The sequence below is a fragment of the Microcaecilia unicolor genome, chromosome 6, assembly GCF_901765095.1.
Source record: "Microcaecilia unicolor chromosome 6, aMicUni1.1, whole genome shotgun sequence".
In the NCBI taxonomy this organism is placed as follows: domain Eukaryota; kingdom Metazoa; phylum Chordata; class Amphibia; order Gymnophiona; family Siphonopidae; genus Microcaecilia; species Microcaecilia unicolor.
This window is the reverse complement of record NC_044036.1, coordinates 131,468,895-131,529,842: the sequence shown is the minus strand read 5'-3', so window position 1 is coordinate 131,529,842 and position 60,948 is coordinate 131,468,895. Positions and strand designations below refer to the sequence as shown.

The window sequence follows — 60,948 nt, the reverse complement described above, 5'->3', positions numbered from 1 at the left end:
TCCTGACTTACCTCGCGCGGTAAAAAGCGTGCAGGCTCAGCACTTACTTCAGTTTTCCCTTCTCTGTCTCTCAGCTCCGGTCCCACCCTCATTTCCTGTTTCCGCAAGGGTGGGACCAGAGCTGAGACAGAGAAGGGAAAACTGAAGTAAGTGCTGAGCCTGCACGCTTTTTACCGCGCGAGGTAAGTCAGGATGACTTAAAATTCAGATGGAGGGGGCCTGGAATTAGAAGGGAGGGAGGGACGACCCTGGAACTCGGGAGGGAGGGAACGAATGAACTTCCGGTGGGTGATTATATGCAGCCTTCCTGTCCCTTCAAGGGCAGGGCACTGATAGCGAGTGCGAGGCCTGTGGTTGCTCCCTTCTCCTTCTGACATCACGTTTCTTTCCCTGGGTGATTACGAACCCTACGAACACTACACGGCTTCACTGCCACGGAGTCAGCTTCAGAACGTTGGAGGTGCGAATTATTAGAGTCTGGCTCCTCCCTATTCATTTCCAGAGAGACAGTGACCCCTCTCCCCCCTCCCCCACTATCACCACTACCTGAAAGTGGGGTAATACTTCTAAATCTGATCTTGTGAGCAATAAATCCAAATTCAAATCATGTGTGCCTATTTTTCTCATTGCTTCTCAGGTCGTTGGGCCGTGGAAATGATTTGGAACATATTTTAATACAAGACTGTGGTAAATGAAGGGTGGTCAGGCATTTTTAGGTTCTCACGTTTACCTTAAGATATCACCATGGTTAGACCCTTTCTTCCATCCACTTTCAGGGATTGGTGACAGGAGGTAGCAGGGGGGCCACTTCAGTCTGGAAAGGAAGGAGTTGACCTTGCACATTGGAGTAAAGCTGAAAATGGATTCTGCAGCTCTGATGAAGGGAAAAAGCTAAGACTGAGATGGAAATGTGTGTGTGAGACAGCACCAATGTCTAGAAGAGATTTTCTTTTTAGGACAGGTCAAAAGTCTATTTTAAAAGATAATGCCAACACCAACCGTTGGGAAAAGCAGTTTGTCCTGGGGAAGCTTAGGCACAGGGAAGGGTCTCATTCTCTTAGCTTTTATGGGACAGGCTAAAAGAATCTTTCACAGAAATGAACAGGAGGCTCCAGACCAGGGCTGTGTGTCATGCTCGAGTAGCATTTTGGGTCAAACAGTTGCTGGGCTGAGTTAAAGGCAGGCGAGTGCCTGGGTGATTGGCTGTTTTAGGGTGAGAATAGGTCCCTGCCTCCACCCCATAAACGTTTCATGTTGTGCTAAAATGTCTCCTTTTACAAGAGCTGCAATTCAGCAAAATCTGAATCGTTCAACATTTTGGCTCTGCCAAAGAGACATTTAACATCTCATACAGTACACGCCATACAGCTAATGTCACTGCCGAACCCAACACCCGTGCACTTGCCCTCTGCGCCAACAGCTTGTTCTGCTTCCATAGCAGTTGGCAGCACACGTCAGCGCCAGCTTTGAAGGAGAAATCAGAAACGATGGGGGGGGGGGGGGGGGGGGGGGTGCGGTTGAAGAACTACAGGTTAAGAAACATTACCAGGTCAAGAAAGGGAGGTCAGCAACGATTCTCTGGGGAACTTATTAAAGCACAGATGAGCTCAGTTCACTACCTCCCTTAACCTGTCCCTGATCTTTCTATGCATCTTGTTGTATATATCTCAGTTAGGAACATACATGTCCCTGGCCAAAGCCTCACATGTTCCACAGGGCTCCTCGTCTGCTGCATTCTCTCTCCCCAAGCCTTGGAGGGGGAGGGGGATGTGGTGTTGCTGGTACCACACAGGCTGAAATTATTGGTAAGGCATCTAAAATGTACAGAGATTAGGTGATAAAGATGTTTGGGTGGGGTCATCAGGGGCTCACTAATACTCTAAGCAAGGCTAAAGCTTCTTGCAGGCTGCACACCAGAGCTTGCTGTGGTCCTTGCCATGGTCCTTGCCAAACGGCATCTGAGCCAGGGCCTGGTCACACTGCAGGCAGGTAAAATGTTTCTTATGCCAGGACAGGTCTTCGGCTTGAAGCAAGTCCTCACCAAATATTATCTGCAACACAAAAAGAGACGCCGGTAAAGAACAAGCCACAGTCACTAATGTACCTCAGACCTGAGGGCAGTGATAAAAGCACCAGAGGAGGGGCATCTGAGCAAGTCTCACCTACGCCGTTCACTAATGTTAAACAACCTGCAAATGATCAAAAACCTAATTAGTTAAGAAATTGATTAGTATATAGGTAAACTGCTAAACTCATCAAACACAACCCTTAAACCTTACCCTGCAAAAGTTACCCTGTGAGGACTGCAAAGAAGAGTGATTTGGACCAGAGGCCCTGAAGCCCAATGCACCGGGATACATTTCCATTATAAGGGAGCCATCCTCTTCCCTTTCTACATTTAGGAAGGTGCTGAAGCCACAGTTTCCACGAGGATACTTGAATTAGGGGTTAGATTTTATTATTTTATCTTTTACTTTATGTCCTTATCTTTTTTTTTTTTTTTTTTAATTTATTTTGAGAACCAGCTTGAATGATATTATGCACAAGGGGTGGGGGAGGGGGTGGGTATAGGTTTGTATAAATAAATAAAATACAGGTTAATTTATAAAAGATTAAAAAGACTAGATATGGCATGGAAAAAAAAAGCGTAGCGGTTAGAGCAGGGGGTTTCCACCCAGTCCTCGAGGCACACCTAGCCGACTGGGTTGAAAACCTCTGGATAAGACTACTGGCTGAGTCAGGGAATCCAGGTTACAAAGTCAACTTCCCACTGATGCTTCCGGTTACCTAGGGCATCCTGACTATCTCAGGTACACCTTCAATTGTAAGCTCTCTTGGGCAGCAAAATCACATACATGCCCAATTTGAATGCACCTGGAATTTAGGATTTGAAAAGTGAGAAAATTAATCCGCTTAGATTCTTAAATGGGAAAAAACTTTCATACATGAATGGTTTCCTTCCATCCATCCTGCATCCCTCCTGTCTACAGTAGTCTTACCTCATCGCAAGCCACACACCGAGGTCTCTCGCTCTCACAGTAATGGCGTCCACACCAGATGGCATTGTTTTTCCAAAAATAGATCAGGTCAACTAGAGGTTCACCGCACTTAGAGCAGATAAAACATGCCGGATGCCACAATCTGTTATAACCTGCTCTGTCTGCATACACCACTGGGTTATCCAAGGGAGCTGGCTTCTTGCAGGTCTCACAGAGCTGCAAAGAAACAGAAAAAACAGAAACAGCATTGACTAGGGCAGGAGGACGAGCAGAAGCAAACGTAATTGCTGTCTCTGCACTGTGCATGTTACATGTAAGAGCTGCATCAGAGCAGCAATACAGGCCAAAACCTGCTGCTTCATGTGACCATCACATAAGGGGAGTTTGGACATGAGAGCAATCCAGGAAATGCACTGGCTGTACAACACTGGATCAGGTCTAAATAGTGGTGCTACACTGCTCTTCCCATTTCCCTTTCAGTTTCAAATGGAGAATACTGGGGTTCTGCATGCCTACTATTTATTAATCAGTCTGTTACCTCTGCAACTCCTGCAGAAAAGCCAACAGCGCAGAACTCAATAGCGCCGGAATAATGCGGAAAACTAGCTCACCAATGCTCAAAGGAAATAGTATTCAAATTATCTGCACACTGTAAAAAGTGACAGCAAGGGTGGGGGGGGGGGGGGGGGGGGGATGAATGTGTTTGGCACATGTGCAGAAGAGTTTCGTGGTAAGCTCAGCACTTGAGTGAATGTAGCAGGCGAACCAGAAAGTAAAGCAAACATTAGTGCTCGTTTTCTGCGTCTTTAAATATAAGCTTTCCAATTTTTTTTTTTTTTTTTTTACTTGGAAGGCTTATATTTAAAGCGTGGGAAACAGGTGCCAACGTTGTGCTTTCACTTTCGGGTTTGCTCAGACTCATGCGCATTTATTTCTTAATATTGGCGTTTACAGGCTTGCATGGGCTTTCTTCCACTTCCAAAAGAAATTAAAATCAGATCTTAAAGAAACATGAGAAACCCTCTCTTCAAACACCCTAACACCTGCTCCAAGCTGGAGTTGGTCAGCAGGAAGGGTGCCTTTGTATTGTGCTCTGTTCTCTGAGCATGGGGAGGAGTAGGGAAATCAGGTCATTAACATCCATTTGACTACATCTGCATGCTATTTCTGCTAATCTTTGGCATGCCAGAGCCCTCCAAGCATTCTGCGCTCACCAACACCGGCACTAGTCGCTTGGTAGCGCTGGCATTAAGGTTTGAGCATTGGACTACAAGATTCCTTGCTCAGCGAGAGACTGGGTTAAACCCTATTGCTGCTCTCTGCTGCCTCCCCTCTCACTGGAGCTTTTGTTTCATACTGGAATCTTTGCCTTTGAGGCATGCACAGTTCAGTAAGTACTACTACTACTTAGCATTTCTATAGCGCTGCCAGGGTTACGCAGCGCTGTACAAGTTTAAACATGGGGAAGGACAGTCCCTGCAAGTGGCATCTTAAGTCAGTAATCATAACAATTCACTTAATTTATTTACAAGCAAGGATTAGCACAAAGCCTAAATAAAGCGATGCTGTCCAACAGGACTATCAGGACCCTCAAGAGATGCCTTTCCTTCTTTTGATCTTTGCCTCTGGATTCCAGATGTTCAGAATTCATTGCTGCATACTTGGGAAGCCTCCAGGTAACAACATGACTGGCGTTGAGTTAGCATCATTTTTAAGAAGCAAATGCAGGCTTGTGCATTAGTGTAAATCTTCAGAATTGTAACTTAAACATTCCAGCTGAAGTTAAGCAACAGCCTACGTAGCAGAACAGCAGCGGACGCAACGTGATCACAGAGTGAAATGATCTGGACTCTTTTTCAAAGTTAAAGGATGGGCCTGCCTGCTAGTTTTGAATAGGGGACCTTTAGGTGTGGTGTTTTGGAGAGATGAATAAATAGGCCTATAAGCTGACAGGGGGCATTTTTCCTCCAAAGAAACCCAGGGAAGTAGGAGAAGCTGTGGTTGCCTGCAAACAGCTCGGACACAGCCTGGGGCACTGCCTCCTTCATGACTGGTGAAATCAGCAGTTTAGGAGGGTTGCTGCTACCCCATAAACCAGTTAAGCTTTACTCCTCTGCTAGACTTTTGTGTTCAGCACAGGAAATTCGATTAAAGAATTAAATCTATAACAAGAAAAAAAGATGGATTATAGGCAGAGGACTTGACCTTTGAAACAAGTTACCATGTAGTTTTAAGAGCAGTTAATCACGTTTAGATATCTCTTGAAATCTTATCTGTTTGATTATTAAGATCTTAACCTTTTTTGGTGTTTGGTTAAGTCATTTTTTTTTAATTTGGTTAATGTAATCATGGGATTGTACCCATTTTTCTACTCTTTTGTGATTTACCTTAAGCTGCAATTTGGTTGAATGGGATATAAGTGACCATATTAGACATGGTGACTGTAGCCATAAAGAGCACAAGTTATTTAAGTCCTCCAGCAACAGAAAAATAGATACTGTACCTAAATGTAAGCCACCCGCATTTTTCGTCTTATCCCCATTCCTCTGAAATTTGCTCTCTCACATTCATTCAGAACTTTTGTTTCCGAAATTTAAAGTTCTTAAAATCTCACTTTTCCCACTCTGCTTTGGAGCTCTTGAACAGTAGGGTTTTGTTGGCCAGTAGACCGATGCATAAGTACATAATCACCACCATGCTGGGACAGACCAAGGGTCCATCGAGCCCAGCACCCTGTCTCAGACAGCGGCCAAAAGAACAAACAATTTGTCCCGTCTATCCCAGAAACAGTGGATTATTCCCATGTCCATTCAATAACATTCTATGGCCTTTTCCTCCAGGAAGCCGTCCAAACCTTTTTTAAAGTTCGCCAAGTCAACTGCCTTAACCACTTTTTCCGGCAACGAATTCCAGAGTCTAACTACGCGTTGAGTGAAGAAAACTTTCCTCCAATTCGTTTTAAATTTACTACACTGCAGCTTCACAGCATGCCCCCTTGTCCTAGTATTTTTGGAAAGCGTAAACAGACGCTCCACATCGACCCTTTCCATTCCATTGATTATGTTATAGACCCCTATCATATCTCCCCTCAGCCGCCTTTTCTCCAAGCTGAAGAGCCCCAGCCTCTTCAGTCTATCCTGATAAGGAAGTCGTCCCATCCCCTGTATCATCTTTGTCACCCTTCTCTGCACCTTTTCCAATTCCACTATGTCCTTTTTGAGGTGCGGCGACCAGAATTGAATACAATACTCGAGGTGCAGTTGCACCCTGGAGCGATACAACTGCAGAATAATATCCTCATTTTTGTTTTCCATCTTTGGATGGGGGCTGGTATTATAAATGGATTTTTCAGTTACCTTTTTCTTTCATTCTATTGTAATCTGCTGTGATAAATTGTCCTAAAACATATGGAAATGGTATATAATCAGGTGCAGTAGGTATTTTTCTGTTCCTGGAAGGCTCACAATTACAAACTAAACAAGTTAAAGTGGGATTTGAACCTGGGTCCCCTGCACTAACCACTAGGCTGCCTCTCTGCTCTACAGGGATGGTTGTTGGGTCATTCCTCTAAAAATGTGTCCCTGCTTTCTTGCTGGTCATAGGTTGGATGTTCCCATTTGTAAAATGGCTGTTCATGCTGGATGTCCATCTCATGTATTTCCTGTTGGAAAATACATGCGAGATGGACATTAAGAGTTGCACTTCTTTATTTGAACTTGGACGTCCTTTTGAAGATGCCCCACCACGCGCTATCACCACACATCCTCTCACAACTTTCTAGAGCTTAACTATACACAGAAAATATTTTTTACTCAATTTGCTGTAAACGTATTACTATGTAACTTCATGGCATGTCCTCTGCTGTTTTGTTTAATCTTTCAAAAACAGAATTGCTTCACCTTTACCTGTTCCACTTCAGTCAGTATTTTACAGATCTCTACCATATCCCTCCTCAGCCATTTGCTCCAAGATGAACAGCCCCAACCTCTTTCCATCCCCTTCTAAATCTGAGATATATATATCAAACATATAAACGGCGAGTGACCGTACTCACTGCAAATGCGCAGTAGAGACTTCCCTCTCTGTCCCGCCCCCGCGTCAATACGTGATGACGGGGGGGTGGCGGGACAGAGAGGGAAACTGCGCTGCCGACGTTGCTACCGCTCCCCCCCCCACTCGGAGTCGCTGCCGCCACCCCTCCACTCCTCCACCCGGCCCGGGCCCTCTCTTCCCTTCTGAACTTACAGATCCGTTCGCCGAACGCAGCAACGCACATCAGCTGAGCTGCAGTGAGCCCTTCCTTCTTTGCCTGTGGCCCCGCCCTCCTGTGACATAACATCAGCGAGGGCGGGACACACACAGGCAGAGAAGGAAGGGGCAGCTCAGCTGATGTGCGTTGCTGCGTTCGGCGAATGGATCTGTAAGTTCAGAAGTGAAGAGAGGGCCCGGACCAGGTGGAGGGGTGGCGGCGGCGATGGCTTCAAGGGGGGGGGGGGAGCGGTGGCGACTTCGCGGGGGGGAGGAAAACCTCTATACCAGCCCGTTTTTACGGGCTCAACGGCTAGTATATATATATATATATATATATATATATATATATATATATATATATATATATATATATATATATATATATATAAAACCAGTTGTGGTCTCATCAAAGAGTAAACCTTATATTTTATTTCCTTATCAATTCCACACCAGAAGTTAAGTTTAACACTTTCTAACATTGTAGGAACCCGCCCCTGGCATGGTTGAACTTGGAACCTGGGATCAACAACAACAAAACTTAAGTTCTATCTTTTGTTTAATAAATAAATAGATTGTAATTTGATGTACTTTAAATGATTTGATGTATAGTTGAAAATGGCTTATCAATAGGTGGTATACTAACTTCATGTGAACCTTGAACCGCAATCTACAAAATTTGATCACCGTGCTCATTATTCCCATTTGTAGATCATTTATAATCTATATTAGACCTCATTGCTTCTTAACAGGGTCACACTCCCCAATACAAATCAAGTTAAAAAAAAAAAACAAGCCTAAGAGAATACAAGATATTTATTTCTTGGTCAGTTTTCCCACTCATAGGAAATCTAACAGTTTGTGTCTAAGGCCCTCATGTCATTTTTTTAGGGTAAAGCTCCCACTGCTACTTCATGACTCACATGAGAGTAGATGGGAAACCCCCATTGCAAAGTTAACAGGAGCTCAGAGATCCTTTGGATCAGAAGAGGGCCATGAAGTACCCTTATGATGTCGTCATGGTATGTGCTGCAGAACGGGCCCAGTAAAGCTCACTTACGAGCAGCAGCTGACATTCCCAACCAAAGATACCCTCAGATGCTCATCATGCCAGGGCTGGGGTTTCACCAAATCGCTTGAAGGTCCTGACCACAAATCACTACTTGGAAAAAAAATAGGCAATGACATGATTTACTATTGGGCTGGTGTTTGCTTTCCTTTGTCTTCTGATACCTCTGTGGTCAACAATAGAAGTACTTACATATTCTGCTTTCTGTGTGGTGCCCACAGTCCCATTGGTTGCAGCTTGGGTTGGGCCAACAGTTGCATTCTGGCCTTCTGGCTGCTTTCCTTCCTCTTTGTCAGTGCTGGCTTGACCAGGAAGTGCCACTTCTCCAACACCGAGAGCATCACTTTTATACTTCTTAACAAACTCTTCCATTACTTTGTATTCACCTTCTGAAAGGCCTTTGCATTGGGAAGGGTCTTGATCATAGATAGGAAGCTGCCTCATCAACTGCCGGCGGCGGTAGTAAGCCCCTTCCATCCCTGCCACAGGCTGCATCTCTTTGGGTATCAGCTCCATGTAGCGGATGGCCTGATAGATGGAGAGAAAAGTGTAATAGTGACTTGTATCTTCCCTGTAACCTTCTGCCTCGACAACAGCATTCGTTGTTCAAACCTCAGCACACACAGTTTTTTTTTCTATAGGTTTAGAGAACATATAGTTCCAAGAGATTTACGGTCTACAAATGTGACACATCAGATTCTTAATATACTGCAGTTTTCCAGTACAAGATGTAGGAGAGAAACCTTCAGTATAAGCCAAATACAGTGTCAGGTGTAAGCACATGTTGTGCGAGGTTGCTAAGCCATAAAGAACCAGTCATCCAATACAAATGGGAATCTAAGAGAATCTAAACTATTTTCACTGCCTGGAGATGAACAATACTGTTGTAACTTATAACTGGGGCACAGTAAAGGGGTTGGCTTGATGAGTTCATTTAAAAAAAGTGTCGAATACTATAGACAGAGCCCCGTAATTCAGGGAGAAGAGAGGAAACAAGAACTGAGAAAATACGTTGCAGACAGAAGTCATGGCAATTCAAGCAGGCTGTCTGAATGTAAAAGACAGAAAGCAAAAGGAGGAATTATAAGTGAGAAATAGGAAGAGCTAAGTGACAGATCTCATGCTCAATAATAAAAAACAAGCAAAGCAAATCATAAGCTGATGGCTTCATTTCAGTATTGCACCTTCCTCAGGGGTGTGACGTCACCTTGAGTACTGTGTACAATTCTGGTTACCACATCTCCAAAAAATTACATATATAGTGGAATTTGAAAAGGTACAAAGAAGGGCAACCAAAAAGATTAAGGGGACTAGAAGGACTCAGACAAGGAAAGACTTCAGAGGTTCATTTACTGAATACTTATAGCCCACACTCTTTTCATTCTAGGCAGGGTAGAAAATTCACACACACATATCAAACTCACTCAATTAATAATGTACAATAAAAAGAAATACTAGGGAACATACTATAAAAGTTGCATGGTAATACTTTTAATGGGAGAAAATATGTTTTTTTTGCTCATTAAATAGTTAAAGCTCTAGACCTCCTTGCCAGAGGATATTGTAAAAGTAGTTAGCATACATCTGTTTAAAAAGATTTGGAAAAGTTCCTGGAGGTAAAGTCCCTACACTTTTTATTAAGATAGATCTGGAGATCTGTCATTAGGATTGGGAACACGGGATCTTGCTACTTCTTGATACTCTACCGGACATGGGGCTAGATGAACTTTCAGTCTGACCCAGTATGATCACTCTTACGTCACACATGAAGGACAAATTATTTTCATCAACTTTGCATACCTTTGCTGAGGCTGCGAGGTTTCATACTGGAAAAACTGTCCTGTTTGCTCACAAGTAATGAAAATCTCTCTTTGTACATCTTGCTACAGGAGTGAAGTATCAGCTCTGACTGTTTTCCTATGCAAGTTGCTGAAAGTAGTCTGTGTAATCTCTCGTATAAGGAACACCAAGAGAACATTATGGACAAAGCGCCTTGAACATGGCCAAGAAAATTTACATACTTTTGCTATAATTGCCTTTCACTTTGTGTCCTATAGAGGGGGTCACTTCTCTCCATTTCTCATGTTGTCCGAATGTACCGATGAGTTCTCATTCCATTAATATGGCCTTCAGTGCCTTCTAATAGGAAGAAGCAAACCAAGGATCATTCCCGCCCCTAGAGCAGTAGCTCGGAATGTGCAACTGCACAGGACACATGCTGTTGGGGGTAAGGGGGCAAAATTGGAATAATGGGCTGGTGTTTGCTTTCCTTTGTCTTCCGATACCTCCAATCTTCTTCACTTTTTTCTATTTTGGATATTGATCGTTTTCTTTCAGCTTTCTTCCATTTAATTTTCTATCCACTCAAATTTCATTCCTTACTATCCAATATTTAATTTCCCTCTTACTCCATCTACATACAGCTTTTCAATTCTCACCCAAGCCCTCCCACTTCACACCTCTCTTTCTCTCCTGCCCCAGCCCATTATTCCCAGTTTTTCACTAACTCTTTCCTTTCCCCCTCATGTCCAATATCTCTCTCTTCTTGTTCCAGTGTCCAGCATCTCACTCCTCTCCCCATCCCATACCTCCAGTCTCTCTTCCTTGCCCTGCCACAGGGTACATGCATTGCCTCTTCATCTTCCTGTCCCCTATTCCTGCATTTTCTCTGTCCTTCTCCAGTCGGCTGCTGGTGCAACCATTGCCACCATTTCAGCACAAGGCTGTGGCTATGGTGGCCTCTGACACAGGAACTTCTCAAAGCCCATCTGATGGGAAAAATATGCATCAGGAGGATGAGACCAGCAGGTCCTTCAACTCCGAGAAGTGCCTAATTTGCAGAGGCCGCCCATTTGTAAAGCTGGCCTGTAGAGAGGCTCTGGCAGTGGGGCTGGGGGGAGTGGGAAGGAAGAGAAGATTGCTTTTTCAAAGTTTTAGTGGCACACACACAGAAAAGCAGACTGTATCTTGCTAGGCCTGGGAGTTCACTGAATCCCTTGAAGGCCCTGACGACATGTCACTGCTTAGAAAAAGAGGCAGCAAAGTACCCCTTGACCCTTCTTCCTGGTCAAAGGCAATGCCTTCCAGTTTTCTGCCTTTCTTAGGGGGGGGGAGGGGTTACAGGAATATTCCAAAGGCAGCTGACCCCTCACTGGCTACCAGCCACTAACTCTGGGAAGCAAAATGCAAGGTCTGTTTGCTCTATGCTACCCACCCAGACTGAATGCCTCCAAAACCTGCTGTAGCCATTTTTGTCTGAAATGCTGAACCCACTGGTTCTGACCAGGGCATAGCCGCAGGTGACTTCAATAGGTCATGACCCCCCACACAGAAGCGGGGCCATCCAATCAGCAACAGCCAATGACATGAGAACTAAAAGGCAGTGTCAAACATTTTACTACCTAGTACTCAAAAAAGACACACCGGTGCTGCATATGCCACCATTTCAGATGTCTGCAGTCCAGTAATAGCTGGTCGAGTCTGAGACGGAACAATTTTCAGTCTGGCTTTTTATATAGATTAAAAAAAAAAAAAAAAAAACTCACCCTGTATTAATTTGGCAAAACATGTACAACTTGAAATACAATGCGATATCCGGGGCAGGGAACTGTGCCCAGCTCTCTGGCTCCCAAATATGATTCACCAGACTATCTCCCCCCACCCCCCTGCCCCGCCATTTCCTGCTTAAATTATAAACACAGAAATCCTAAAAGCTGGAGTGTCATCATGTCATGACTTGTGGTCACTGCTGAGGGATCTTCATTCGACAGTGCAAGGATACTAGCCTCGGCCCCCTCTTGCATTTCAGAGCAGCAAGTGAGAGACTTCTGTGTGGCAAGCGACAGTCCTTTCAACAGTCTTCAAGCTTTCTGTTCTGAGCCGTTCTTTTGCATCTGTCCACATACAGCACTCAGAACAAGGACCCTGAAGTGCTTTTAATGCAATAATCTGATCCTGTATACTGTGTCTCATGGTACTTACGTAACCAGGAGAAAGCAGCTGCTCTTCAGGGCTCAGGACCAAGAAATTTTAGTGTAAAATACTTTTAAAATGACCCTTGTTAAGATTTCCAAATATTTCAAGCTCCACATCAAAAGACCAAAAAGAATACAACATTTTTTTTTGTCATCATGAAAGAAAGATAGTTTAGAAGACAGGGCTGTATTCTAGGCCATTTGATTAGTGCAGAGCATCACTTGTATCTCTGTAATGAAGCAGGAAGACTGGCACATACGATCCCAGCTTTGCACAGGAAGGATGTGCTAAACAAGTCAGACATGTTACCTGCACCTGGATCTATTATTTTTGTGACATTAATGGAGGAGAACAGCAAATTGCTCAGGTGGTTCTTCATTTGTGAACTTGCAGATTTGTACTGTCACTGTGCAGTTTTCAGCCACTTGCACCTCCTTTTCTGTAGATATTATTTCAGCTTGCCTTCCTCATTGGGATGGAGGGTGTGATGTGAGGCAGAGGAGTAGCCTCACAATCAGGGGAACTGGGTTCAGTTCCACTGCAGATCCTCATGACCCTCTAAGGAAAGTCACTTAACTCTCCATTGTCCCAGGCAGAATCTGAGCTCCCTAGGGACAGAGAAAGCACCTTCAGGTAATAAGTGTAAGTAGTGTACCTCACCGGCTTTCATCAATGATAATCCACATATTTGTTTGACAGGTGGCCATGCCCACTTCTGGTCGTGTCAGTCAGTCAGTCAGAAGTGAGGACATGGCCAAGCCCTGCCCATTCCCCACACCCTTTGATGTCATCACTGGAAATGCTGCCCTAGCCCTGCCCCTTTTATATAGCCCTTCCCCAAACCCCATCTCACAGTGACATTACGAAGATGTAATACACACCCTCTTTTCCAAGATGGCAGCAAGCACTGGACACACTGTCACTGTTTCACACTACTCACTGCCACCTTGAATGGGGGTCATCTGACAGGAAGTGACATCAAACACTGACATCTACAGCCCTGGAGGGATGTGTGCAGCTTAACAGGTTTCTTTTCTCACAGGAAAGAATAGGCTTTTTTTTTTTTGCCTTCGACTACCTGTTTCTTTTATTTCAAAAGAAGACTACTGTGCTATTTAAGCTACAGCTCTAATGATTTTAAACCCTCAAGCCTACTTTCTTCCCTGTGAGAAAAAAAATTAAGCTGCACACATTCCTCCAAGGCTATAGAGGGCGGTGTTGGAGGTGCTGGACATTTTACATCATATGATCCCCATCCAAGATGGCAGCAGGTGAAGCAGGAAGTGATGCGGTATGTCCAGTACTCACCATCGTCTTGGAAAGGGGGCATGGGTATGTCTTCACTCACTGAAAGGGGCAGGGTTATAAAAAGGGGTGGAGTTTGAGGCAAGGCTATATCATCTTATCTGGTAGTGTCAAAGGAGGTGGATGGGGAGTGGGCAGGGCTTGGGCATGTACTCACGTCTGATTGGCTGACATGATTGGAAGTGGGTGTGGCCACCTGTCAAAAATATGCACATTAGCTTTGACAAAAGCCGCTGAGGTATACTACTAATGTAAAACTGCTTTGGTTGTACTACAGAAAAGTTACTGGATCAAATCCATGACCATAACCCTTTACTGCTGAGCAATTGAGGACACATGGACTGTTCTGTCATCTTAGAGGTGACTAGGAAGTTCATAATTCCATCAGTTTTTGTTATGAGCTATGCCCCCTCACCCCCGTATTGCTGTTCCTCTGGCTTAATCTGGTTCCCACAGCCAGTTCTAGTCAGAAGACAGTCTGTGCTTTGATAGGTCTTTGGAATAACACCTGTGTGCCATCTCTGAACTGAAAATCGGTAAACTGAGGAATTCAGATGTGTACTCTCACATCCCTGATTACAGAATACACATTCCCAAAAATCTTAGGATCCCCACAAGTAAAAATGTTTATGTGGATTCTCAAGTGAGCAGCTGCCTAGACATGTATGTTTTTTCTTTTAGTCATAAGAAGAAAAATTAGTCTATCAGAGAAACATAGGTGGTGTATGTACAGTCAACTGTCTGCAGGGTGCTAACCAGGCAGCCAAGAGAGAGCTTGAAGTGTTGGTGTTTTCTGCCTAACGTGAATAGGTTAGTCATAAAAATGCTTTGGAAAAAAATCTTGTGTATACATTTAAAATACAAGTTCATTTTCAAGCCACAAACTTGATACTCCCAATGGGACCAAGTCCACACTGGTTTTTAGCCACATCACTACTTGATTTTCAAACAGCCACCGAGGATAGTTTGGGTAGAAAAAAAAAAGTGGATTCTGTAAGTTAGGTGTCTTATTGAAAATTTACTCCTCAAGTTCAGGAAGTGATCTATATTATACAGTCATCATCAGTGCAGAAAGGGCTGCTAAGTGATTGAGAGCTCTCCTGTTATGGAATAATGAAGCTGTAAATCGGTTGCTAAAATTGTTGTAGTTGATGTGGTATGCACGTCACTTTCCAATCTGATTACACAGTTATTATTGTACCACCTTGGCCTGTTTTGTTTAGTAAAGGGGGCATATAAAGAGTTAATAAACATAACCAGACCCATTAGATGTTAACCTTTATCAAATCTTAGCAGGAAAACTCTTACCAGTTTCTGGGTCAGGCCTGGCGGGGCCCATTCATAGGTGATAGTGTTGAAGGTTGGGTCTTTCCGTGACACAATTGGGTTGGTGATGATCATCCGATTCCTTTTGTATATTCGCACCCCATCACTGCCCTTTAGCCGGGCTGTCAGGTTGCAATATTTGGAATCTGTTAGCAGACGGCCAATTTTCCGGTCGTCCTCCACGTCCGAGCTGAGGCTGTGATCCTCTGCACCGCATCGGCACGCTCGGCATATCTTCCTGTGAAGAAGAAATTAGATCATTCTTGAGCCCTCCATGACCTGATGCAGGCATTTGTTCTGCACAGGCTAATACTTTAAGTTTAGTAACAGGAAATGTCACTGGGGATCTGGTGGCAGCTGTGAGATAAAAGGGCTTTGTTATGTTGCCGTATTTGGGAAGAGTCCCCTTTCTGTTCCCTGGAACAGCTTCTGATGTAGGGAATACAAGACTCTCAGTGGCCCTGAGCAGCTGATGCCACTGAGTCACAGGAAAGGAATCTCCCACGGTAGTAACATTTATTGCACATGTTTTATTCAGAGATCTGTACAGACACTACACAACACAGCCTCAAAGTGCCACAGGTCCACTGCTGCTGTCTCTGCTTCAGTTGTTGAGAAAAGGTCAGCTCCCAGCAGGAAGTCCCCAGTACTGAGTCACAACCCCCAGACTTTTCTTCTATCTCAGGGAATAAAAACCAACCCCAGGTACTTCCATGACTTCTCTAATTGCATCATACTTAAATCAGGAATGTTGATATTTGAGCATTTACATCACAACCCTTTCTAAGCTCTATACTATGCTGTCCTAATAGACTTAACTTCTTTGGGTGAATCACTAGCTATAAAGTTTTGTAAAGGGGAAATCTTTCACTTGCTTTCTCTTCATTGAAGAATTGGTTTGAAAGTAGACCTAGTGGGACTGTTCTGCAACTTCCAGCTCTGAACAGGGAAACAGTACAGCTTCCTCAGTCCCTTACAGGAGAACACTGCAAACTCCCACTCCTCCCCCCACATGCAGCTCTACTAAGAAACAAATGTAGCCTAGACAGCAGCAGCAGTACAAGGTTCTCACACTCTGTACCCTTATCCTGTACTGCTGTCTTTCATGATGGCCTGCTTCTGAACTGCAGTGTGTTAAAATGCAGCACTAGAGGTCAATCTAGCGAATAAAGCAATAAGCACTGCATTATTTGGTAGGCTGCCCTGATAATGTGTTGAAACACATTGCTAGGGGTCAAGGTGCCACCATTTTGAATGACGGTGGTGCCGAAGGCAGAAGCAAGTGGGTGTTGCTCTTGCTTTTCAATTCCCTCCCCCCCCCCACCCCGAGGCAAATGATGAAGGTCTGGGGGCTTTACTAGGTCTCCCAGGTCTGGTGGCTCTCAGTTTACCTGTTGTTGCCTCAGACCTGGCAGTAAGTTACTCACCATTGCTCTCTCAAACCTCTCTGAATTGTGGTGGTTTCACTTATAGCCTCCTTAGCATACGTTTTGTTATACCCTGCACTGATGTCTACCATGCAAATTATCTACTTGCATATAACCAGTTGCAAAATGCAAAGTTAACTTGTTAACTGTGTGTTTTTATCTGCATTGGCCTCTGTATCCCAACAGTCTTCATCCCTCCCCATTTAACCTTTGGTCTGTACTTAGCTTGACAGATTCAGGGATAAGAGCAGCTCACTTCATGTGGCAGAAGGAGATCCATATCCCCACCCCAGGCTCCGCTGCTGTCCACTGGCACTGCAACACATTCTCCATAGGTGTCTTCTGGAAATCCTTAGTTCTTAGGAATTCAAAAAGGTCTGGACTGGACTTTCTTGCACTGAAAGGACTGGTACAGGTTGCCGGAGGATCAGGAATGCGGAAATCTTACCTCCATGCATGTGGCTCAAAGCCTTTGCAAGCTGCCCTGCACCTCACACAGGATGCACCTCGTCCCAGCTGCTGGTGGCTGACAGACATCTGGAAAAGACATTTCTGTTAGGCCAAGCTGTTTTGAACTTTTTTTTTTTTTTTGCAATTCTGCTTTCTTTCAGAGAATCATGGCAGTGCTGAAAAAAAAACCCCCAAAACATCCCAGCACATGTTCTTCCCAATGCCCAGCAGCCCAGGGCCTGCCAGAGCCAAGTCTAGGTAAAAGTGATGTCTTGAAAAGAAGACTTAATAGCCCTCCCCTGGGCACTCACCCCCTTCTCTCTCCAGGTTTTCCCAGGTGTCTGCTCATCTCTTCCCTTCATCCAGAAATCAGCAGTACAGGAATCTAACTGAAAAATGGCCTTTATTGCATTTTCTCCCCCCCCCCCCCCCCCCCGAGTCTCTCTTCCATTATCTGCTTTTTCCTCTGTTAACTTCACTTACTCCTACATCTTTGTCTAATAAACTTCTCCTTTTATTTTATTTGTATCTGTTCACTCATGGCTATATTTCAACTATCTCCACCACCCCCCCAAAGCACCAGCTATCTGGCTTCCTTATTCTTCCCCCCCCCCCCCCAAAAAAAAAAAAAAAAAAAAAAAAGACTCCTCCTTTCTAGCTCTCACTTACCATCCACATCTCTTTACCTCTGAATTTTTTTTTCTTTTACCCTTCCTTATCCCTCCCAGTTAGCAGGGCCGCTGAGAGACTGGGCCGGGCCCGGGACAAGGCCACCCCCCCCCCCCCGAGGGGGGCCCGGCGCCACAGTACCACCCGCCTCCCGCCACTGGGCTGGGCCCCTTCCACCCGAACCCCCGCCAGCAGAAGTGCTGTCTTCTGACTCTGGCGTGCGCGGCCCACACAGACGCGCTCCTCTCAGCTGATCTTCGCTGTACTCTGCAGGGCTTCTGTGCGTCTTGATGTGCAGGACGTCAGACGCACAGAAGCCCTGCAGAGTACAGTGAAGATCAGCTGAGAGGAGCACGTCTGTGTGGGCCGCGCACGCCAGAGTCAGAACAGAAGACAGCACTTCTGCTGGCGGGAGTTCGGGTGGAAGGGGCCCGGTGGCGGGTGGGACTGCAGCGCCGGGCCCCCTTGGAGGCCCAGGCCCTGGGAATTTTGTCCCCCCTGCCCCCCCTCTCGGCAGCCCTGCCAGTTAGCACAGTCCTCTTTGCTTATTGTCCACATACCACTTCCTACCTGTTCCCCACTTTCATTTTCACTCCTTCCCCTGTCTTTCACTCACTCTCTACCCTTTGCTTTCTTCAACCTCTCATCATCTCAAGTGCCTTCACTGTCCGTTTCTTCTACTACGCCCAGTCTTGTGCCCCTCTTTATGTCCCCCCTATTTTAGTCTAACCCATGATTCCCTCTACTGCCTTCCTAAATTCAGTCTCTCATCTTTAATCCTCTGCACCAACAAGATGTGTTATTCTCCGAGTTCTCTTTTCATTCCTCCCCTGTGGCCTTGTGTGGCTGAAGCAGTGACTGAGTAAAGCACCACTCCTCCAGCAGCTGCATGTGTGACAGGGAAGGAGAGGGTTGATGTTGAGGCAGCTGCGTGCGTGATGAGGGGAAAGGGGTGTTCTGGAGGCAGACCATGTTAACACGTTAAGGATATTTCATGTAAACTGCCCAAATGCAGCATGGTTCAAATTCTTACATACTGCCTGTAACTATAGTAAAATGTCAAGACGTGGCATCCTTGTCACTGATAGGCCACAGGCTTCTAGTTCTGAACTAGTTTGCATTACCCCTATCTGCTTCTGATGGATGAACAAAATCGGCTTTATTTTATACAACCCAAAGTGATTTCCAAATTCCCCACTGTCTTGCACCCCGTTTCAACACTCCTCATTTCCAAAGCAACAAAATCAACCCAGGAACACATTATCCCTTTCCGTGAGCAGCAAATCCTTCCTCATATCTCTATTCAACTGATCATCTGCTTAGAACATCCTGGTTTTAGCAGTACTGTTAGTGGCTCAGAGTGCTAATTCTACCACAGCTTAGTTCTTGGACTTGGAGCTGTATTTGCCCAGACCAGGCCAGGCAAGAATATGCCCATATCCTTACAAGTGTCAGGTATAGCTCATCAGAGCTGGCTGCCATTGATCTGTTCATCTGCCAGTAGTCCAGAGACCTCTTACATCCCAGGCTCTGGTGGCACAGAACCGAGACCTGGTCTCCTGAAATAGCTGAGCGACTGAGCCACAGAGCTATTCCAGACAACAATGTCCACTTTCCAGCTTTGGTTACACAGTAGCCCCACCCGTGGCTCACAAAGCGTTGCAAAGTGGTCACTATTTTTACCTTTCATCATTCACATCAGCCCCTTCTACCAGCACAGCAGTGTGAAAGTGCAGGCTGGACATTGGGTGTCCTGATCCACAGGCTGGCAGCTGTCCTTACATTTGGGCATGTAGGCTGAGAATGTAGCTTATTTCCAGATTCTGTGGACCGGTCTCCATGGTAAAAAGCAGACAAGACATTGCCCTGGAGGGAAAGTGATGAGCTCATGATGGTGGCACTTGGAATCTGCCAACTGCATTGCCACAACTCCAGGCCACTGAAGACTTGAATTCAGGTCACCTCAGCCATCAGACTGGACCTGAATAAGGTTTGTAGGTAGCTCCTCGGATGCTACTCAAGGTGACATCTCATCTCAGAGAGCTGAAGACAACACTGCTACAGGAGAAGCTAAACTTTTCTCCAGTCAATATATCACATATACAGATGTTTTTTAGCCATTTCTGGTTCTGGAGATGTTTCAACCCACTGAGAAATAAAAGCAATTTGTTTTTTTTTGTTGTTTTTTTTACATGCTGCTTCACTGCCAGCAAGGACTTTGTCATGTCCTTGCTAAGAAAGGTGTAACCCTATAGCTGAAGGCTTTGAACCCTAACAAAAAACAAACAAACAAACAAAAAAAAACTTACTGGTTTAAAAATAAACAAAAGTCAAGGGTAAAAGTCCCCATCTCAGATAAAAGTGCAGCAGCTGTTTCTCACTGGCACCTTCCCACAGAGCGGTCATCTCTCTCTCCAGCACAGCATGGTGATCACACAATGCACTCATGCCCTCAATGGATACTCCCGGCCACTGGTGCAGTCCATGGCATTGTGGAGGGCAATGTTTCTGCAGTAGCAAAAGCTCTTATTGCACAAATCACCCATCCCTATACGACAATAAAAACACCACACAAACAAACAAATCTTTTCTCCACAAGGGGGGGGGGGAAGGAGCAGGGCCACCGAGAGACTGGGCTGGGCCCCCCCCCCTGTCCACCATTGGGCCGTGCCCCCCTGAATTCAAATCATAGTGCCTCACCTCGACCTCTCTCTGTGTGAAAGAAGTGCAGCAGCAGCAGTCTACAGATAGCCTCCCTTCGGGCCCTTCCCTCCCTGTGTCCCGCCCTCGTGCAAGTTACGTCAGATGAAGGCCCTTCCCTCCCTGTGTCCCGCCCTCGTGCAAGTTACGTCAGATGAAGGCAGGACACAGGGAGGCAAGGCCCGAAGGGAGGCGATCTGCAGACTGCCTCCCTTCGGGCCCTTCCCTCCCTGTGTCCCGCCCTCGTGCAAGTTACATCATACGAGGGTGGGACACAGGGAGGTAAGGCCCGAAGGGAGGCGATCTGCAGACTGCCGCTGCTGCGCTTCTTTCAACCGGAGCGAGGTCGAGTTGAGGCGCTATGATTTGAATACAGGGGGCCCAGCCCAGTGGTGGACGGAGGGGGCGGGTGGAGGGGACTGTGGCGCCGGGCCCCCCTTGGAGGCCCGGGCCTGGGGAATTTTGTCCCCCTGCCCCCCCTCTTGGCGGCCCTGGGAAGGAGAAACATTCCAGGCAGGGCTAGATCAGTGGAGAAAGAAAATCCAAAACTCTGCACATAACCAACAGAAATGTTTTCCGGCAGAGAAAGGGGCAGAGCTTTGTTGATACTTTTCCTTCAGGTATCTGAGTAGTGGGAAAATTAGTTCCTGAATGAGTTTCAGACTGCCTAACTTTTTAAATAGTAAAGTTCGATTGCACTGCATCAGCACTGGGGCAAATCCCACCGAGACATGTCCTGACTTGCATTATGAGTGATTCTGATGTGAAGGCAGCAGCTGCATTGGTCAGAGCGCTTCCTACTGTTCAAACAATAGAAAGTAAGTTTTTCCTCAATTACCATCATTGGGTGTATGGAAAATACAAAAAGCAGTTATTTAAGACATGAACTTGATTCTGAGCCATCAGAACAGATTTGTGATGTGGGTTAGGTTCTGGGTATAGAAAAGATAGTTTGGAGAGCCAGCCCACAAATAAAAATGCGATTCATTAACATGCAGTGAAACACAAACAGGCAGAACAGACCGAAAAATCTGACCTTCTGCTATAAATCAGTTTCTTTTAGCAGCATTAAGGGAACAAGTTGGAACGTGGCATGTGTTCACCACAGGATCAAACAATGTCTTGTATTTTGGAATGAAACAGGAGGTGGTGAACTATACCAGGAAACTATTTCAGTGCGGCTGCCAACTTCTAACCACCTTCAAAATGAAAAGTCTAACGGAATCTGAGCCTCTGCAAATATCTCCACCTCCCTGTACATTCTTGGCCCAGGGCCTATGCCTTGCCCACAATGTGTGACTCTCTGATAGCATCAGACATAAATGGACCCAGTTTTACCCTGGAAAACAAAGGACCAAGAAACCTGGCAACAAGAACCCTGTCAGGATTTGGACAAGACTGGATGAAGACGTCTGAAGCTTAAAATCAGATCAGTGGAGAGTTCTGCAGACCTCAGATTTTCTACATATTCTAGTGAGAGAGTTTAGTGTTCAGTTGTTAGTAGACTGAATGAAATTTCAGCACTTGATCCTCATGCCGGCAGGTAAACAGACATTCCACATCCTCCACTTATCTCCTGAACACTCCAGTCTCAGAAGTGACTGGTTCTGTATCCTTGTGCCCTCCAATCCCAGAGGCAACAGGCTCTGATGCCTGCTGCCCAGTTCTTGAAGCCAAGCTTATCTACATTTTGACAAGACAGAAATAGAATTGCCAGCTTGTACCTATTAACATGTTAAAAACCAAACCTAGTCCAGCTCCTCATACACTTAAATACATTTAACAGAAACTGCCCAGACCTGGTGTTTCTTTATTAGGTAGGTATATGCAGTAAATGGATATAAACTCATGTTCTACAAGCCTGAACTTCGGCATCTCCTAATACCTTGAAATATAAACTCCTTCTGGAACGGTCTGAAATTTCAGGACTGATTCCTGGAGCCCTAAGTAAAGTTGGGCATTAGTCAGAAATGTGAGTTTCCCTCCCAGTACATTTGGCCATTGCATTCACAGCTCAGTTTCTCATTGGTTTACGTACAATTAGGTCATGTTCTGTGTCCTGTCAAAAAAAATGGAGGGTCAGACTTTACGCAATCTTTGGCCTTGAGCGGGGTGACCCTGGACAGTGTATGAAGGATGCTTTCCAAGTTGGAGACAACGCTGACAGAGACGGATGTTTCATCTTTCATGACTAAGACTGAAGTGGAGGAGTGGCCTAATAGTTAGTGTAGTAGGTGGCGGACCTGGGTTCAATTCCCGCTGCTGCCTGATGGTTAGCAGTGGGTTGAGATTCTGGGGAACCAGGTTCAGTTCCCTTTGCAGCTCTGTGTGATCTTGGGCAAGTCACTTAACCCTCCTTTACCCCAGGTACAACAGTAGTACAAAAAACCCATCACTCCCACCTTAAAGAGAATCCCAAAGAAAAACAACAAAATGATTATCACCAAATTAATTCTAATAACCTACACACTATCCCTATTTCACCAAACAATAACCACCCCCCCTCACAAACACCAACATACCCACAATAATAAACCTCTTCAGACTACCTAGGCACAACACACCTCACCAGAACAACAATAATCAAAACATTGAAAAAACTACCCCACGGGGACAAACATATCACAAAGGAAAGAAAGGACAAACCTACACAACAAGAGAACAGACAACTTAAGAAAATCATCACAACTACGAACATAAAAAGACCTCTACCAAACAATTCAGGTGGGATACATAAACGCCAGATCAGTAGTAAATAAAACAACAACAACTGACTGGATCACAGCAGACAATCTTGACCTAGTACTCATCAGCGAAACCTGGATCCACGATCACAAGGACCCCATAATCCTAGAACTCTGCCCCCCAGGCTACAAAATTACTCACTGGACAAGGAAAGAAAAAAAAGAGGTGGAATAGCACTAATCTATAGATCCCACTTCACCATAATAACTGCTGAGTCCATAACACCAAAACTCGAAATTGCCTCAGTTAGAATCCACCATGCTAACCTGCTCGACCATCTAAACGTGGTCCTGTTTTATAGACCACCAGGAAATTGGCAAGAATGCCAGTCAAACTTTATAGATTTTATATTGAATACATGTGTATACAACCCCAACTTACTCATAATAGAAGACATAAACCTACACCTGGAAGACCCTAATGCAACCAATACACGCGACTGCAAAGACTTCCTACAACTATGGGACCTCAACTTGTCTAATATGCAAGCTACACATGTCAAAAGGACACACAATTGATCTAATTACACACAAACTATCCTTAGACTCAAACCTTATACTAACAGATACAAAATGGACAGCCATACCACCACAAATTAAACATAGCCCTACAATGGCGGAAAAAAAGACACCCCAAGCAAGAAAGCACAAACCTACACCACTAGAGGACAGATCGATCCTGTTACTTTCTGGCAACAGATTTACAAAAATGAATGGTTAGCACAGACTCCAAACACTATCTCCAAAATTGGGACAACAGATGCAGGAGCATACTAGACAAAACTGCACCACTACAAACAAGAACCACACGAAGACACAGCTCAATACCTTGGTTCAATGATGAACTGAAAAAACTAAAAACACAAGTCAGGAGACTCCAACACGCACCCAAATGCTTCATAACAGACCTTACGTCACATCTGAACTACATGCTACAACATGGACTCTTCCCCAAGGACAAAGGAAATATATTACTTACACCCATACCCAAAGACACAACCAACTATCGACCATTAGCATCCATCCCCCTGATAGTAAAACTAATGAAAGTATGGTAACTAAACAACTCACCAATTACCTAAACAAATTCACAATACTACATGAATCACAGTCAGGATTTCGATCCAACCATAGCACTGAAACAGTGCTAACCACTCATAACCAAATTTAAACAACTAATTGCAACCGGAAACAATGTACTACTCCTACAATTCAATATGTCCAGCGCGTTCGACATGGTCAGCCACCAAATACTCTTGAACATCCTAGACTACTTCGGGCTCGGAGGAAACGTACTAAGATGGTTTAAAGGCTTCTTAATAGCAAGAACTTATCAAGTGATTTCAAACTCAAAAACGTCAACACCATGGAAACCTGAATGCGGAGTACCGCAAGGATTACTGCTATCACCAACCCTTTTTAACCTAATGATGACACCTTTAGTCAAATCGCTATCCAACCAAGGAGTCAACCCGTACATCTATGCAGACGATGTCATGATCTACATCCCGTTCAAACAAGATATAACCGAAATCACAAATAGCCTCCAAATAATGAACTCATGGGCGGACGAATGCCAACTAAAGCTAAACGCAGAAAAAACAAAATGTCTCATCCTGTCCTCACAATACAACACAAACAAACCCAATACCATAAACACCCCAGACTACACCCTTCCGGTCTTGGACAGCCTGAAAATTCTGGGAGTCACAATTGACAGAAATCTCACATTCGAAGACCATGCGAAAAATACAGCAAAGAAAATGTTCTACTCAATGTGGAAACTAAAAAAATTAAACCTTTTTTCCCCAAGGGAAGTATTCCGCAGCCTAGTACAATCAATGGTGTTAAGTCATCTAGACTACTGCAATGCCATTTATGCCGGATGCAAAGAACAAATCATTAAGAAGCTACAAACCGCTCAAAACACAGCAGCCAGACTCATATTTGGGAAAGCGAAATACGAAAACGCCAAACCCCTTAAGAGAAAAACTACACTGGCTCCCAATAAAAGAACGAATTGCATTCAAAGTTTGTACCCTGGTTCACAAAATTGTTCACGGGGAAGCTCCGACCTACATGTCAGACCTTATAGACTTGCCTATTAGGAATGCAAAAAGATCATCACGCACAATCTCCATTATCCTAACTGTAAAGGGCTAAAATATAAATCCACATACGCGACCAGTTTCTCATACATCAGCACGTAGCTATGGAACGCACTACCGAAGGCCATAAAAACAACACAAGACCTAACCGTCTTCCGAAGGCTACTGAAAACAGATCTTTTCAAGAAGGCATACCATAAACATCCATCTTGAATACTATATAATAACACTATACACGATCTATACATAACCAAACTTATCACATGACTGATCAACCTCTTTGATATTAATGATCTAGCAATACCACTTTAAACCGTATGTTGTATAGGGTCTCTCTATAGTCGAGGACCTAATGTATGTCACAATCTACCCTATACCATGATCTGTTCCATATATAGTATGTTCCATGTATGTTATGTATATATGCACCTTAACGCAATACCATTTGTAACTCTGTTACCCGGAAATGGCAACCGCCATTACGGCAAATGTATGCATGCACCTTAACACAATACCATTTGTAATCCTGTTACTCAGAAATGGCAACCGCCATTACGGCAAATGTAAGCCACATTGAGCCTGCAAATTGGTGGGAAAATGTGGGATACAAATGCTACAAATAATAAATAGTACAATGTTCTACTTAAGATTGTGAGCCCACTAGGGACAGACCCAGCACCTGTAAAATGAAACTGGAAACTGCTTAGGTCTAAGTGGTATATAAATACTGAAATGAAATTTGCTGACTACTAACATGCATAATGTTAAGGTGGAGTTTTCAACATGTTAGGAAAGCTTCAACTATTTCCCTGGCTGAAGTTTCTATCTCGATATCCGATTCGGTGAGAAGCTTGGGCGTTTTTGTGGATACTTCATCGTCATTTAGGTCACACATTCAAGCAGCGGAAGAAATTGCATTTTTTATTACGTTTATTGAGCAAGTTTAAGCCTTTAATACCTAGGACTGATTTTCAAAAAGTTGTGCAGGCTATGATCTTCAGTGTTCTGGACTATTGCAATATTTATATTTATTTTATTGCATCCCACATTTTTCCACCTTTTTGTGGGCTCAGTGTGGCTTACAATAAGTTGTGAGTGATAGAAATACAATTTGTTACTACTCGGTTATGGATTACATTGTGAGGAGTTACACGAGACAAACTCAGAGTATCATTAAGGAATATAACAATGGAAAAGAGCAGTGAAACATTGGGGGAAACAACGAGAAACTAAAAGAGGCAGTACATAACAACAAGAGAGCATATGGTATACATTTTCTGTGAGTAGAGGTTTGAGTGTGGTGAGATTACAGGGGATGAGAATTCAGAGTGGCTGTATTATATACTTGGGCCTAAGTCTTGTGTACAGGCATTGCAAATGGTCCAGAAGTTGGCCGCTCGACTGGTACCTTTCACGATTGACCATGTATCTCTTTTGTTGCGACAACTGCACTGGCTACTTGTGATACAATGGATTAAATTCAAACTACTGTTATTGGTTCATCGAGGATTATATCGTGACTCTCCATACTATTTGCATACTGCTTTCCAGCATTATGTACCATCTAGAGCACTACTGGTTTACTTTCAACAGCTGATTTGAGGCATTTGTGATTACAAATCGCCAGAACTGGTTCTTCCTGTAGCCGGAGCATGGAATAAGCTACCTTTGTTTTTTTAAATCTCAGCAATGTACTGTATTGTTTAAACAGATGTTGACATGTTGTTATCTGTTAGACCATCTTATTGATTCCTAATGCTGCTTTTACATTGACACTGCAGTATTTATGCTGAAGTGATGCCACTGTTTTTCAGTTTGTATTGTTGCGTCTTTGAAACTATATATTTATTCATTTATTTGTTACATTTGTATCCCGCATTTTCCCACCTATTTGCAGGCTCAATGTGGCTTACATAGTACCGTAGAGGCGTTCGCCAAGTCCGGTAAAGAAACAAATAGAGGTGGTATTGTGGTTGAGTAAGGAACATATGTTTCAGTTACAATGGGGATCAAGGAGAGGAAAGATTATGTAGTGTCCATTACAAGCTTTGGTTATGTTGTGTTGCAGAGTGCAGGCATTTATGTTGGGTTGGTGGGGTATGCCTTTTTGAACAGGTAGGTTTTTAAATGATTTCCTGAAGTTTAGGTGGTCGCAGGTTGTCTTCACAACTTTTGGCAGTGCGTTCAATAATTGTGTGCTTATATAGGAGAAGCTGGATGCATAGGTTGCTTTGTGTTTAAGTCCTTTGCAGTTTGGGTATGTTCGAGATGATCTGGTTGTTATGTTGTTACCTGCCTTGGATCAAAGCGGGCTATAAATGAAATAGGTACAATGCAATCAAGAAGCTATTGCTGCTTTGGCAAAAGACAAGTTGAACATACATTGGAAAACGGAACTGGAAAATTTAAACAGGAGGCTAAATCTGACTGCTGAACTTGCCTAATGCGAGTGTTACGGCTCCCTTGGACATATTGAAAAAAGTATTTCTGACGTATTCCCCGGATTTAACTCCTTAAAATTAAAAAAAGTTTACTTTTTACCAGTTCCTTCTTTCTTTAAAGAATGGTAGTGATATCTCCCAAGGAAATACAAAAAGGGAATTGTGGATTGAAAATGGAGTGGATGTGAATAATTGGATGGCTTTTTTTTTTTTTTTTTTTTTTTGAGAACTCTGCTATAGACGTGATGGAGCATTTTGCATTGTTAACGATATTTGTTTTTCAGAATGATCTGATCTAAGACTTTTTTTTTTTTAAGGAGGTCACTCTTTCCAGATGTCACAAAATTAATACAAGCAAGAAGAAAAGCCCTTTTAGCGCTAAACCAACAAGCTAGATAATTGGGCACTTCATTGTTATTGAAGTGTCCCTGTAAATACGTAATCTTTGTGTCAAGTATGTGTGTTTTGCTTCTGAGCAGCTGAAGTTTTTCGTCGATGCTAAAAAGTTCTTCGCCTCCAGCTTGAGGTAGTTTGCAGTATTTAGAACGAGGGTTTAAAACGTGTCAACAGCCTTTTCTTTTCTATATTCCTTCAATTACCAGTCTCCGATCTCACTTATAGTGGTCTAAGAGTGAGAACAGATTCTTTTTTCATAACATTGAATATGCCCAATTATGTTTGTATGCTCCATGTTTCTGTAATAAGAATGTTAATAAAATTATAAAATTAAAAAAAAAATTATAAAATTGTGTTGCAATTCTTATAACCCATTAACTCCCAACTAGTGGCCAAAGCAGGATACAAACTAATAAATGAAAAAATGAAAATGAAACAAAAATTACCTATAGAATTTCTGAAACAAATACATTTTCAAATGTTTATAAAAGCTTAAGGTCCCCTTTTACAAAGCTGCTCTAGTGGCTGCCACATGGCCAAAGTGAACGAGCTGTGTCAAGCATTACCGCACCAGCAGCTGCTAATGTGGCTTTGTAAAAGGGGGCCTAAGGGAAACGGTAAAGAATGGGTCATTCCTGATCTAGAGAAAAAACATCAAATACTTTAGACCAGACAAGCCAGCTTAAAACACACTCTGGCCTTTACTGGAAGCCAATGCAATTAAACCAGGCAAGGAGTCCAGTCAATTTTTTTTTCAAAAAAAAAAAAAAAAAAAAATCAATCTGGCTGCAGTATTCTGCAGAACCTGTAAATGGGATAGCAAGGTAGACAAAGCAAAACAATACAAAATTATTGCAGTAGTCTAAAAGTAGTCTAAATGGGACAGAATCAGGGACTGTACCAATACTGCAAGAAGTTCTACCGAAAAAAATAGATCGAATAGATCTAAATGAAAATTGAAAACCAATTTTGCTTGTAAAGCCTGAATTAACTTGTTGGACCAAGGATAGAATGGTATCCAAGTAAACTCCTACGGTAATACTGTCAAAACATTTTCAATAAATCGAGAGACAAGCTGTTGGTCAATGTTATTCTAGAAACAGTTCAAGACAGAGAACAAAAAACATCCATAATTATGATAAAATTACACAACATACAAAATAAACATAAAAATGCAATTAATATGCTTTCCATCATAGCACATAACATTCCAATCATTTATGCACCAAAAGCCTGTGAGAAAAGCAGCTTTTTTTTTTTTTTTTGGAAAAGCAACACTACCTGCCTTTCTTATATCAAGTGGTAAATCATGCCTTTCAAATGGCCCACATAAGTAAAGGATCTTTCACGTGATTCAATCTACTGATATGGTTGGCTGGCAGGCAAACGCAATTTCCTAGAGTTTTCACACATCAGCAATCTAGAAGTGTCCAATATCACCGAAGACAAAAAAGGTGCTTCACGGGCCAAAATATTACAAAGCAACCTCCTTGTTGACAATTCATTCAAAGTGAATAGGCCGTGTCTGCATTAGCGTGCAGCTTAGTAAATGGGAAAGAGAGAAGCGAAGTATTTTAAGCTTAATTCACTAAACTACAGGAAACCAATGTAAAGAATAAAGTATCAGAGTAAAACCAAAGCGTATAGCACCTATCGATCAAGCTGCTGAATTTTGTATGGCTCGACATGCCTTTAATCATAGTCCAAGACAATTCCAAATTTAAACATTACAATAATCAAGTTTATTTATACTTAATATACCTCTCATGAGAAAATCTGAGAACTGTAATGCTACTTGCTCAAAACATTTGGCAAGATACGGTAAGGATGAAATTGGCAGGATCAAACTAAATCCGAAGCTCGCAACACTATTCTAAAAATCGTTAAACGGCTACATAGTCTCAAATGAAAATGTGAGGTGGAAATCCCATACCCTTGAGCTGGGATTTCATTGAAAGGGACAAATCTAGCAGTTCCTAAACGTTTAATTTCAGAATGAACTGGGGGGGGGGGGGGGGGGGGACGTTACCAACTGACAGTGTTAATGGCAACGAATCCAGAGGAGCTCTACTACAAACGAGGATCTCATTTTTACACATATATATAGCAAGATGGTTAGCAGACATCCATCTTTGAATCTCCTGAAGACATACTGTTGCCCTTACAAAAGCATTATCAAATGATCCTACAAAGAAAAAAAAAACCCAGATTCTGCAAGGGTACCAAGTGGTCACATGTAAAGATGAAGGGATTCTTTTACTAAGGCATGCTAAATGATAAGATGCCAATAGGAACATAATGGGCATCTTATTTAACATTCACTAAATCTGTTAGTGCATCTTAGTAAGAAGGACCCTTAAATAAGGTAGCTGAAAGAGTGGACCCTTGAGGGACACCTGAATGAACTGGATACAAATCCAAAGAATCATGTATCAATACAGTCTGGGTCCTATCTGAAAAATACAACTGAAACCATGCAAGAACAGTCCCCCCCCCCCCCAATTCAATTAATCTATTAACAATTTTATGGCTTAGGAGATCAAAATCAGCTGCAACAGCCAATGAAATAAGGAAGAACTTTTCTGCTTTGTCAAACCCTAACCTAAATCACATCTGTTGTGGACAATAAAGAAGGCTTTGTACAATGTTTATGTCTAAATCCATGTTGATAAAAATCCAGACATGTTGATATCCAAAAACTGTTAACACTACTTTCTCAAAGATTTTGGCAAGATACGGTAATGAAACTGGCTGAAGATTGACAAGATCATTAAAATCCAGGTTTAAAAAAAAAAAAAAATTGGACACACAACAGCATTCTTGAGTGCAGGTGGCATGTATCCAGCATTTAATACATTCACTAAATCTGTGAAATAGGTGCCATATCTTTCATTGACCTGGAGGACAGTTGGAGAGCGGGAATCCAAAGGCAACTTTTTCAAACAAATTGACCCCATAAATACAAGGTATATCTGAAGCAGATATTGGTAAAAATTGAGACCACAATATAGAATCTGAAACCCTAACAGGCTCTTTTCATCAACTGCAGGGTCAAAGCGCTTATATATATATATTTCAATACAAGCAGTAATAAACTGATCCATATTGAACGAATAATCAACTTGTGAAAAGTCTTTATAAAATATGTAAAAACAAAAACAAGCAAACAAAAACAAACCATGAGTAGAGGAGTAGCCTAATGGTTAGTGCAGCGGGCTTTCATCCTGTTAACCTAAGTGTCCTTGTTCAGCTTTAATTACTATGGATGTCCTATTCTAAAGTCCTTATGAAGTAATGCAGTAAGTGTACGATAGCACTATATGAAAGCACTGAAGAAAGATTCTAATAAGAGTAAATCATCAATTATAAAAAAAAAAATTAAAAAAAACACACAATCGGGAGGTTTTTAAGACTGGTGAAGTTCACACGGCAGTCCTGTGGAAATATCCATGATAAAGAGCCGAGCATCTGAGGTCTTTCCCTCCAATATGTGACAATGAATTAAGACCGGTTATGCTTGCTACTATACACATTTTGACTATTCACCTCAGCAAGACATTTGCTACATAGCATCTCAATGTGTATAGTTCAAAAGGGGCGTGGCTATGGGCATTTTGCGGGCTTTCCAAAATTTACACGTGCAGTTATAGAATATGGCCCAGTGTGCATAACTCTATGCACGGGGATTTATGCAACATTTTCATTGGTGGAAATGAAGGGTAGTTTTAGGTGCTGGGATATTAACTGAGCAGACCATCTATACCACTCCTAAATCGAAGACACCACTTATAGAATATGCTTAGGCGTGTTTACCGCATGGATTTTTTAGGCACCTTATATAGAATCTGACCCTTAACCCTCTATTGCCGCAGGTCCAGAAACCAAGATTGTGAGCCCTGTAGGGACAAAGTACCTGCACATAATGTGCGATTGTCCTCTTCCGCCTTGAACTTAATGGTTAAGTGGATTATAAATGCCAGAATTAATCTGCCTTCATTTTTCTCTGTTTCTATTAAATGTCACTGCTAAAAAGAAAGCACCACTAGCCTCTTCACCTGCAGAAACACAGCAATACCAACATAAGTTATGGAATGCATTACCACTAGACGTGAACAAAATGCGCGACCTAACCAACTTTTGGAAATCACTGAAGAGCTGCCTGTTCAACAAGGCATACCGCAACGATCCATCCTAATTACCAGACAACGAAACAAGACTGAAATGAATAAAATCTAACTCTTTATATCCAACTACCAAAGCCTATTCTACCACGAATGAACTTTAACGCAATACCACTTTATCTCTTATTCCGAATATGAACTCTTTATACTTGAATGCTTAATCTACTATGTCAATCATGATCTTTAATGTAATACCACTTCTATCTCTCACTCCGAAATGGCGATCGCCGTGACAGAACAATGTAAGCCACATTGAGCCTGCAAATAAGTGGGAAAATGCAGCAAATAAATAAGAGGACCTGAGGTTTCTATTTATAATTTTACTTCTTCCTCTCTTCGCAGAGCATTCAATCAAGTGAAGATCTTAAGATTTGGCTTTGGGGAGGTCTGAAAGCTGCCTTATACATCTGTAATAAAGTCTGCAAGACCACCTCAATCATCTCTTTAAGAGCCCAAATAAATAGTTACTGCTTCAGACACAGACACAAACATCTGCCTTGGGTAAAGGCACACTATAAAGAATAAACTGTCATTGTGAGCAAGAGATTCTCTGGTTTTTCTCACTCTGCCAGCCAAGCCATCAGTAATAAGTAGAGATGAATACTGGTTTAGGGTTCCATTTTAAAGCCCTAATTAATGCCAGACACACTGTCAAATGATATGCCTAGACTGATGGAATGATGTAGTAACACTGTGGCCCCACTGGTGCCCACAGCGAGCTCCTAGACTCCTCCACCAAAAGGTGCCATGTCAGCAGGAAGAGATGCCCATTAAACATAGGGGGTAGGTGGTCTGTCATTAGCCATTCCATCCAGAACGGTTAGAATCTGCTGTGTAGCCTTTAGAAAGCTCTTCCACGTTATACAGAAGACTGTAGCTTTCCTGTTATGATGCAGAAATAGAGGAAAATATGTACGAGTATAAAAGCATTTCTCATCAAGTGTAAAGATTAACTCTGCTGTATTTAAATGAAGCATAAATTCAAACCGTAAGCTATGAGCCAGCTCTGAATGTAGAGCAGTCGGATAATCAAAGCTGCAGAGCTCTCCACTGAGGTCTGCAAAGACATTTCTGAAGTTTTGTGGCTTGTTTTGAAAGTCTACGGCATAAGCTTGGAAGACTTGAGCTCAGAGTTTCATATGAGACGAATGGAGTTGTCATGGCCCGGACTGGACCCCTCTTACATCATTTATCATTGCTAATAAGTGGAGTGGAGGAGTAGCCTAGTGGTTAGTGCAGTGGACTTTGATCCTGGGGAACTGAGTTTAATTCCCACTGCAGTTCCTTGTGACTTTGGGCAAGTCACTTAACCCTCCATTGCCCCTGGTACAAAATAAGTACCTGAATATATGTAAACCGCTTTGAATGTAGTTGCAAAAACCACAGAAAGGTGGTATATCAAGTCCCATTTCCCTTATGATATCACAATATCAGAAGTGAGCCAAGTATCGGGCAATCAAGCCATTGTGACATCACTGATGAGGTTGGTTCTTATTGGTGGAATGAGTGGAGGAGTAGCCTAGTGGTTAGTGCAGTGCACTTTGATCCTGGGGAACTGAGTTCAATTCCCACTGCAGCTCCTTGTGACTCTGGGCAAGTCACTTAACCCTCCATTGCCCCTGGTACAAAATAAGTACCTGAATATATGTTAACCGCTTTGAATGTAGTTGCAAAAAACCTCAGAAAGGCAGTATATCAAGTCCCATTTCCCTTCCCCTCTGTGAAGCATCTTCTGCTTAAGCACCACCTGCCACCCTCAAAACATGCTCTTCTACCTCTAGTGGATTCCTCTACAGCTGTGGGTTGTGTCTGAAGCTGTGACTGATCAGCAGCTGCAGATCACCCAGGGGTGATCACAGCATCCAGCACTGGGAAGAGGTGCTGAAGTGTGAATTACTGGAGATGCCCTGAGGTCAGGGCATAGTTCTGGCACATCAGGAAAGTAGACAGGCACTCCTGTCTTTTGCATACTTTTATTCTACAGGGTACATGCAGCTGGAAACCAAGGTTATATATGGAAAAATGAGAAAGTCACCCAGAACTCACAGACTGGCTTTGTAGCTCTGCAGAGATGCCTGCTGCTCCGTTCTGTGCTGTACCTAGCCCTCCAGCCTCCAGCTGTTGAAACAAAGGGCTGATTCAGACCTGGCTGGCCAGCCTGACTCCCCTGTATACAGGCATTTTTGTGTGTTGGAAAGGCTGGACTGGCAGTTGCAGACCCCCTCAATGCAGGAATTACACAACAGACAGCAAAGGGGTCTATGGAATTAAATTTCCCCGAGTTCGTGGAGAAGTTCACTAGAGAAGCGCAGGGTGAGGTGATCTGCTTTTCAGAGCTGCTACAGTCCTATAAACACCTTGCTCTGTCTCCAGTGGTAAAGACATCAAGTCCTGCAACTCCCACACTGAGGGACCCTTTTACTAAGCTGCGTAAGCGTCTACGCATGCCCAATGCGTGCCAAAATGAAGTTACCACCATCACATGGTTTTTGCGGTAATTTCATTTTTGCCACATGTCCAAAAATATTTTTTTTATTTTCGGGCGTGCGCAACAGACGGGCACCAAGTCGCATTTGGCACATGTAGGTCATTACCGCCCTGTGACCGCGTGAGTCTTTACCACCAGGTTAATGGCTGCTGGTAAGGTCTCAGACCCACAATGGACGCGTGGCAATTTTCATTTTGCCGCATGAAAAAAAAAGTTGGCCTTTTTTTACAGGCGCACTAACAAATGGATCGGCGTGCGCCCAAAACCCACGCCTACACTACCACAAGCCATTTTTTAGCGTGCCTTAGTAAAAGGACCCCTGAATATGCAAAAGGAATGACCCCACTCCTATCTCGGTTTCTGTCATGACTGGGCCAGGAACAGAAGTTAAAGGAGACTTAATCAGACCTGCAGGCCTGCTCCCAGCTCTCTCTCTTGTGTCACGGCATGAAACCCTACTAACTCTTCAGGACTTGAGGAGAGCCCTGTATGGTCCGTGAACTGCCTGCAGCATTGACTCTCCATGGCAATTATACTACCAACAGCAGTGGCTGGTAGGTCAATCACTGGAGAAGCTGGTTAATTCTGCCACTTGTGGGTCTCGCATGCATGGTAACCTTATGACTAAAGTGTGGCTTTTCAGCTTGTGCAGTACAATAGGAAAGACACAACCTGTGCAATCTATTGTGCAAAACTCCTCTAAAGTGAAGCCCTATTCCCATCCCCCACACTATTTCACACCATAATCTGAGTGTATCTGGACCCCCAAAACCTATACAGCTACACTCGAATTGGAAACGGCCACACTGACAGATAGGAAATAGGAAAACATCAAGAAATGTTACTGTTCAGGGGTTCTTACGCCATTATCCCCCGGAATCTACATAGCGTATCTAGAGATCTGCACCGATACCCAAGCGTATTCTGTAACAACGTGCGTAATTTAATTGGCTTAACAAGCAATAATTAGAATTTACACACACAACTCGCTAAGCGTATTCTGTAACGCAGAATATGCCTAACTTCTAATGTGCACAGGCAAAAAGGGGTGGTGTTATGGGCAGGAAAATAGGTGTTTTGTGGGCGCTCCAAAATTTATGCACATACTTATAGAATATGGCCCAGTGCGCCAGGATTTACGCCATATTTTCGCTGGTGTAAATGGATGCGCGTATTTAAGTGCTGGGAAATCAATTAAGCGTATTCTATATACCGCACCTAAATCTAGGCGCCGCTTATAGAATACACATAGGTGAAAATGTTTTCTGTGTGGATCTTTTAAGCACCATATATAGAATCCCCCCCTTATAGCTATGCCACAGTTCTTACACTGTGCAAGCAGGACCACCGATGCGCTACCCACAGGCTGCGCTTTGGTGCTATTGCAGCGATGAGCCAGTGTTGGAAAGGAGGGGACACGCCTGGGTGGGGGTCTGCTCTCATGCAGATCACTGAGGAGATGTTTACAGCTGAACCTTTGTAAGCAGCTAAAATCTGCACAGTCCCATCCTTCTCATTAAGGAGATGAGGGGTGCGCTGCCCACCCTAAAAAGATATTTTTTTCTTCCAGGAGCAGTATAATTGGCAGTGTAAGGCTGTCCTCTTTTTCTAATAGGAATACAGTTTTTGCAGAGTCAGTGCACACCAATGACATGAAAAAAAAAAATCCCACAAATAACTTTTCCCCATCAATGCAGCAGAAAACACAAAAACAAGGAAACCGAATGCACATCCCTAAAAAAAAACCCCGAATTGGGTTCAAAGCGGATATCAACGCTGCGTTTAACTGTTACTGGGTGACAGCTGGATCAGGTAGTCTGGCAGTGCATCACCCACTTTAAAGGCCCAAAGCTCATACAAGCAGAATTTCTTTTCAAGCTTTGCCCTTTCTCACCAGCTCTTTTGTGTAGCTGGTTTTGGCTTCACCGCTTCCCCTTCGGTTGCAGCATGTGAGTAACTGTAATACAGCGTCGTCTGGCTCATAACGTACTGGAGCCTGTGGTGCAGCAGTGATTTACTGTGAGCGGAGGCAAAAGAGCACCTCTACCCCCCCCCCCCCCCCCCCCCCCCAGCAGAACCGAGACCAGACAGTAAACTCTGCCTCCTACCACTAGAACCGATCAGCCCACAAGTGGTGTCTAGAGCTCTACTTTCTGCCTTTACCTCCTGTTACAAGCATTCTGCATGTTCTAGGAGAAAAAGCTCCTACTCCCCAGCTGCATTTGCTCGTTACCCACAGATGCCCCGTGTGCTGGGTGGCAGGGCTGGGCACCCACTTCTACCCCTCATCCCCGCCCTGGGGGAGGCACTGGGCAAAGCAGGGTTGGCTCACCTGCTGCAGTCCCCGGCTCAGCTCCATGATCCAACCTCAACAGCTCTGCACTGCCGGGCCAGCGCAGCCTGAGCCTTTAATTGCAGGCTGCCACCCAATGGGAGGCGGCGGAGAAGTTGTGCAGCCAATGTCAGAGGAGGACGCCCCCCCCCCCCCCGACCCAGGCCCCGCCCTGGTTCCAGGTTAGCGACGCCCCTGGCCGCTCGCGCCTCTTTCTCGCCCTGTCCTGAGTACAGCGCTGCGTATGGTTGCCGGCGCCGAGCAGTCAGTTTCACTAGTCAACGGGAGTTTCCAACCCCCGGATCATGAGAACGAGAAGCCCCTGACTGGGGGATTAAAGGGATTAAAACAAGCGCCCGACCCATCACTTGTGCAACTCTAGACACCTCCCTTGCCTCGCCCTCCTCTCCCTGTACAAAACCAGGAGCTGGTGCCAGACCCCAAAAAAGAAAACACCGGCTGGGTACAGGAATCCCAAAGGGAAAACAGGCAGAAAGTAAAACCAGTTACCACAGCAAACTGGCTGACTGGTCAGCTCCCGTGCGGTGCAGATCTGAGCACACAGTGACCCAGTGCAACGATTTAATTCTCCCGACCCTATTTTTATTTCTTACTTACCGAAATGTGAAACGAAACACTAGTCATACGTGTGTCTGAACGTAACACAAAATCATTACGTTGAAGTGAATCTTTAAGGACAGAAATGGAAGTTTCACTGGCCTGTGGCCAAAGCAGTTGACATCTAGGTGGTTTCACACTTTGCCGAAGGGCTGAAGGTAAGCAAATAGTTTCAAATATTACAACTACTCCTATGTAGATAATCCCAGAGCCTAGATTCAATGCAAAACAAACCTTAAAGTAATACGTTTACAGGGTCTTTCTCAAAATGTCTCCTGAAGTTGGGGCCCTTTTACTAAGGAGTTTCCACAGGATGCACTCAGGTGGCCTCCGGTAACTGCCAGATGTGTGCACACAAACTGTGCACTCCGGGGGCGGAGGGTGAGTGTCCTGTCCGTGTTAACTGCTTAGCACATGAGCCTCGTCTTTTTTTAATGGCCATTAATACAAAAATATGGAAAAGCCCACGTAAGGCCGCGTTAATAAAAGGGCCCTAACCTTGGATTCTCTAACAGAAATTGCGCTGCATTTATCCACCTAGCCAGCACTTAAGCTGGTGTAAAGCTTGGGCTTAACTGTAGGCAGATGCGCAAATACAAGTAAACTGTAACCTGTCCAAGTAACTGATAACTGCTGGACTTCCCCATGCCCTACGCCCCTCCCAGGTCCACACCTTTCAGGCAGCTGTGCGATCTGGAATTGGTACATGCAAGTTGTATAATATAAAATAGACTAGCATAGTGATTAGTGCAGTTGCCTGGCTGGGGAACCGGGTTAAGTCCCACTGCAGCTCCTTGTGACTCTGGGCGAGTCACTTAACCCTCCCTTGCCCCAGGTACTATGTAAACCACTTTGAATGTAGTTGGAAAAACCACAGAAAGGCGGTATATCAAGTCCCATTTCCCTTTCCGAGATTCTACATGGAATGTTGTTATTTGAGGTTCTGTTCCTATTATTTGAGGTTCTGCATGGATTGTTGCTACTATTTTGAGGTTCTACATGGATTGTTGCTACTATTTGAGGTTTTATTGCTACTATTTGAGATTCTATATGGGATGTTGCTACTATTTGAGGTTCTACACGGATTGTTGCTACTGTTTGAGATTCTATATGGAATGTTGCTAGTGGAGGAGTAGCCTAGTGGTTAGTGCAGCGGACTTCAGATCAGAGACTTTCTGACCTGAACATGAGCCTGCAGATAGGTGGGAAAATGTGGGATACAAGTGAAATAAATAATAATGTATACCTTGGAGGAAGGGAGAAACAGGGGTGATATGATACAGACATTCAAATATTTGAAAGGTATTAATCCGTAAACAAACCTTTTCTGGAGATGGGAGGGTGGTAGAACTAGAGGACATGAATTGAGGTTGAAGGGGGGCAGACTCAGGACTAATGTCAGGAAGTATTTTTTCATGGAGAGGGTGGCGGATATGTGGAATGTCCTCCCGCGGGAGGTGGTGGAGATGACAATGGTAATGGAATTCAAACATGCGTGGGATAAACATAAAGGAATCCTGTTTAGAAGGAATGGTTCCATGGAATCTTAGCGGAGATTGGGTGGCGACGCCGGTAATTGGAAACAAAACGGGAGCTGGGCAGACTTCTAAGGTCTACGCCCTGATCGTGACTGAATAGATAGGGATGGGCTGGAGTGTAAATTTTAAGGGGCTTCGATGTGAACTTCAGAACTATGTTAAATTGTACAGCGCTGCGTAACCCTAGTAGCGCTTTAGAAATTTTAAATAGTAGTAGTAGTAACTTAGTACAAGAACAGTGCTGGGCAGACTTCTACGGTCTGTGCCTTGAGAATGGCAAGGACAAATCAAACTCGGGTATAAAGTATCACATATCATGTAAAATGAGTTTATCTTGTTGGGCAGACTGAATGGCCCGTACAGGTCTTTATGTGCCATCATTTACTATGTTACTTTGATCCTGGGGAACTGGGGTCAAATCCCACTGTAGCTCCCTGTGACTCTGGGCAAGTCACTTAACCCTCCATTGCTCCAGGTACAAAATAGCTACCTGTATATAATATGTAAACTGCTTTGATTGTAGCTACAGAAGGGCAATATACCTATTCCTTCCCCTTTCCCTGCATATAATATGTAAACTGCTTTCATTCTATCAAATCCGACCCCTTTCCCTGTACGTAATATGTAAACAATCCGATTCTCTATCCCTACAGGGGCTGTTACATGTGTAACTGATAATTACTATAATTATAACCAATTCTTGGTTGCTAGCTAATTAAGATATGCACACAGCTGACCCCATTCTGCAAACTGTGCATTGAACTTTATGGACTTATTTCCGTAGCATCACTGCACATATAGGCAGAGATGGGTCCCTGTTCTCTGGAACTGAGTCTTGTCAAACCAATAGGAAGTAAATTGGGGAAACTCATCATGTCTTGGGATCTGTACCTGCCCTGATTGTCTGCATGGATGATTACTGCTCTGTGCACTAGGGACTGGTGATAGGAGGTCTTGGATCTGCAAAAATTGGCATTTCAGAAGAGGTTAATTCAGTAAAAATATCTTTGAGAGGCTTAGGATTTGTGCAGATCACATACAGTACAGTATATGTGACATGGTAAACTGCATTAGTATCAGTTGTTGAGTTTTATTCTTGAAAGAGTGGTTCTGTTTACTGGGGTCCATTCTCACTCTCACAAAGCTCAAACCCCTCCCATATTCTCAGTGTTCCTCTCTGCAGAGGATGCTTCTCTGTATTGCTTTTGCCATCCAGCAGGGGGATTCTGAGGGTTCTTTGGACTCATCCACTCAGAGGCAGATGCACTAAGCTTTAATGACCCTTTAACGACCCTCTAATGAAGAATTTTCGAACCGTGGCATGCATTAAAGGCCATTTTCCGACCACGGTAGCAGAAAACGAAAACGGAATGCAGATGAGCAAATTGTGTAGAAACCCCATAGAAACGAGATGCATCAAAGTTTTCCGACTACCCTAACGCAGGAAAAGTGCTGGAAAGCTAACGACAGGTCTGTATCTGTTGTTAGGGCTATCCGACTGAAAACTGTAATGTAAAAAACAAAAAAAAAGAGAGGGGGCGAAAACGCGCATCAGGGGCATCTTTTATTGGCGCCCGAGGTCACTGCTGCTCCCGCTCCCCCTGCATCACTATAAAACTGAAAAAAGAAAGTTCAGGAGGGGGCAAACGCGCTCGTCAGGAGTGTCCTTTAATGACGTCCTTACCCCCCACCGCCCGTGGTCACCGCTGCTGCTCCCTGCTTCCTCCGCCAGCATTAAATAAAAGAAAACAAAAATCAAAGCTTCGGCCCCCCTCTCTTCCTGTCTCTCAACTCTTTCTTTCCCCACACAGCTCCGCCTCCCGCCATCCTCCGCCCCATGTCTCGCCCCCACCGGCCCCCTTGAGATCGTCGCTGCTGCTCCCCCTCCTCCGGGCCCCCCCGCATTACCGGGCCCATGCAGCGCCTCACCTCTGTATGAAGGCGCTCACCTCTGTATGAAGGCGCTGCACGGGCAAGAAGACCAGATCGCTGCAGTCTTCAGGACGTCTCTCTCTTTCGTCTTCCCTGACCTGGCCCTGCAGAGGTGAGAGGTGCTGCACGGGCCCGGTAATGCGGGGGAGGGGGCCCGGAGGAGGGGGGAGCGGCGGCGATGATCTCAAGGGGACCGGTGGGGGCGGAGCACGGGGGCGGAGGATGGCGGGAGGCGGAGCTGTGTGGGGAAAGAAAGAGTTGAGAGACAGGAAGGGAGGGGGGCTGAAAATTTTATTTTTCTTTTCTTTTATTTAATGCTGGCGGAGGAAGCGGGGAGCAGCAGCGGCGACCACGGGGGGAGGGGCAAGGCCATCCATACAGGACGCTCCTGACTAATGCCTTTGCCCCCTCCCGATCCACATGTTTGTGTTTTTTTTTTTTTTTTTTTTTGGTTTTTTGATGTTTGTGGCATGCGCAGAGCAGCCAGCATAACGCTTGGCTGCTCTGCGCATGCTTTAGGGGCTGATTACCGACAGGGATTCCACCAGATTGATGCATTGTACTTTCAAATACCACACCGAACATGTGCAATTTGTTTTTTTGCTGCATTGTTTGTTTTTAAAATTCGGTAACAGCTTTTATGTTTTTGCTTTTTTTATGTTTGGTTGATGCATCTGACTCTCAAAGAGCACAGTGTAAGTTTGGCCACCAACCCTATGGTTGAGCCATTAATCTGTGTCACCTGCATACAGTGGGGAAATCTGGAATGAATTATATCCTTCTGCTGTGTATATTGGGTGAGGTTTGTTCTGTTGTAGGGTTTTGACATTAAGGAAGGACTGTATTGATTTATAAAGTTCTGAGAAAATTCAGAATATCTGTTGATCTTACCAGTCCATGATGGAACAGATAATCACAGATGCCAAAGGCCATTTCTCTGGACCATAACTATAAAATGGTCATTAGATCAGGGTATTAGTGCTTGTTCTGGGACCATTCTGCAAAATTAGTTCAAAATGTAATTTTCATGTGCCCCCTCCCAAAGCGGAGTTACTAATACAGAAGATCTCCCACCCTTCATCCCATGTTGTTATTCACGAGAGAGATCCTGCAACTCCCATCCTGTTCTTAGTGATTGAAAGACCCCAAAATGCTCACCATGCACTGAGAGTCACTATTCGAGACAGCCTGTATTCCTCATCCTGTGCTGAGTCACTAGTCAGAAACATCCCACATCTCTTTGCTGGTGGGGGATGTCCTGCACCACTCACTTATACTGAGTCACTACTGGTAGAGAACCTGTACCACCTATCTTTGCTGAGTCACTAATGGGAAAGATCTCACACCACTCACCAATACTGAGTCACTAGCGGTAGAGAACCTGCACTACTCACCTATGCTGAGTCACCAGTAGGGAAGATCTCACACCACTCACCAATGCTGAGTCACCAGTAGGGAAGATCTCACGCCACTCACCAATGCTGAGTCACCAGTATCTCACACCTCTCACTAATGCTGAGTCAATAGTGGAAAAGATCCTGCACCACTAACCAATGCTGAGCCACTAGCAGGGGAGATTCTGTATCACTCACTTATGCTGAGTCACTAATGGGGAAGATTCTGCACCACTCACTTATGCTGAGTCACTAGTGGGGAAGATGCTGAGTGGAGTTTTATGTGACTTTTGGTGAAATCAGTTTTCAGAGTCATTGACCCGAGTAAATATTTCATTTAGATAATAAGCTCCCTGAAGCAGGGACTGTCCCTTTTATGTATCTGAACTATGTTGTGTATAAAAATGGTTGTAATAAGAGCAGATGAATAGTGATATAACTGCATAAATTGTCTGGAAATGTGTTCCTCGGCCCCATTTCAGATCTGTGCAGTTGTGTTTGCTTAGGTGCCTGTCGCATACTCTAATTTTGCTTTGTGATATTTTGTCTGCTCTCTTTCCTCTCCCGTCTTGGCGTTTCTTCTTCTCTTTCATTTTGTTTTTCAATGTCCACCGCCTTGCTATGCCATGCAGAAATGGCGGTATATTAAAATTACTGATAAACTACACTAACTTCCACTGTGGATGAACTTGTACCTGGCTTAAAACACATTTCCTCGGGTGGCGAAAGGAGGGAGAAAAAACCCAGTATTTGGCATTTTTGAAAGTTTGCTGCTCTTCTGTTAGGACTGGGTTGCCTGCAAGGAGAGGGGGGCATTTTAGTGTGTGCTGGAAAAGTATTTATTTGTTTACATTTTTGACCGGTTTCCATTAAAACCCCAAAGCAATTTAGAATAGAAAATACTCACCATTCTTCCCACCCAATCCATTACAACATCACAAAAAGCAACACATTCTAACTAATATCCATCCACTCTTAAGCAATGCATGATGGCAGACGGGTGAAATAGCCCATCCAGTCTGCCCATCCTCAGTAACCATTAACTCCTCCTTTTCTTAAGGGGTCCTAGTGCTTGTCCCATGCTTTCTTAAATTCTGACACAGTCCTTGTCTCCACGACATCCAGTAGGAGGCCATTCCACACATTGACCACTCTTTCCATGAAAGAATATTTTCTTAGATTCCTCCTAAGCCTATTTTCTCTTAACTTTGCCCTATGCCCCCTCATTCCAGAGTTTTCCTTCATTTGAAGAAGGCTAGCCTCCTGTACACTAAAGCCACAGGTATTTAAACATCTCTATCATATCCCCTCTCGCCCACCTCTCTTCCAGCATATACATGTTGAGGTTCATAAGCCTGTCCTTATAAGTTATATGACGGAGACCGCTGACCAGTTTTGTAGCCACCCTCTGGACTGACTCCATCCTGTTTTTATCTTTCCGTAGGTGTGGCTTCCAGAATTGCATGCAGTACTGCAAACGGGGCCTCGCCAGGGGGCACTATCACCTCTTTTCCTGCTGGTCATTCCTCTCTTTATGCACCCAAGCATCCTTCTGGCTTTGACCATTGCCTTGTCTACCTGTTAGGCCACTTTAAAGTCATCAGACAGAATCATCCCCCAAGTCCCGCTCTTCTTCAATATAGGGGAAGCACTTCATCCCCTATATTGTACCGTTCCCTTGTATTCTTGTAACCCAGTTGCATGACCCTTCATTTCTTAGCATTGCAATTGCAACCGGTTAGCACAGAGCTCCCTCCCTTCACTTAGGAGTAGGACATGGGACATGTAGTTTTTTTTTAAAATGAGGATTCCCAGGGCTGGTGTTAGACATGCAGGGGTCCATGACAGAAATAGAAAGGCTGTGCCTCTTTTGGGTAGGCTTGGGGCCCTCTGTTACATGGGAACCCATAACAGTTGCCCTGGATTCCCTTCTCCCCCGCCCCCACCAAAGCTAGTTGTATGGTTACCCTATAATTTTCAGCCTGTGATAGTTTGGATGTTTTATTTCTTGCTGTTTGTGTAGAAACATTTAGGTTTGTCGTGGGCTTTCTGTATCCCCTTAAATGTTTTACACTAGGACAGGAATAGCCAAGCAGTGGGGCTCTGGGTATCGCCTGATGTGCACTCAACAAGCAGTGAAGGGACACAGGGGCCGAAGAGAAGGGATGCGTTAAAATCATGAGAAAAATCAAGGATATTTATTAGATTAACGGACACTTATCATTTGTGATCAGCTCAGAGTTATTGAACATGATTAGGGCTTCTTTTCCTAGGTGTGTAATGAATTTTACAATTAGATAGTTTCAAGCTAATTAAGGGGGGGGGGGGGGGGGGTTTGGAAGGCACAAAAAATTCAGAATCTTTTACAAAGGCGCACTAGCGTTTTTAGAGACACCCATAGGAATTCTAGTGTTTAGAGTACGCTGAAAACGCTAGTGCACCTTGGTAAACGGGGTCCTTAGTGTTTATTAGGATGTGCCGTCATTTGCCAACCAGTACAGACTAGTTGCATGTAGTGTGCATTCCTTCCTGATAGTTTTCACATGTATGTAATGGTTCGCACATGTGTGCACTATCTGTATGTAACACACATTATTTAAGAAAAGCAAGCACTATATGGAAATAGAACTCACTATTAGCCACATTCCTTTCAAAAGTACAAACCAAAAAGTGAAAGAAAAGCATCTGTCTGCCCCTCCTTAGTGCTTGTCAGTGTTTTTCTGCCCTAGTGACTTTGCTGGGCCTTCTCTGGTGGAATCGATCATAAATTGTGTCTCTCGGGAGTCACTAGCACAGAAAAGGTGATACGAGAGCATCTGGGGAAGGACTGGTTTCCCCACTTTATCCAATGAGGCCCTAGGTTCAACTTTCAATTTATTTTTGATATACTGTGAATTGTATAAAATAAGTCTAAGGAGAAAACAAAAGGGATTGAGACAGAAGGACTAGAAGGAAGTTTATTTATTGTGTTTGCTGTTTAAAATCTTAAATTAGAAGCCCTAGATATATTTTTTATGTTTTCTTTTGTAAGAAATCAATTTGTATATATTTTTTGTGAGCTGAAAGAAAATGTGATAGGCAGGATATACATTTATTAAAATGAAATAATATAATTTTTGTTTCAGCACGCGAGGTAAAATATGCATGTTGAAGAAAAGCCTAGAATGTAAAAAACAAAAAAAAAAAACACCATGAGTTCAAACAACATAAATAAAATACACGGAAAAAGGGATTTTTTTTCTTCTTTTTTTTTACATCCTGTCCCTCTGGAAATGTGCCCAGTAAAGACTGTGGAGTGGGGAGGGGCAGAGTGCCCGCACCATGCAATTCAATCTCTCCTCTCTTTACCAGGACTGTGGCTGGACCCTTCTGCACCATTACAGTGTATTAGAAAAGGTTTTGCTGGCAGAGTCAGACAAGTATAGTGTGCACGGAGGGGAGGGAGGGGGGTGCTTGTGTCCTAGGCACTGCTCCAGCAGTCAGTATGGGGTGGGAATCTGTATCCATTAGTCTTCCTGGGGTTCAAAACAAACATTCCTTCACTGGAAAGATTTTTGCCCAGTGCCCCAAACCTTTCAGCTAATCTGCTGAGCAAACAGCTGACATAAAGTTCATGAACAAATAAAAAAAAAAGAAAGAGGATTATTTTGGCTAGTCAAAAGCTGCCCTGTACACCCTCCAACACAACCATTCCATATGTGTGTTTAAATACTGGAGCAGTTCGAAGGACCTGCTTTAATAAGCACTGAGTAAAGGAAACTTGCACAGCTGTTGCCTGTGCTGTGATGGGACAATGTGTGTGTGACAGGGAATTTTGCACTGCTACCGCCTGTGCTGTGCCTGCTTTGTAATGGGGCACTATGTGTACCATTAGGCAAACACTTAAGATGGCAGCTTTTTGGGGTGGCAAAGAGCAGCTGCAGTCACAGCAAAACAATAGGTCCTGACAGCCACACTAACACACAGAACCATCAGCAGTTACTTCTACCTACAGGGAGGGGGCAGCAAAGAGCAACTACATAGCAATAGATCATGACAGCCACAAACTCAAAGAACCATCAGCAGTTACTATTACCTGCAGGGAGGGGGCAGCAAAGAGCAGCTGCAGTCACAGCAAAACAATAGGTCCTGACACCCACACTAACACACAGAACCATCAGCAGTTACTTCTACCTGCAGGGAGGGGGCAGCAAAGAGCAGCTGCAGTCACAGCAAAATTCCTTGAAGAAATCAAGGACTGCTTTATGGAGCATATGGTTCAGGACCCAAAAAGAGGGGGAACAATTCTAGACCTAGACCTTTTCAAATGACAGCTGGCATGGTTAAAATGTGAGGTGAAGGAAGCTATTAGAGCTAAAAGAAAATCTTTTAGAAAATGGAAGAGGGATCCAGCTGAAAATAATAGGAAAAAGTGTAAGGAATGGCAAGTCAAATGCAAAGTGCTGATAAGGAAGGCAAAGAGAGACTTTGAAAAGAAGATTGCCTTGGAGGCAAAAACACATAATAAAAACTTTTTTAGGTATATTAGAAACAAAATAGTAGAGACTAATATAAAGGACAAAATTACAGAGCATAGACCTAAGCATGGATTAATAAGACAAAGCCAACGTAAATTTAGTGAAGGGAAATCTTGCCTCAACAATCTACTACATTTCTTTGAAGGGATGAATAAACATGTGGATAAAGGTGAGCTGGTCGATATTGTGTATCTGGATTTTCAAATGGCACTTCACAATGCATGTATCTCATGAAAGACTCTTGAGGAAACTAGAAAGCCATGGAGTAGGAGGTAAATGTCCTATTGTGGATTAAGAACTGGTTAAAAGATAGAAAACAGAGAGTAGGGTTAAATGGTCAGTATTCTCAATGGAGAAGGGTAGTTTGTGGGGTTCCCCAGGGGTCTGTTCTGGGACCGCTGCTTTTTAACATATTTATAAATGATCTAGAGATAGGAATAACTAGTGAGGTAATTACATTTGCTGATGACATGTGGAGGCGTATTTTCAAAGCACATAGACTTACAAAGTTCCATTGAATAACACGCATCTACAGTAAGTCAAGGTTTATAGAATAACTCATAGGCCAGGAGAAAGCACCTATATTTACACCACTGAAAACCTGGTATAAATACTTGCTCCTAAATATGTGTGCGTTCCCCAAATTCTATAACAACGTGCATAAATTTAATGCTCCCGACACGCCTACACTCATCCCGTGGCCGCATCCCTTTTTCAGCTACGTGCATTGGAATTTATGCGTCTCTTTTTAGAATATGCCTAAAAGAAGCACGCATAAATTCCAGTTATTGCCAATTAGTGATGCTAATTGGTCATTATCAGCCAAGTATCATAAGTAATTGGCTCGTTACTCAATTGAGTAGTGTGCATACATTTAACACGCGCTACTCACCACCCCTTATATCGAATCCGGCCCATTATGTCTCTATTTGCAAAATAAAGTTTAATATTTAAAAGTGTGATGTCCAAATCTCTGTTTTTATAGGATCTGTTAGGATCAATGATATTGGGATCATCATGATTCTTGAGGGTTGTGAGGTGGGTTGTTAGGAGTTGATTGAGAGAGGGCAGAAAGATAACATTTTGTCTAGAGCACCTAAGCCATTTCACTGACCCTAACTGTGTGTGTGCGTGTGAGGATTTCATCAGGACCAGAGGAAGAGTAAGGCATAAGCAAACGAGGCTCCTGCCTAGGAGCAAGGTGTTATTGAGACTCTCTCAGATGTGTAACTCAGTGGCACTGAGAACAGATATTTGCTTTGATAAGTTGGTAGCTGGGAGAAAGAGGTGCGTGGTGGGGGTGGGAGGTTGGAGTGAGGGTGAGAACCAGAGGTTCTTCTGCTACAGGGGAGTACTGCATCTATGCATTGTGATCCTGTGAGCAGGGGGGATGGGGGGTTGCCAGCAGCGCTTTCTGCCTGCTGCTTTTTCCTCTGCCAGGACCCCATTTGTGCGAGTTTTAAAATGTATTTATATTATGATGGGGACCCACTAAGAGATTACTTCTGCCATGGGTGGGGCAGTGTGTATGTGTACATATTGCTGCTGCCTGTACTGTACTTGGTCTGAGATGAGACTCTGAGCACAGACGTGTATTTTGCTGCCTGTGCTGTGCCTGTGTGGGAGAAGCTTGTTTCAGTCTTAGCTTGCTCTGCTAGATGAGGTGTGCTCCCTCTGCACTACCAATGATGCAGGAAGCCGAATGAGCAGATGTCAGACCGTAATTTATTGCAGTGATGAATATTAAGCAGTATCGAAACGCTCAAAAGCATCTTTTCACTCGCTTGAATGGATTCAGAGTTCTTGTCTGCTGCCTGCTTTCTGCACGTCCCTGAGAAAAATTGTGTTTACATATAGTGATGTTTCAGTAAGCAAACAGCCTGAGATCTTGTTAAGTCTTACCTATTTAATATGGTGTCAGGAAGATGAAGGAAACCGTGAAGCATGAAAGAGAGGGCTACAGCTCCTCACACACTGATATTGTAGCTGGCTTTTAAGGGTGTTTTCTTTCAATTGTCACACTTCCAGGCTAGTGAAGTGACTGGTCCCTCTCAGGTCACAGACTGGCCATGAGGCAGTGTTGCCCTCCACCTGTATCCTTTGTGGGGGGGGGGGGGGGGGTGTGTCTCTATACAGTGCCACCAATGGCAGCTAGCAAAAGTGTAAAGTCTTTAGAATGGAGGAGTCTTCAGGACAGCCAAGGTTCAATGTTGCCACCTACTGACCGGGTGAATAATCTCCATCTAGCATTGTTGCTCACCTGTAACAGCTGTTTTCTGTCCATAGCAGGATCAGATACATCACTGGGAAGGAACAGCCCTCCCAGAGCTTGTAATTAGTGTAAAGTTCTGATCTTGTGTGATCCTTCCCACGCACAGCAGTCTCTTCAGTTCCTCATTTCCGTAGCTTGGGAATGAATGCAAATCTTAGGGAACATGGCAGAATTATGCTCCTGATCAAAATAATTGTTTATGGTACCTGCTGCAGGTATGCAGCAAGGCTTTTTCCACCAAAAAGCAGGATTGAGTCAGGAACACAAGTGGGTCACTTTCCATCTTAGGATTCCTCAACTTCTTATTTATTGTCAGTAGTTGTGCTGCTCGGAGTTGCACGGCCTTGCTAGTAACATAATAAAGTAATACTTTTTATTCAACTATTTTTCACAATTTCAACATTTTTCAAGATACACATTTTTTTTCTAAGTTGAAAAATCTTTCAAGTTTTATGGCCACTTGAAACCACATCTTGATTTCCTTTTTAATGATGTTTTTCAACAACATGAAAGAAAACTTAATGCTTTTCAAACCTTGAGAAACTACAAACATGTTTTATAAAATTATTCTAGGTCGTTTAGAGTAGTTCAAGTGGCCCTTCTGAAGTTCAGCAATACGCAATAGGATTGACTTCCTCAGAATATTTTGAATAGTATAAATATTTTTATTTTTATGCAATTGGGTTTCCCTCACCTTTCAATTTTCTTCCTCTTGGCATCGCTTGCTCGTTTTCCAATCGACCAGCTCTTAACTAGAGGCATTTTATACACGTGCTCTTCATTTTGTGTTGAGTTGGTTACTAATTGTCTCGCCTTGCTTTCATCATTCTCCACCTCATGATATCCAGCATTTTGTATGCGGTTAGCTTCCTGCTTTCTTCATTCTCTGCTTCTCGTTTTTTTTGTGTGCCTAATCTGGTCAGCTACTAATTGTTTCTACTCTGTTTGTTTTCTGCTTGCTGACCCTGCACATCTTTTTCATTCTGTTCAGTGTATGTATGCAAATTGGATACGCTTCCATTTCTGAACCACTCTCGGACCATAATATACCTGTGCACCAAGTTTCATCTACCTAGCTTCAACAGTTAAGGAGTCAACTTTGGACATATGGATACACATACATACATACATACATATCCAAAATATATAGTAGATTGTCCATGAGCCCTGTATCACACAGGCAGATTGGACAACATAATTCAACCAAATGGCCTGTCTCTTATTATTGAACTGATCCAAGCACTGATGGACTGGTGATGTGATGTAAATGTGTTAGGAAAGCCAGGACTGGGGAAGTGCTTTACAAACTGAATCCAGCACAATACATTTGCAAAGAATTATCAGGCCCAATATTCAACACTTTATGCTCCTAACTTTGAGAATTATTCTTTGAAAATGTACTAGTTGGAGTCTGTTTCGGAGGCCATGTACTGGCAGAGAAAAAGGCCCGGTTTGTTTTAGGACGCCAAGGAACTGAGAACATACTTCTGATTCTTGATGTAGTGGAAGGTATTAAATATGCCATGATTGAAATAATCTCACCTTCTTTAATAGCATGCATTTTTTAAACACAGGCCTGGTCTAGCATGGTGTTACTTAGAGACATTTTCAGGGTAATTGTATAAACCACTTTCCTGGGTAAAATGCTGATTTACAAGTATAAAGGGCCCTTATAAAATATTGACTGGCATAAAAATACACAGCATATCATGTAGATGGGCGGAGTATGGGTGAGTTTACGAGGAAGTGCGTAGATCTCTTCTTGTACCCATATCATGTAGAGGGGCAGAGCATGGGGAAGTTTACAGGAAGTAAGCTGGGTGTCCCAATCACTCAATGGTATGCCTATAACAGTGGCACATAAATGAGATCTTTTGACCCCGTTATTAAAACAAGGTCACACCCAAGATTCCATATAACATACTAGCTCTGGTTAATAAAATACAGCCTCCCTTCATTCTTTTCATGCCTTGATCCTATACCAACCTTTGAGATCTCTACACTTCCCAAATCAACACCTTTTAATGATTCCCTCTTTTCACCATGTTGTGGTTTCATTTGTAGCAGTCTCTTTAGCATCACGAAGTCCATCCCTTTGGAATAACCTACCACTACATGTTCAGCTACAGTCCTCATTCTTAAAATTTAAGGCTGGTCTTCAAATCAATTTCTTTGAAAAAATGTTCCAGTAAAATTTAACCAGCCTTTATGTCCAGAGACAATGAAATGAGGTTTGGAAGTGGACCATATCGTGGCTTAATCTATCCTACTTGCTTCCCCTTTACATAATTTAACTTCTATCTACTTTCCATTATCTGCTGTTTTTCTCTGTGTGTATATTATAATGATTGTAAACTCTTAGCCAGAGTCTTTTAGGTGATATATCAAAACCTGAAACTTGACTGGCACCTGCTGGAAACGGGATACTGGGTTCAAGGGACCTTGTTCTGCCTCAGTCTGGCTTTGCTTAGGTTCTTTTGATTGAAGCAATTTAAGGGGATCCCAGATGTCCTCATTAATAATCTTTTTCTGTGGTCCTCTACTCCTTGCTTCTCGTGCCCCTCAGACCTTTTTCAAGGGGGCTGAAGTAACTTTCCTGCTTAGGGCCACCTCTGCTAACAACTGGGATGACTCCTCACACTCTGAGGTTATTGGCTCCCTCCCTCCCTTTCCAAATTGAATCCAGTTTTAATCTTCTGCAGTAAGTGATCTATCAGGACCGGGGTTTACACTAAAATGCACCAATTTGAATTGTCACAGTATTAAGGAGCCATTTCCCTCCAGGTCATTGCTTGAAATCTACCTTGGGCTGGTGAATAAGATGGTGTCTAAGCCCAAATCTGGGGGTCATAATAACAACATTAACATCATGGATGTTGGCAGATTCCTGTAAATTCTGTTGCCCACCTCGGCACTGACTGGATCCCTCACATAAACTGTTTGTAGCGCTTCAGGAGTCCAGATCCAAACGTTAGGATATATATATATATAATATAATAAAACGCACCGTGAACATTCTGAGGACAAAGATTCTGAAGTCACAGCACACGATTAAGGGTTCATGGTTTCATGGTGGTGAAGCCATCCGACATAACACGGACCTATCAGAAGGGGCTTGCCCACTAACAAAGCAGAACTGTTACCAGGCAACGGAATGCGACATAGAACTCACCTATCAGAAGAAAAAAAACAGAAAAAGGGAGGAGCATTCAGCTGTAGAATGCCTCATTGTCTGAGCAGCACAGAGAGCAGACGAATGCCGCTGGAAACACAGAAAATACCAGCACTGGGTATGTACACAAATATTGTTGTTGGACCCGGGGAAACAGGAGTACAGCGTGCCCCTCGCCATCTGCAACGTGCACCGCCACCTGCAAAAATTAAACCCGACCTAGCCTGCATCACAGACTGACCCAGGTGCGCATTCGTCCTGCATTCCTCCTGCATCGTTCCTACGCTGCTGCCCTATAACGAACCGAAAGAGTGGCATACTCTCCCTTCCGCAAACCACACCACCCAAAACAAGACGCCGCTGCTTGCCACAAGGACCAAAAATACCGTTAAAACCGACGGCCCCAGACAGTGCTGCTGTCCCGCCAACCAACAAAAAACATCCCCGGCATAAGGCAACCCCTAACCCACCTCAAGGATTCCCCGACCTCAATCACCCCGAGAAAAGACAGTGCCGCTTCATACAGTGCTTTTCTCTTCAAAGGAAAAACTACAGGAGAAAAAAAAAACTACATGCTAGCGCCCGTTTCATTTGTTTCGGAAACGGGCCTTTTTTACTAGTGTATATATATAAAATGCAAACTAACCAAATGTTCTACTGTATGTGAGAGATTGCTTCTCATCTGACTCCATCTGGATTATGCTCTGTGCTACATGAATCTTTAAGTCTGTTGAAGTATACGAGAAGCTCCAGCCCTTGCTGGAAAGAAGTCAAAAGGCGCCACCATGTGGAAGGAAAGAAACTTGCAGATACAAAAACAACCCCAGTCCCCATCTCTACCCTACCTCCAGCAGCAAGATTATCTGTAGGTAAATGCAGATGTACCACCAGTACATTTCAATCACAGAGGAATTAGAACTCCATTAGTGAAAGATCAATGACTGCACTCTTCATTCATCTTCCTACAGGATGCATAGTGATCTCTAAAGGGACAGATTAATTCAGGTGTGCCCTAATATTTACTGGGTTTCCAGTTTTTCTAGCGACAGCTTTTTAACAACATTTCTTTCCAGACTAATTTCGTTAGACAGAGAGTAACAGCTCAAGTCAAAAGTTTGGCAGTAGATCCATCTGGTAATTATGTAAATGAGATTATTGAGACAAAATGTCTTGATTTAAGAAATCATCATATTCTGAGTTAATTAAATATTAGCCTAGGAAAGTAGCAGTAAAATCTTTCAACAAACTTGCATTTCTTTTCATCCTTGGGGTAGAGTCACAGCTTCCCCTGGAGACACTCATCTAACCTCACAGCTGTTTATGGTTTGAGTCTTCAGCTGAAGATGTCTCTTTCATGCCTGTGACTGACTGGGAAAATATTGTGTATCACTGGGGTGGGTGAAGATGTCCTGCCATTCAGCTCCACCGAGGATGCAAAATCTTTCTGAACCTGATCGATTTGGAGGATTAAACCTCCCATTTATATTAGGACAATGAGGCTGAGACAGTACCAACTTACAGGCAAAATCATCACACAATCACATGAGTTCACCTCTCAGAAGTTTGCAGCTATGATAAGTTTAGCTCCCAAATGTGCCAAATTTCAGGTGTATACAATGTAGTACGAACACATGGAATGTGGACAAGCAAAAAAGCAGTGAGGTCCTACTTGCTCTTGTTCCATTAATAAAGTAGGGAAATCTGTCCCCACATTGACCTGTGAAATACCAAAACACCTCTACTGAATCAAAACATTGAGTACTTACATTTCTACAGAACACTGATCCAGAAACCTGGACTCTTTACCATCCCACAAAGCAGTGATCCAAAAGCCTGGATGGACCCTTACCACCCCACAAAACACTGACCCAGAACCTGGACCCTTAATACCCCCTCACAGGTGCCCAGCATCATTCTCTTTCCTCCTCCCCCTAGGTGTCCAGCATTTCCCCTTATCTTAATCCCTAGCTGTCCAGCATCTCCTCTTCCCTTCTCTAATCCCAGGTGTCCAGCATTTCCCCTTCCCTATCCCTGTGTGTCCATCAATCTCCCTTTTCTTTCTGTACCCTAAAGATGTCCAGCATCTCTCCCTTTCCTTCTCCCCCTAGGTGTCCAACATCTCCCCTTCTCCAGGTGTATAGCATCTCCTTCCTTCTGCTCCCCCACATGTTCAGCATGTCCTGAACTCTCTCTCCTCTATATGATCCAGCATCTCTCCCTCCCCCTACACATAGTCCAGCATTTGCTTTGGAGTTCCTCCTCTTTACATGGTCCAGCATCTCCTTTCCCCCCTGTATTTTCCCCTCTCTCTCCCCTTGCCTCTCTCTTGATCCACAGCAGCATATTTTACTGTCTCCCCTATCCCTACCATCAGCAATAGTGCTCTAAAGTATTTGTGTGTATGTGGTTGGAGGGGGGGCGGAGGGAGAGAGAGGAGATAGCAGAACACTTAAATCTTGTTTAGGCATTTATCTCAGCACTGCAGTATTTGGGCTGGGTCTGAGGGCCTGATGGAGGATTCATGGGAGTCTGCACTGCTTGCCTATAGGCAGTTTATATGCACAGGGCTGTAAAAATAGCATGCAGACACCTAGCATGCTCTGAGAGTGCCCTGACATGTGCCTCTAGTTTGCTTTCACAAGCAGGTGGGGGCGTTTTGGAAAGGTGATGAAAAAAACCTCCTGCCCCCCCCATTCTTTTCTTGCTCCCCATCTCCCACTCTCTTCCCTTCCCCCATACCATGTCCAGCATTTCCCCTTTCCTGAACCCCCTCAGGTGATCAGCCTCTCTCCTTCCCTTCCCAGATCCCCCCTCCCCACAAGTGACCAGCATCTCTGCCATCTTCCCTTCTCCTACCAGTCTTGCTTCCCCTGGCCACTGCCAGCCCGTTTTGCTGGGTCGTTGTAGCATATGCGGAGTGAAGCCTTTGTCTGCATGCATGTACTGAAAGCCTGTCACATCCCTTCTGCTCTGATTCAAATGTCTTGTTGTTCAGGGCCAGACAGGACTGGCCTTCAGCACTCAAGTGCTAAGGGGCTCACTGTGATTCTGTCAGAGTATCAGCACTATAGCACCACTGGGCTATTCGGCAGGTACTATAAAAGTGCTGGTACTCCACACTGATGTAGACCACCTGGGCTGGATATTGGCGTAGACTTAGGGTTTGATATTCAAAGCAATTTAACTGGCCAGAAATGGCTACTTGTGCGGGTGAAGTCCTCTGTGAACACACTTAGGTAGGTGCCCTGTTGTTACTTTTGTTGCTTTTCATAGTGTTTTTGTACTGTGGCTCATTTACCATATTGAAGACATCTTGGGTTTTATTTGTTATGTAATAATTTTTATGGTTTTTATTATTTATTATTTTTACTAATAGGTATTTGTTATGTTTATATAATTTTTAGCCCCTGACACAGCTCTTGCATCTTACTAATTAGGATTTGTTTTACCTTTCATCTGCGTGTTTCTTTTAAGTGCTGATATTCAACCCAGAAGTGAAGCCAGTTTGTGAAGCCAAGGGCAGCGGAGAGCGGACTGCGTAGGCATGATGGATTGCTGAAAAATAGGCACTGGTACCATTAGAAGTCTGTTTGGGAGAGCAGTTGCTCCCCTGGTGCCCCACCTAGCTACGGCTCTGATTCAACCCCTTAACCACATAAAGTGACTGCTTAAAACACTGCCCTATCTTGATGTGGTTAAGGGCTGAATATTGTGCTTAACCCTATAAGTTTTAGCTGGGCAATTCAATGTCAGTGTCAGGTATAAAGTCGGTGGTGGACACAAATCTCCAGCTCAATATCTGCCCCATAGAATTTTGTGTCCATCAGCAGAAGCAGTTCAGCTAGATTGGAGCTTCTCATCCCAGTCCTCATTGCTAGGGGATGGGCTATCCCCTAGCAATCAGGTTTTCATGATATCCACCGTGAATATGCACGAGATAAATTTGCATGCACTACCTACCTGAAGATTGGGTTGAGTGGCACCGAGGCTAGAGGCAGATATTATATAAAATAGGTGACAGTTTGGATTCCTGTGGCACCTCACAGTCAAATCCTGCACCACTGATACCTTTTTCTGTCAGCCATGCAACCATGATATTATGATCCACAGTGTCTGAGGCAGCTGAGAAACCCAGCAACACTAGCATCAAGGCAGATACCCTGTCATGGTTTCTGTGCAGAGGTACAAGGACATGCTCCATTCCATATCCAGGACTGAAGCCAGACTGACATGGGTCGAGCCAGTTATTTTTTTTTCTTCTTGTAACCTAAAAGATTGTCCCTTGGACCAGGGGCTGTACAAGATGCAGGTATGTTCCCAGATATGTTTTCAGGCCACAAGGGGGCTCTGCAGCACCTCGTTAAGACTTCAGGCAGTGTGTTTGAGAATGAACTCAGTAATGTTATTGTAAATATGGGAGCTGAGAGACATGGAGATTAGGGAAGGGGGTGAGTTGAGAGGGAAGTCTAGTGATTTCTACAAGAACCGAAACAGCTCTGCTTTTTCCAGTCAGAATCTTTCCTTGTTCCAAGTGTTGAAACAGGGAAACCTTTCTGTGTTCAAGAGATGCAGCTTCTTCTGGATAAATCTGGTGTCCAGCTGTAACTCACAATCACAACCTCTGCTCTGAAGGGTCTCAGACTCGGATTCCTTCCCCTTTAGTGTTGGGACCCTTGGCCTCTAGAGCTTAATTCCCAACAGTTTCTTCAGATTCCTCTGATGGCCTTCTTTGGTCTTTTACCCATTATTGAAAGACATGGAGCTGGTGTAATTGCGTACACCTAGATTGTGCATAAATTATACCATTCTATAATTCACATATGTAATTATACTCCCCCCCTGATTCCACCCGTGTGTATGCCCAACCTGAAAGTACACGTCATCATCAGGTATCATGTGATGGAATATTGGTATTTGTGTACATGTGTGTATATGTTGGCAATTTGATCTTTAAAGGGTGTTCTTGGTGCCTGAATGTTGTCCCTTCTCCTCATGAGGGACATTTGGATAACATTTCAGAATGATTGTGGGTTCCAGACACAAGAGAAATTACTCTTCCCTGGATGCCATGAAGGAGCTTGCTCAATATTGGGGGTGCCTCAGCCATTCACACCCACAGAGCTGGCTCCTGTGCTGCAGCCTTCTAATTAGGCACCCAGAGGGTACACTTAGGACCCTATTGTATAAAGAAAGTAGGCACTTATTTTCTGTTCTAGAAATATTAGTGTAACTCAGTATTAACCTCTCTCTCTCTCTCTCTCTCTTATATATATATATATATATATATATATATATATATATATATATATATATATATATATATATATATATATATATATATATATATATATATTTGTTTGTAGGGGGCATGTTGCTGAGTGGATGGGATACTGAGGTGAAGGATGTGAATTGGGGTCTTTATCTGTCTCTTTCTGTCTCTCTCATCTCTTCCTATATACAAATATACATGTACTTGCTGTTATGGCAGCTATAGAGCTGGTCTATGTGCCTGAAACATACAGTATTCGGTAGGTTATGCAAATAAGTGGTTGCCCTGCATATGTCCCGCTCATCCTCTGCCCCTGTGTACTCCTTTTGTAAACACATCATGTAAGTTAAGCGAGTATTTGCAGAATAACATTCAATCACAGAGGAATTAGAATTCTATTAGTGAAAGATCAATGACTGTGCACTTCATTCATTTTCCTACAGGATATAGAGTGATCTCTAAAGGAACAGATTAATTCAGGTGGGACTTGTTTGCATGAGTAACGCATGCATACATATACTGGCCTCCATTTTTGGTGGGAATGCCTCCTACTATCTCTTCACTTCTATGAACACTCCCAGACCTGGAAAGTTCCTTGTTTTACTCATAATGCAGAATAATACCATAGGAGGGACCTTTGGGGTCTCTACACCAGCTTAACTGGCTTAATTTGCCCTAAACCTCTATGAGTTGGTACCCTGACACCAACAGTAATGCAGTCCTCACCCAAAAGATCTGGAAAGTGAGCAACCACAGTCCTATCTGCTTCTCCCCTGAGCAGCAGTACTGTGCATGAGATTCAGGGCCCATGAGTTCAGATTTGTTCAAGGAGGTGCAGTGAATGACCCCAATACCAGGCTATCACTGCTATGGCAAGAGTAGGTGTGATGAATGTAGAGGGGGTAATCTTTTAAACAGAGGAAACATCATCCAGTAGCTGTGAAAGCCATCTTATGTTGCCAGATCCCAGCTCTGGTTCTGATTGAACTGGGAGCGCAAAAGGAGCAGGAGGAAACAAGAACACAAGCCGATACTTCCTGCTGATGGGATGAAAAAGAGGAGTTCCTGGTGGTGTGAATGAGGGGCTTTTTCACATGTATGTGTTGCTCTTGTACACCAACTGGCTGCTTATGAGATTGCAGGTGCAACTTACAAACGTGTGTTATGTACTCATCAGGTCATTTCCCTGAGAAATTTAGCCATAACCTGTCAGGCGCCTTTACCCCTAGTCACAGAGGAAAGGGACATTTTCAGCAACAACCTGGACCTAGGCAGTGTCTTCAGACCCTAATGCTCTGCTTTCTCCAATTTCCTCTTTAAAAAGGCCTTTTCAAATTTTTAGGGTGTGCTAAGGAAATATTTTAAATTGATTTTTATTTTTTCAGGCCCTTTGATAATATCTTTGGTTACTTTAAGTGCTTAGTCAATTTTTATACATATAAAACATTTTTCACATACAGTGATAAAATTAAAGTAAATGAAAATTTATCCCTGAAGCTTTCCCCATCTGTTGCCTCTTAGGATTAACCAGTGATTGTTCTGCAGGAAACAAACTGAATAGGGATAATGTCAAACTTTTCTTTTGTTTGAGACACCAGGTACAGTGTTTGCAACTATGTTTGTAGTGCTGAGGTATCTTGGCATTTGCTGTTTATGGTGCTGGTGTACATTCTCTCTGTGGTATTGATGTATATTGGTATTTGCTGTCCGTGGTGCTGGTGTTCATTGGTATTTCTTTCTGTGCTGTTGGTATACTTTGGTATTTGCTGTCCATGGTGCTGGTGTAGATTATTTCTCTCTGTGCTATTAGTGTATATTGGTAGTTGTTGTCCGTGGTGCTGGTGTACATTAGTATTTCTCTCAGTGGTATTGATATAAATTGGTATTTGCTGTCCATTGTACTGCTTTGCATGAGTATCTCTATGGAACTGGTGTATGTCCATGGTGCTGGTGCACATTGGTATCTCCCTCTGCGGTATTGGTGTATATTGGTATTTGCTGCCCATGGTGCTGGTGTACATGGGCATTTCTCTCTGTGATATTGGTATATATTCATTACAGTAAAAACATTGAAAGGGAATAGGAAACAATGGTGATATAATCACAAAATTACACTAGAAGAAGTATGGGACAGGAAGGAAGACCAGCTTGTTAGAGGTCACACATCATTGACACCGCTGAGATTGCTAACAGAAGTAACATGCGGACGATGGTGGGTGATGGGTTAGAGGCAGGAATGAGAAGGAAGAGGTGGGTGTGGGGAAAATGGGGCTCCAGGAGAATGAGAAGGGGGCATGAGATCAATAGCTGTGACACATTTTCTCAATTTGTAGAAAAGGGAGAAGGGGCACTCTCTTTTCTCAGTGCAAGAAGATTTGCCCCTTCCTTCACTTGCAGAATGAGGAAAAGTCAATTTAAATGTTTCCCAAAATGGATTTGCTTTCTGTTAAATGCACCATCCAGAGACTTCTTGTACCCACTGCTGCAGACTCTCGAGTGCATATGTGTTATACAATTATAAAAAAATATTACAGAAATATGGTTAAAATGTGGAGAGAGCAGGATAAACACAACCTATACATTTATATTTTGACATTTAAAAGCATTTTATGCCTTTGAGCTGTTATATATGTTTAAGATTAGGTGACACAGCATTAACAGGGCACAGTTTCTTTCTAGACTGATACCAGAGCATCGCTAGGTCACTGACAAGGGAGACCCTGCGTAAACATCCAGCAAAGTTCAGCCAGCAATACCTGAGCACTGACATTAAGAAAATGTCAAACTTTCAATGCAGGCGTCTAAAATCATTTCCAAATGTTACATGGGGGCCGTGTTGTCAGTTCCTTCCATTTCAGATTGAAAAGGAAGAATAAGCTTTGGAGACCTGCTGATGGCAATTTGATACTAATTCTTTCTGTGAGTTCAGGAGGAGCATTGGCTGACCCCAGGGGGGTACATTACCTGGCTGATTGATTTGTTTTGAGAAGAGATATACTAATCATGGTGTTTAGTTCTTCCTCTGTGTTTGTGCTTGGGGAGATGCAACAGAGGTTCTTTGGTTGCTCACTGCCAATGCATGGAAATGCCCGGTCACCTTTGCCTAGAAATACACCTATTGGACTGATGTTTTCCTGGTTTCTGCTGTCATTTCTTGGAACACTGTTATAAAATGTATCCACTTGTGTGTGTAATAGCAGAGAGGTGACTACCTCACCCTAAGTCAGCAGAATAGGTTTGTCCATTGCACTTATGAAGGTATAGTTTTGATTTTCTAGAGAGATCAATGGGAAAACAATAAACTACAAATCCCTGCATAGCATGAATTAAACCGAGCTCTCCACCTAGCATATAATCAAATGTCTATTGCCGTCATAT

At 43.6% G+C, this 60,948-nt stretch overlaps 1 protein-coding gene across 1 annotated transcript; it reads right to left on the bottom strand.

The window, feature by feature from the left end:
• Positions 1-236: 236 nt before the first annotated feature.
• LMCD1 (LIM and cysteine rich domains 1) lies at positions 237-36,906 on the bottom strand. The gene is made up of 6 exons (XM_030206712.1): positions 36,859-36,906; positions 16,798-16,886; positions 14,905-15,160; positions 8,509-8,844; positions 3,000-3,215; positions 237-2,051 (listed from the first exon to the last, which is right to left on the bottom strand). Exons 1-6 carry the CDS (start codon positions 36,883-36,885, stop codon positions 1,890-1,892), a joined length of 1,086 nt encoding a protein of 361 aa, XP_030062572.1. The 5' UTR covers positions 36,886-36,906; the 3' UTR covers positions 237-1,889.
• Between the last annotated feature and the right edge of the window lie 24,042 nt (positions 36,907-60,948).

Coding starts and splice junctions, on each gene's coding strand:
- LMCD1 (XM_030206712.1), bottom strand. CDS start 36,885: ATGGAGCTGAGCCGGGGACTGCAGCAG. Junction 16,887..36,858: donor TGAGCCGGGGACTGCAGCAG/GTGAGCCAACCC, acceptor TGTCTTTTCCAG/ATGTCTGTCAGCCACCAGCA. Junction 2,052..2,999: donor GGTGTGTGGCTTGCGATGAG/GTAAGACTACTG, acceptor TTTGTGTTGCAG/ATAATATTTGGTGAGGACTT.